The sequence below is a fragment of the Artemia sp. Qi Xiang Cuo genome, chromosome 19 (assembly GCF_049724085.1).
Source record: "Artemia sp. Qi Xiang Cuo chromosome 19, ASM4972408v1, whole genome shotgun sequence".
In the NCBI taxonomy this organism is placed as follows: Eukaryota; Metazoa; Arthropoda; class Branchiopoda; order Anostraca; family Artemiidae; genus Artemia; species Artemia sp. Qi Xiang Cuo.
In genome coordinates this window covers 52,377,308-52,449,396 of record NC_142812.1, presented here as the reverse complement: position 1 = coordinate 52,449,396, position 72,089 = coordinate 52,377,308, and the positions used below count along the sequence as shown (strand labels likewise).

Below are 72,089 nucleotides of genomic sequence, written 5' to 3'. Positions count from 1 at the left end.
GACCGTAAACTCTAGTTTTTTTTTGTAAAAAAATTATTGAAAATACAATTCGTTGGCTCATAGGTGAAAATTAAGTCCAGTTATGGATCGAAAAATAAAATATTTCTATAAAATCTGAGCTAATAAGGGTTTTTTGCAGTAAACTCTAGTTTTTTGTAAGAAAATTATGGATAGTACAATGCTCTGGTGGAAATCTGAAACTTTAGTATATTTTTGGATCGAAAAATAAACTATTTCTGTAAAATCTGAGCTAATAAGGGTTTTTGACCGTAAACTCTAGTTTTTTTTTGTAAGAAAATTATGGAAAATACAATTTGTTGGCTCATAGGTGAAAATTAAGTCCAGTTATGGATCGAAAAATAAATTATTTCTATAAAATCTGAGGTAATAAGGGTTTTTGCCCGTAAACTCTTGTTTTTTGTGAGAAAATTATGGAAAATACAATTCTATGGTTCAAATCTAAAACTCTAGTCTATTTTTGGATCGAAAAATTAACTATTTCTGTAAAATCTGAGCTAATAAGGGTTTTTGACCATAAACTCTAGTTTTTTGTAAGAAAATTATGGAAAATACAATTGTCTGGTTCAAATCTGAAACTCTAGTCTATTTTTGGATCAAAAAATAAAACTGTTTCTATAAAATCTGAGCTAATAAGGGTTTTTTGACCGTAAACTCTAGCTTTTTGTAAGAAAATTAAGGAAAATACAATTCTCTGATTCAAATGTGAAACTTAAGTCTATTTTTGGATCGAAAAATAAAACTAATTCCTTAATATCTGAGCTAATAAGGGTTTTTCACCGTAAACTCTAGTTTCTTGTAAGAAAATTATGGGAAATACAATTCTCTTGTTCAAATCTAAAACTTAAGTCTATTTTTGGATCGAAAAATAAAACTATTTCTATAAAATCTGAGTTAAAAGGGTTTCCGACCGTAAACTCTAGTTTTTTGTAAGAAAATTATGGAAAATACAATTCATTGGCTCGTAGGTGAAAATTAAGTGCAGTTATGGATCGAAAAATAAAGTATTTATGTAGAATCTGAGCTAACAAGGTTTTTTGGCCGTAAACTATATTTTTTTTTTATAATAAAATTACGGGAAATATAATTCTCTGGTTCAAATGTGAATTTTAAGTGTATTTTTGGATCGAAAAATAAAACTATTTCCTAAAATCTGAGCTAATAAGGGGTTTTTGACCGTAAACTCTAGTTTCTTGTAAGAAAATTATGGAAAATACAATTCTCTAGTCCAAATGTGAAACTTAAGTCCAGTTTTGGATACTCATAATAATGAGGACTGATGATTCTTATTCAATATTTTTTCGATAAAAACAGACAATTTTTCTTAAACTTCGAAATTATTCAACTTTATTTATTTTTTATCTTTTTTTGTACGTATCTTAAAATGACAAAATATGCCTACGGCTCTAACAATTCTACTCTATGATTGGTCAGATATATGATGTGGCTTTCCCATTTGTATTCTATGTCCGGTTATTGACACTACTTAGTCGATTGCATGTATTAAATCAGTATTTTTTACGCAGTGGAACGATAAACACATAAGTCATATCTTAAAAAAAAGTTAAGATGGAGCATTTTAATAAAGTGTGTTCACATAACAAGGTTATTGTAGCATTGATTGCCAACAAGGAGAAGTATTTAAACCATGAAACAAGTACAAGTGGTAGCACTATTGGAAATATATGCATGCATTGTCATAACAGTAAGGAATTCAATTTCTTTGGAATAGCGAAAAAATTCAACTCTTATGTTGGTGGTTATCCGAGATTGAGATCTCCAGAGATGATTGCACACAAAGAGAATGCCAACATAAAAATAATCGTTGATGATAGAGGACAACTCCTTGCTACTGTTGCAGGTAACACATTACCTACTGATACATCCAATCGTCAGCTTTCGGGTATTAGCATTCAACGGATGGTCAGTAAAAGAAAGGCCTACTCTTCTACTAATATCGTAAACTATATCTTGTCTACGCGCCGAAACTGTTACCTGTGTAAAAATAATGTGATATAGACAGTGAAATTGCCAGAAAAATAAAAAGGGCATTGTCAGAAAATATCACTATGGAATATAAAGATGAATTGATGAAAAACAAAGCACCAGCAAACGTTACTGCTATTGATCAAACAGTCAATGAACCAAATAATACCAAAGACGAAAAGCATATTGAGCCTGTTGATGAGACACCAGTAAAAATTGTGTATGACTCTAAACGGAATAGTGATTATTCTACTGATTACGAACTAAGAGAAGACAATAGCTACAATATCAAGAGGGAACATGGTGAACTATTTTATGGAGCAAATGCAAAATGTCCAAAGTTAATCATTGATATTAATAATGTATCATAATATATTTTTGTATTATTCTACATAGCATTATCTCATTAAAAATATTTTATGCATTACCTTGTTATGTGTTCATTATTTTTAGAGTAAGCTAGCATATCAAACGTGTAGAATGTCTATTAAAACATCGGAGATGTAAGAAAAGGAATTTGCATACAACTATTGTCAGACACATGGGATAACAATGACAAAATCTAGCTATCAGAATGAATAAATTCTGTATCAACATCCGTTGTTGGATATGTTATTATGTCATTATGAAAAAATTGTAAGTAAGTAGGTAAGAAAGTAATTAAGTAGTTAAATAAATAACAAAATATTCCTAGAATTTACCTCTTGGATGCAAAATACAGGAATTTAATTCAGGAAATTATGAAAAAAATTTAATAAATTCTTTATTAACATTCTTTATCGATTGAAGTCGCTTCCTAGACAGTCAATACAGCAATTTCACAAAATCTAAGTATCAAATTGATTAAATTCTATATCAACATCCATTTCTCGGATACATGCGGATGAATTTGACAAAATCTAAGTGTTAGAGTGGATAAATTTTATTTATCAACATCTTTTGTCAGATACATCGAATAAACTTGACAGAATCTAAGTGTCAGTGTGGATAATTTATTTTTTATAATCGTATTTTATCAGTTAAAACAATTATTATTAACAAATATAATGATCAGAGTGAATAAATTCTATTTGATCATTCTTCGACGATTCTGTTTAATAAAATGTTTACCGTTGGTAAAGTTTTATTTCATTTTTTAATGTTGATTTAGAAAAGGCATCGGGCATGCCCGTTGTCTCGTCCAGTTGGAGATATAAGATATTAACAAACATGTAATATTTTACAAGCTAGTTATCTAACAATTTTTATGTTTCATACATAGTTTTAAGTTCTGAAAATTAGGAGTTACGTAACAATTTCCATGTTTCTTTTGCATGCAATAGACACCAAGAGTTTTGTGACTCCTCCCCACAATGAATTTGATGGGTTTTATGACTCTTCCACACAATGAATCCAGATGGTTTTAGGACTCCTCCTCCTAGTCTTAAGTCTTTTTAACCTTGAGCAAAGATATAAAAGTTGGAAGAAGTACTTGGACTAAAAATGAAGAAATTATACACAGTTTCAACTAGCTATGGCTAAACTTGTTAAAGACGAGCTATTTTCTTGCAAAACCACACAAAATCAGAAAAAATGTCACATGTTCCTTTGTTACCTTCGCAATTGGACTAAAAATGAAGAAATTATACACAGTTTCAACTAGCTATGGCTAAGTTTGTTAAAGACGAGCCATTTTCTTGCGAAAACACACAGTTGGGGGCGGGAGCCCCTTGGAGGTTGAAGAGAAAGAACCTTTGAGGTTGAGGTCCTTGTTGGTTAGGGTCATTGGTGCTTACGATCCTTGATGGTTCATACTTATAATCGTCTAACTACTTGATTTCCAAGGATTTCTAAGGATTGTTCTGAATTTCTTTATTAAAATTCTTTTCTTGGCATCTAAATCTCTATTAGTATCAACTTTTAGTATACTATAATGTTAGATCATATTTTATATTGACAACACTGTTCAAACGGTACTTTTTTATTATAACGACCACAACCTAGAAGTTCTAACTTGTTCCTGTCCAAATAATCCCTAAAACGTCTTTAATCTGTCTCGCCCAATAATCCCCTATTATACCGCCAGAGCCTAGAAGTGAAACTATGTCAATCGACTTCTGAAACCAAAGTATTCTATTTGTGTGGAAGGATCGCCCAACTCAACCCTCGAATTCACATCCTTCTCAAGTCTACTAAAATTTACAGAATACTTTAAAATTCGCCCAAATAATCCCCTAAAATGTCTCAATCTATTTCGCTCAAATAATCCACTAAAAGTCAAAAAATTACCGAAGGTTCCTTTTGAAATTATCCTAGATGTCCTAGTTAAACTATAAAGGCTTCTAAAAATAATTCCAGAATTTGTCCCTCAACCTAAAGCAGAGAAGCCTTTCAGTTTCTTAATTCCCCTCATGATACATTAGAATTCCCCGTCAGATTTTCAACATTGTCGATTATGCAACCAATTTCCCAGAAATCTAGTCTGTTGCGTCACTTCCTATATTGATCTTGTACAGTTAGACTGGTTATAGATGGCAGCAGGGTATCCCCTGGAGCTCCTGGCCCTTCCTACTGACAGTATCCAAACACCTGTTTGTAGTGAAACTATATTCGTCTTTAACAGCTTTAAAAAGAGCTAATAAATTAAACTTAATATTTGATGTATAATGATATTAATTGCTGAAAGCACATAAGTTTAAAATGCTACTATAATTTTAATGTTTATTTTCAATATTAAGTACAAAAGAGAAAATTTGTCTTAAATTTGGTTTTCAGTAAAGTGCCAGTGTCAGTAGATTTTAGACTTTTACAGTGAGAGAAGGAGGTCATACCCAAACTCTTGTTTGTGGGGATTTTTGTTCGTTTCAAGATTGATTTGCGAATTGAATTTAAGTTTCACTCGCTTTAAGATTTATTTATTAATTTACATTAACATCTATTGTATGTTTGTTTGCATTGGTTGTTTTTTAATTTCTGTTTGTTTTGATTTTCATTTATACTTCAATAGCAAAATTTTTTTTTTCGTTTTAAGCTTGACTTTCATATTAAATCTAAGCATTACTCACTTTAAGATCTATTTATTCATTTATATTATTACTTGTTGTATGTTTTTGCAATGATTGTTTATTTAATTTCTGTTCGTTTTGGGTTTCATTTATTCTTTAATAGTAATTTCCAGTCGTTTTGTTTTTGAATTTTAAAAGGTATTTGTATCTGCTGAGCTTATGTTAAAAATGTTCTTTACTTTTCTTTGAAAAACTTATTTTTCGGAAAGTTTTTTTTAATTAATAACCTTAAAAAGGATGGCAATGTTGTGTGCATAGACGGTTTTTCACCCCTTTATTGAAAAACTGTTTTTTTTGGCGGAAAATGCTGCAATAGTACTGATATTAAACCAAAACTTATCATTTACAATTTTTTCTTCTTTAAGCTTTAGGTATTTGAAAAACAGCTGTTTAAACAGCTGTTTTCTGAACGAAGACAGCTGTTTTCTCTTTTTACGAAAAAACGGAACAGAAACAGAAACAGGTCTTCTGTTTTTTTGTTGACCTGTTCTGTTTCTGTTCTGTTTCTTTAAGCCCCGTTTATTTTTTTCCTGTTTCTTCAGAAAAACAGAACAGTGCCCATGCTTACTCCTTATAGCTCACAATGAACACCAAGGAGGGCTATTGTGTGCTACTTTTGTGACAAACTACGTTTCAACCACCATTTTCTTTCGAAACTTTTTAATTTAGAAAATCTGCCATATTATTTATATATAGCACTGTTTTGGGAAATGTTTACTAAAACAGATAAGTCAGAACTCAATATTTCTTGTTCGTTTTGCAAAATATCTCCTTTGTTTCCCCCCATGGACTTCCGACTCTTATCTTGTTCGAAAATTTAGTTTACCTTACCTTTTTAAATATGTAGAAAAGCAGGTGTCTGATAATACGCGTCTTTTAAATCTGAACCATCCATGGTCTCTGATCAGGGTTGCCCCCCCCCTAGTGATTTATCACTATTTCTAGTGATTTCTTATCTTTCATAGTGATTTTCTTCTAGCCAGTGATTTAAATTAATTTTTGTTCTAAAATTAGTGAGTTTTACCTAAATCTAGTGATTTTTCAAAATATAGCGCGTAGATTCATGATTCAATCGAATAACTCATACAAGAAGCTATTAAAAAAAAACGCAAAATAGTGATTCACTACAGTTCCTAATATATTCCAGATTAGCATTTATGCAAATATAGCGCCTTTGAAAGTTCTGATTTCCCACCATATGTCCATATGAGGTATAGACTTCAGAGCGTTATCATCATAGGCAGCGCAATAGCGCTGCCTAAGTAAAGAACGATGTTGGCACAATGTATTATTTTTATTTGTTTTCCATACCAGGGCACTTCGTAGCGAAGGAGTTGTCGTAGAAACTTCAAAAAGGGCTCATTCGATTGGAAATTGAAATGGCTAGTGCCCTTTTTAATAGTCGAAAGTGATTGGAAGGCAACTAACACCCCCTTCCACGCCCACCATTTCCCCAAAAACATCCAATCAAAATTTTGAGATGGCCATTTTGTTCAGCGTAATTGATTTTCAAATAGAAATTATGTTTTTGAAGAGGACACTTCACCACAGCCCTCGGGGCAAGGGTTTTGAGTTATGCCCTGGGGCATATAAGGTTTTTATAGAAGCCGTTGTCGTAAACACTTCAAAAAAGGCTCATTCGATTGGAAATTCAAAGGGCTCGTGCCCTTTTTAATAGTCGAAAGTGATTGGAGGGCAATTAAACCCTCTTTCACGCCCAACTTTTCCCCAAACACATCCAATCAAAATTTGAGATTGCCATTTTCTTCAACGTAGTTGAAAGTTCTGGAAATTAGGTCTTTGAGGATGACAACCCACCCCCACATTCCTCAGGGCAAGCGTTGTTGTAGAAACATCAAAAAGGGCTCATTTAATTGGAAATTGAAATGGCTAGTGCCTTTTTTTTAAAGCCGAAAGGGATTGAAGGCAACTAACACCCCTTCCATGCTCACAATTTATCCAAACACATCCAATCAAAATTTTGAGATAGCCATTTTTTCAAAGTAGTTGAAAGGTCCGGGAATTATATGTTTGAGGGTGACACTCCCACCACAGCCCTCAGGGTAAGGGTTGTAAGTTATGCCCTTGGGGCATATAAGGTTTTTATTGGAAGCTTTATTTTAGAAACTTGAAAAAGGGCTCATTCGATTGGAAATTTAAAGGGCTAGTGCCCTTTTAAATAGTCGAAAGTGAAGGCATTTAACCCCCCTCGCCCGCTAACCTTTTCCCCAAACACATGCCAGAAAAATCTTTAAAAAGCCATTTTGTTCAACGTAGTTAAAAGTTTTAGAAATTAGGTCTTTGAGGATGAAAACCCCCTCAGAGCCCTCGGGAGAAGGATTGTAAGTAATGCCCTGGGGGCATATAAGGTTTTTATAGATAGTGATGTTGTGGGAACTTCAAAAAGGGCTCATTCGATTGGAAATTAGAAGGGCTTCTGCCCTTTTAGTAGTCGAAAATGATTGGAGGATAACTAAAACGCCTCTCACACCTACTATTTCCCCAAACACATTCGATAAAAATTTTGAGATAGCCAATTTGTTTAACGTAGCTAAATAGTCTAGAAATTGTGTATTTGAGGATGATTCTCCCCCCAAAGCCCTCAGGGCAAGGGTTGTAAGTTATGCCCTGGGGGCATATAAGTCTTTTTTTTATAGAAAGCGTTGTCGTAGAAAATTCAAAAAGGAATCATTTGTTTGGAAATTGAAACAGCTAGTGCCCTTTTTAATAATCGAAAGTGATTGGAGGGCAAGTAACCCTCCTGTGACATCTGCAACTTCCCCAGAAACATCCAATCAAATTTTGAAATAACCATTATTTCACCGAAGTTGAAAACTCCGGAGATCATGCCTTTGAGAATGACAACCCCCTAACAGCCTTCAGGGGAATGGTTATAAGTTATGCGCTGGGGCATATAAAGTTTTTATAAAAAGCATTGTCGTAGAAACTTCAAAAGGGTTTATTCGAATGGAAATTGAATGGGCTAGTGCCCTTTGTAATAGTCGGAAGTGATTGGAGGGCAACTAACCCCCATCTCACGCCCACCATTTCCCCAAACACATCCAATCAAAATTTTGAGATTGCAATTTTCTTCAACGTAGTTAAAAGATCTGGAAAATATCTTTGAGGACGACAACTCCCTCCCCTCCAGCCCTGGGGGCCAGTGTTGTAATTCATTCCCTGGGGACATATAAGGTTTTTATTGAAACCGTGGTCGTAGAAACTTCAAATGGGCTAATTCGATCGGAAAATGAAAGGGCTAGGGCTTTTTTTAATTGTTGAAAGTGATTGGAGAGCAACTAACGCCCCTCTCACGTCCACCATTTTCCCAACCACATCCAACCAAAATTTTGAGATAGCAGTTCTGTTTAATGTAGTTGAAAGTTCTGGAAATTAGGTCTTTGAGGATGAGAACCCCCTAACAGCCCTCAAGGTAAGGGTTGTAATTTATGAAATGAGGGCATATAAGGTTTTTATAGAAAGCGTTGTCGTAGAAGCTCAAAAAGGGCTCATTCGATCGGAAATTGAAAGAGCTAGTGCCCTTTTTAATTGTCAAAAGTGATTGGAAGGCTTGACATTTTTATAGTAAAGATCAATGTGGGTACAATGTATTTTTTTTTTTTTTGTTTAGACCAGGGCCCTGTGTATCGAAGGAGTTGTCGTAGGAAATTCGAAAAGGGCTCATTCGATTGAAGAGAGAAAGGACTAATGCCCTTTTTAATACTTGAAAGTGGTTGGAGGTTAACTAATCCCCCGCCCACGCCCACCCTCCCAATTGCCAATTATGTTTATAAGCTAAATGTTGCTTTAAGATTAAATAAAAATGCACTGTGTTAATGCTCATTCCCAATAAGGTATCTCACCAATATCCCAAGAACGACTGAGGGTATTATGTTCAAACTTTCGGGGCTACTTCGGCTCTTAAAATTTAACAAAATCAAAATAGCGTAAGTGTATTCAAGCTATCAAAGAAAGTAAACGGATTTTTTTTTACGAATGGTATCATGTTTCTTATTTCAGGTCAGCTAGAGGAGGTATGAAACTAAATGAAACACTACTATTTGTGTCTAGACTTTTAAATGGATGTATGTTGTTAAAGATTGCTGAAAATTTTTCTCCAGCATACAATTAGCAGGCCAAACTATCAAGTCGTAAAAAAAGAAAAGATTTAAAGAATCATTTTCTTTTTCCCTGAAAAGACTATGTCAATATAAAACGAAGAGAAATTAATTCAAAAAAAATTTTTTTGAATTAATTAGGTTTTTTGATTATTTTCTTTTTCGCTGAGAAGACTATGTCAATGTAAAACGAACAGAAAAAAAATTTTTCCACAAAAAAAACTTTAAAAAAACTTAAAAAACTTAAAAAATTAAAAAACTTTTAAGAATTAAAAAAACTTTTTCCACAAAATAAGTTTTTCAAAGAAAAGTAAGGAACTCCATTGAACCAAAAATTAGTAAAAATAAAATCAAATAATCTACCAAGCGTGAAACTACCACAAATCAGCATCGATATAATGAAACCCAAAACGAACAGAAAATACAATAAATAACCGAGTCAAACTCAAAACGAGCAGAAATTAACATGAGTAGGGCACAAAACCCGTATGTCTTCCCAAGGCCAGAACATAATTTGCACTTTACTGAAAAAAAAAATGAATTTGAATTGTCAGTTTAATATACATATACTGATATTTAGTACACAAAATGTTAATATTATTTGATTTATTAAAGTTATGAAAGTAAAAACATTTATTTTTGCTAATTTTTTGTTTAATGGAGTTCTTTACTTTTCTATGAAAAACTTATTTTGTGGAAAAAGTTTTGACCACGTCCCCCCTAAGACCGCATCCAGACTGTGGGCGCCCATGGATGCAGTCATTGAAAAATAAGATGGTAAGTATTGATTAGATATAATTTTCTAAATGAAAAAAGAAGTCATTGAAAAAGAAAATAGGGCATAGTGCTTTTTGTAATAGGATTTGTGATATAACTCAATAGATTAAATTGATTTTAGTTAATGATTGAAGTTGTTTGAAATTAAGGGGGGGTATGTACTCTGGGAATTGTCTAGTGGTTTTAATCTTTACTTCTAATATCTAATCGAAGCTCCAATAATTCTCCGAATTCTCTTATTTGTAATCAAAACACCTAATAAGCACAGATAACATCCTATGTGCTTAGATAGCAAACAGTTTGTACTAACGAACTGTAAGAATGGAAGGAAAATAGTAACCAAAACTCTAGAAAAAAATTTTTGATATCAATCGATATACCATCGGTTTATTATGTTCATTCAAAATATATAAGATTCATTAAGATGTGTTTTACCCATAAAAGGCTACGAAACTGAAAAAATTTGCCTGAAAGAGGGAGGAAACACCCACTAAAAGTCAAAGAACTATTATTGAAATCAAACCACTAGACTCAGCGTATCAGAGAACTCTACTGTAGAGGTTTCAAGCCCCTATCTTCAAAAGTTTTGAATTTTGTATTGTTTGCCAGAAGAAAAATCACGGATGCATGTTAGTTTTTTTTGGCCCGGTGGCGATCGTATCAAACCAACGGTCCTAGAACATCAGGAGAGGGCTCATTTGAACGGAAATTAAAATTTTTGGTGTTCCTTTTATTTGAAGGAAAATATCTAACGGCTAATAGCCCCCCTCACACCTCCCATTTCCCTTAGAAATTGTTCGATCAAATGTTTGAGATAGCCATTTGGTTTAGCATAGTTGAAAGGTTCCTAAACTATACCTTTAGATTTGACCCGACCCATGCAGGCCCTGAGGATAGGTCTGGGGATGGAAGTATGCTAAGTATAATTTGCTAAGGATAATAAGGATAATGTACGATCTATGAAAACCAGTTTCATAGCAAAAAAGACAAATAGAGGGTGACAGATTGCATTGGACTTGTATAACTCGGGCTATATATTTGCACATTAAGGGGGGGTGGGTTTAAGGTTAGGTTTGGTTAGGTTACTTTACTCCCCCCCCCCCCAATTTGCAAATATATGGCCCAAAATATATTATTATAATATAATTATATTATTTAACATAAACTAAAGTATTATATTTTCATCATATTTTGACACATTCCATTAGGATTAACATAACGTTACTTTTGGTTGCGCTCCGTATAATTATCAAGGAACTCTTTTTTTTTTATCAAAGAAAAAAAAAGATCGATGCTTATTGAAATTTATGAAGGGTGAAATAAATGTTTTCGGTGAAAATATAAAAAGGCCATTTTCAAAATTGTCGGTGGTGTCCCAGTAATTACACTGGCTCAGCTAGAATTAAAAGAAAATAGTTTCTATATTTTTTTGGGAAAAAACTGAGGTTTTGAATCGACAAGGAAAGAAAAAATTAAAAGCAAATAATTCTATTAGATCACCGATAACCAATTTTCAGTGATCGGGGTATACCAATTCCGGAAAATACACGGAGGAAGCAAGGATTTTGTTATATTCTCTGCATAAAGATGCAAAAAGGTCCTTGGTACTTTATGTACTTTCGATGTACTTTATGTACTTCAAAATTTCAAGGATAATTTTTGCTTGATAAAAAACAAAAAGTCAACCTAAAGGTATTTTTCCACTTCTAGGTGGGTAATTTTACCCTCTTCCTGTAGTTGCACCTGTATAGAACAAGGTAAAGAAACAAAACAATTATTAATTACAATGATAAAGATTATTATAATTCTAGCGATTTCTAGTGATTTCGATTCAATAATCTAGTGATATATGTGCTAATTTAGAGATTTATTTTTCAAGAATCTAGTGATTCTTTCTCCACCGGGTGGCAACCCTGTCTCCAATGCTATCAAAGTGATTTATGAAAGTGTCTGACGTGTTCAGTATTTGTGCTTAGTTTTCTGTTTGTTTACGCTCCGTCTTCCTTTTTTTGTATGATGACTTTTAAATTAATAATAAAAATAAACCACTGTCAGTAGTGACCAAACTAGAATATGTAGCCAGGCAAGTAACCAGTATGTTAAAAGTTTTGAAACGGGTTTGAGAAGTGTTACTAAATAATATCTTTAATTTCGTAATTTTCTTTTTATATTTTTCAGTGGATTCCAGTTTAATTAGATCTGAGCCTGATTCCCCGGCCCAACTATCTGGATATACCATAGGCTGTAAAGAAAGGCTTACTGATTTTGCTGCATTTCTCCACTAGTGTAAATTCTCAGTGGTGAACAATACTCGTCCAAAAAAGCAACAATTTAAAAGATATCCATTTTATCGACCCTCAGAGGAGGGGGGGATAAAAATTTAGGCTTTTTGAACCAATATAAACCAATGCAATGCCGAAACTTATCTTTCTTGGCAACAGTGAAGTGATTCCAACACTACGTTAGATTTTGAAACTTCCTCTTTATTATATTTGATTATACTTACTTGCTTGCAATTTACTTCTATTTCAGCCCTTCGACCCTCCCCGAATGACTGAAAATAGCCCAAATAAACAGAAATTTGCTGACTGTGCTACGTGAGTGACTGTAAGTAAGGAGCGAGTCGGCCAAATAGTAACCAAAACTAAAAAAACGGACTTTCAATAACAATAGTTACATCATACGAATTCATTTTTTATGCAGATTTCAAATACATAAGTATTGTTAAGTTTAATGGTAACTTCCAAAAGCTAAAGACCTGCAAAATTTCGTCCAGATCTTCAAAAAAGGGGTAAATACCCCTAAAAAGATAAGGAATATTAATTAAAATCACACCATCAGATTCAGCGTATCAGAGAACCATATTGTAGAGGTTTCAAACTCCCATCTTCAAAAACGTGGAATTTTGTAATTTTTGGCAGAAAAAAGATCAGGTATGCTTGTTTATTTGTTTGTTGTTGTTTTTTGTGTTTTTTTTTTTGCCGGGCTGATTGTTTCAAACGAATGGTCCAAAAAAAATCCAGAAGGCTCAAACGGAAATTGAAAGTTCTAGTTCCGCTTTCAAGTGACCAAAAATATTGGAAGGCAACTACTCCCCCTATTGGAAAGTAAAGACATTTTTTTAGAGGGGAGAGGCGGAGGGTCTGCTGATTGAGGGTATTTCTAGTGAGGATAATTTTTGTTGAGGAGGGAGGCATCCAAATGAGAACTTTCCAGGGGAAATTTTGCATATAATTTCCAGGGGAAATTTCCTATATAAAATTCGTTTTACTTGGAAATTTCCAGGGGAAATTTCCTATATAAAATTCCTTTTACTCGTCTTATTTTCTCTTTGTTTACTCAATTGTAAAAGCGGAGATGTTCCGGGGGAAATTTTTCAGCGGGATTGGAATTGTTCGGGGGATTTTTCCATTCAGTTAATTTTTCGCAAGAAATTCTCCATGGGCAAATTTTCCGCGGGAGAAGTTATCCCTGGGGAAATTTTCTAGAGAAGGAAATTTCAATACTGGAGGGCTGGCTTCGGAGAAAACTGTTGCATCCAGGGAGGGATTTCCGGCAGGAAATGAAAAACAATCAGAAATTAAATCAAAAAACATTTCTGTCAAATGAAAGTATGCTAAAAAGAACTTTTCAGACGGAATCATAGACAAAAAAAATTCTAAGGAGAGATATTTTCAGAGAGGTTGAAATTGCCTGGGGGGATTTTCCGTGGAAGTGATCAATAGATTTTCCAAGGCGATAGGAGACAGAAGAATAGTAATTGGCGTTGAGTATGTTTTACTGTTTAGGTCGGGGTAAAGAAAAAAAAACATCCAAAATCAAATCACTCCTTTCAAGCCAACCCTAGGGCAAGATTTTGGCTCCTTTTTGCAAAGAGGGCAGGAGTCGTGACCTCATTGGTAAATTTTTATCATTAAGGTTCATATGGAAAAGGTACTTACTGCAACAAGTTTCTAGCCAAACAGAAAATAATTCTTGAGCTTTTTTCATATGCTCTACAAGGACAAACAAATATCTTTTGTGTGTGTGCTGGGTCCTCATGCCCAAAAACAAACTACATTAATCATTAAGTGTATTTGTGGTGATTTTCCGCAGAAAAGCCTTTTTCGATACTGTTTTGGACAAAATTCAGAGCAGGACAATAAACAAGCATTCCAGTGTTCCACGCCATCAGCACCAAATGCTGAATACATACAGAATGAAGTAACCTAGGAACAAGGGAAGTGTAAGGACCCCCTCAACTGTCCCCCGCAATTTACGGGTAACTTAATACCGGCGGGTACAATACGTCGCTTGCGGGAGGTTCCTTCCCCTCTTCTCCTAGTTCCCAGTACGCTTCTTAACGATAAGGAATCAAAAATGGCACTATAAACTGTAATTGCATATCTTTAAAACCTTACAAATTGGGATTAAGCAAAGTTGTGAAGCTGAAAACAATTTTTTTGCGCTTTATTTAAGCAGAAGATCTATTTTGCAAGGTTTCACTTTGATAACACACAGATTTTTAAAGGTCATCAAAGGTCAGGACCCCCTAGAGAGAGAAAGAGTGGAGGAAGGTACTTCCAAATCCCTTCCCAGGACAAACTTTAGCCTATAGACCCATCCCTGAAAGTGCCATTTTCCTAACCTAACCCCTTTCCAAGATAGCAAAAAGTAGCTAAAGTAGAATTTTACCTCAAATTTAAAGGAATTTTTAAGAAGAGCCTAACACCCATTGAAAATGACTTTACAGCAAAACTACAAAAAACTTATTTTCATGCTAACATTTGATAATGTTAAGAATAAGGAAACTACAAATTATGTAATGAACTACTCAAGGCTACAAATTTACCCTAAACACAAGCCTATATGTTGCTGTGGTCCTCATCAATGACTCAAAATGGAAGTAGTCCCTATATTGGAAAGGAGCATGACAAAGACATAAAGTGTGATCATTTTTCCTGGCTAAACTGTATGAAAAAGGTGGTCTATAAATTTATAAAAATACTCCCAGATGATTGCTAAAAAGCCTTTACTTCTTTCTTTAGTGTCATTCTTCTCAGCTATTTGTCAAGAATATCAAAAGCCTCTCAGGTAAAATTTACCAATAGGCTATATTCTGTATTACAGAGCATCTTCCTGGGTTATTCTTGGCACCAAGGCTATGGTGGAAAATTCCATATATACTGCCACATTAGGAGGGAGGCTGCTATACATCATTATTTGCAGTAGTAATATATTTGGAATACTGAATTTGATTGATGATGATGAGACGAATTTTGGACCCCTCTTGACTACATTGTCACTCAGGTCCTCTCTCCATATTCTTCAAATATTAACTTGTCAAGCTGGAAATCCAATGATCCCCAAAATCTTTAATTATATTCTCTTATTGCATCCAATTTTTTCCAAGAATTGCACCACTAAGTGTATGACTCTGGTATTTACATCATCACTCAAAAAACCACCCAGAAGTAGATTCACTAAAATATTTTCCTTTTGTTCCTTGAATAATGATTCTATGGGACGTCTCTGGTGCATGTAATGATCATATTCAATTAAAATATGTTCAACTGTCTCTTCACTGTCACAATAGTCACAAGTTCTTTCCTCTCCACAAAATTTTGCAAGATATGAATGAGTAACCTACCTGCATGTCTGAACCTTAGACAAAAGGCTATGGCTCCTTCTCTCCTTGTTAGCTTCTTATAAAGTTTTACTTTTGATTTTATGTGCTGTAAACCAGTTTCCAGAGAGGTTATGATTTTCCTCAAAGTAGTATTGCTGTTGCTTTTTTTATAATTTCTTCAATCATCATAATCTGAGTTGGAGTCTCACATCTTGTAAAAGGGCTACCAAGAGTGATGCTGTTTTTTGCAGCTTGGTCAGCTAGTTCATTTCCATGTACATCAACATGAGTGGAACCCGCTGTAAAACAACCTCCTGCCCTGGAGGTATTGTGGCTAATTCTCTATAACAGCTAGCTACTTCCCTTGACCATGTACCTCTTCTATTTGTGTTGCTAATGGCTTCTAGTTTATTCTTTGAATCCAAGCACATTAACACATTTGAACAATCATTCAGACTTTCTTTTACATACTTCACTGCTTCCTTTATTGCTATCACTTCAGCATGAAAAATCGATGTTTGTTTAGGTAACTTGTACTGTGCTGGGTAAATTCTTACCAAACCACATTATTGACTTACAAATAAATTAAATATACCATTTGATGCCTTTTTTATGCTGATTACAAATAAAAAAATCATTTCTATCGGAAATGAATTTTAGCCCCCCCCCCCTATATATGTCAATTCAGGATATATATTTGCAAATTTGGGGGTGGGGGTTAGGTTAGGTTAGGGGGAGGAGGGGCTGAAATTCATTTCCGATAGAAATGATTATTATATTCGTAAACAGCATAAAAAAAGGCATCGAATGGTGTATTCACTTTAGTTGTTACTCAATAATATGATTTGGTAAAAATTTACCCTGTGCTGTGACATTTTTCTTTGGTATAACAAATGCAGCTCCAACTGGGCTATAGTCATCTACTTTGGATCCGTCAGTATAAATAACCAGGAAATCCCTGAATGACTCCTCAATCAGCAGTCTGAAGCTAGTGGCTAAGTCTACTGAATTTGATTCTTACCTTGATTTAGATTTTTTGAATTTGTTGCGATACTTAACAGTGTAGACTGCTACATGCATCCTAGATTTCCGCTTTAGTTTCCCAAAAAACGCCGAATGTAGACGCAGCTTTAGGCAATTTGATTAGAAAAGCTCGCTCTGGAGCAGAAACAGTTGCCAGTCTGGGATGCCAAATGGACACTTTTAGTGGCTTTTGGACACTTTTTCTCTCTGAGGGACACCGGGACACTATTGGGTCAAAAAAGGCAGCTTTTTGAATAAAAGGACACTTTTTGGACATTTTTCCAAATCAAAACCAAATGTCTGAATTTTCTTCTTTTTTTTAACTGCTTTTAATTTGTACTTTACTTTTAAGCTTTGAAAACGGCTTGGAGATTTTCTTAGATGTTTTTCCGCCTTGCGCGAACACCATCTATCAACCGAACACGAATAAGACCTATAGTCTTAACCAATATGGTATGCTAGAACTTTTGAATCCATCTTTTTCTTTTATCTTACGGTTGACGTTTGTCATCAAGTCGGTCAAATTCAAGGACCCACCTACTGCTGGTGGCAAAGTCACCAAGGCCGCTGAAAAGGCTAGAAAGAAGAAGTGAATGGCCATTCCCTGCTGATGGCACGTTCCTCTTAAATCCCTGTCGTGTGTAGCCATGTGCATATGGCTATTACTACACTGCTGTCATAGAAAAAAAGGACTTTCGCAGAAAAGCTGTGTTGCAGCTCAGTTGTATTTATAGCCGCTAGCGAATGTTTCTGTTTTATATTCTAAACTTTCAGCTGTGATTTTTTGTCAAACGCTGGTCGCCAGTTTTTATCGAGTATAACTCAAGCGAATTTATTTCAATCAGCTTTGTCTTCTCACTTTTTTAGTTCTCGAAAACGTCTTTTTTGCTCAGGGCTACTTCTAAATTTTCAGAAAATGGCAAGATAGAGGAATTGTTAAACAATTTTAACCATTTGACCAACCAGTTGACTGAGTGGTTAAAGAGATTGACGTCTTTTGTTTAACTTTAAAACCATGCAGCTCAAAATAGACATTTCGTTACTACAGCTGTTTGGACCTTGTCGCACCTAAAGATCCTTAATAGCTACCAAAGATCAACGACTCGTATCTTTTTCGCATAACTTATGAAAATGCCAAAGTGAAAATGAATCTCTATGATTAGTTCTTTACTTTTCGACTAAGATAGGTAGCAGTATCGATAATCGATATAAAATTTCGCTCTGTTGACATTCTCATGACAATGTTTTTATGCCATCTCTTCAGATTGAACTAGCATTAAACTTAATTTATTGGTAGTGTTAATGTCAAAGCTGGAAATACCTGCAGAACTCATGCAGGTAACAGACCGCTAGGTAGCAGAACAAAGAAAGACGAATTTCGCAGATTTTTCGGCACTTTTTTCACAGGTTTAGAAAATTTACAGTGGCAACCCTGTATAATGGCTAATTTTCTAGAGGGACTCTAAAAGTGTCCATTTTTGTTTGATTTCGACACTATTGTCCCAGAAAGTTTGGCAACCATGTTGCCAGTTCCAAGAAGAAGTGAATCAAATTAGATGATACCGCATTTCCAACCGTACAACAGCAACCGTACAAGAAAATCGAAATATATTTTCTTGATTATTATCGCTTCTAATCAGTAGTTGTGCCAAACCTATCCTGCTCAAGTCATCCTCAGGGCTATACGGTGGTGTTTATCCTTCCCATAGTATAGTGCAGACGGTTTGATATCATCTATTTTCCCTTCTTATTTTAGTTTTATATTTGTGCTTAAAGCTTTTTCCAATAGGCAATGTTCAGAAGTCCTCCAAAAAAAACATCCCCCCAGATCCCAAATCAAATTCCATAGTGAAAGATACCCATCCTGGCTGGTCAAGCACATTATCTGAAAGTTCTAATGATGGCTCCGATTCGGAGAATAGGACAATGATAACTGTAGGTCCTAATGCAACCATAAATGATGATAATGGGTTTCAAGAGGTCCTATCTAGAAGCTCTAAAAAAGGAAAAAATCTCCCCAATTAAAAGCATTTCCCCTCTCCCTGCCCAATATCCTCCCTCCAAAAACTTACGAATTTACCTTAAAATTACACCCACTACCCCCTTTGAAATAAAAATGATCACTGCAATAAGAGTTGCAATTTTAAATTGCTAAAATCAATGTTCTCTCTTAACATTAACCGTGATGGATCTCTGCTTATAGCTGTAGAAGATCAGAAATCAGCAGATACAATAATTAACCTTAAATCCCTTCTGAATATCCCAATTATTGCATCTAATTGGAACCCAAAACAATCACCAACAAAAATTGTAGTTTATAATGTTCCCCCAGAGATATCTACTCAGGAGTTAAAAGAAGGCCTCTCAGATAGGGCTGGAAACACAATCCCAGTTGAGGATGTTACCCAACTTGGAAAACCTAATTCTACTGGCCTAAAAACTAGTAGATCCTTCTTATTCACACTAAAGGATAAAATTGATATCCCAGAAAAATTATTCCTATTTGGGCAAATCAAACCACACAAGGAATACAAAACTAAGCCTATTCAGTGTCAGAAGTGTTTCAAACTGGGACACACGACAAACAAATGCAATGAAATTCTCCAAGAGTGTAGTAATTGTAAATCTTTCCATCCTAAAGAGCTGACAACTTGCAAAAACACCCAGCCTACATGCATCAATTGCAAAGGTCCACATGAATCTACAAATAAATCATTATGCCTTGCATACAAGAAAAGAGCTCTAACACTCCAAATATCAACAGAGAAGGCCATCCCATACCCATTTGCAGCAATGGAAGCAAATGCTGCCCAACAATACCAAATAAAGCCTGTAATGAAACCAACCAAAACCCCCAAGTCAAATGCCCCAAATGTATCAAGCACCCCATATAAAACAACATCTTCTAAGCCCCCTAGCTCAAATCCCTATCAGAAGGAATCACCAAGCCAGCAAGCCTCGTTTTCCGGTGAGATGAGGGCAGCCTGGCCCTCCCTCCCAAGAAGAAACAAAGCAGAAACACTACCAGGAATCAATCCCTTACCAACAAACAGGATGCACTACCAAAAATACAATCCCCAAATATATGCTTATTCATTCTAAACTGTAATGCAGTTCAGGCCATGAACATACATGAACCACAGAAAATAAAAATCATTGCAGAATAGCCAAAAATCTACATCCCAGATGATATACTCATTCAAGCAAAAAAAGATCTTGCTTTACTTTTAACAAAGCTGAACATTGATACACAGTCATATGAAGAATAAATCAACAACACAACATTTATCAATACTCCAATGGAATGTATGATCACTGACAGAAAATAAGCTAAATGAACTAATATCATTTATGAATAATAATTCCATTAATATTGCTTGCCTCCAGGAAACTCATTTAACCCAAAATCAACAAATTAAGTCTCTGGGATACACTATCCTGAGAAAGGATAAATCTTCAGAGAGAAAAGGAGGTGGTGTAGCTTTATTAGTTAATAATAATATAAAATTCTATGGCATCAATTTTCCAGATTTTGAAAATGATGTTGATGTAATTGGTATAAGTTTTTGGCTGAATAATTTAAAAACCTACATAATAAGCTTCTATAACCCTAATGGCCAATCTTCAGATGCCAAGGATTTCTTTAATTATATAAATAATTCTAATATGTTAAAAAATATCATTATTTGTGGTGATTTCAATGCCCACAACCTTTTGTGGGGGAATAAACCAGCAAATAAAGCTGGTAAATTTATTGAGCATATGACTTCAAATAATAATGAATTAGCTGTTGCTACCCCTCCAAACCTAAATACATATTTTAACCCCAAAAGTGCCAAATTCTCCACAATTGACCTACAAATTGTGTCTTTAAATTTTTTGAACAAAATTTACATAAATAAAATTGATAGTCTGTGTACAGACCACTTTGCTATAGTTTGCTCCCTAAATGAACCTGCTGAAACTTCATCTCATACCTCCAAATATATCAACACTAAAGCAAATTGGTCTATGTTCCAAAATAAGCTAAATGATGAAATTACAAGTTTCACCAAAAGTTCATGCATTTCTAACACAACAGTTGACACACATGCTGAAGCCTTGACATCTTTACTAATAAATACAGCTAATCATGCTATCCCCAGGACAACACCTAATAAAACATTCCCTAAACAAATTCCTAAAGCATGGTGGACAAATGAGTGCCTAAATAAATGGAAGATAAAAAAGGCAGCTAGGACAGAATTCATAAAAAAAAAAACACCTACTACATATTCAAAAAAATTACAAGCAGAATCTAATCTAAAAAGGACTATAATAGATGCTAAATATAAATACTGGAATAATTTTGCAAATAATCTCTCCAGAAAAACGCATGAGCCAATTATACATAAAGTCATAAGCCACATATGTGGGACAAAGACTTCTCCCAACCCACTCCTGTATGAGCTTATACATAATAATACCCATTATGACAATGATATTGAAAAGGCCAACCTATTTGCAACTCTTTTTGTTAATAAGCTAACATCAAACAATCAAAGCAATCTGTCCACAATTCCTATGAACCCTAGTTACCAACCACGCCCAGGATCCGAGTGCATAACTAATCCATTTTCAATCCAGGAATTGAATAATGCAATACATCATATTAGGTCCAAAACTAGCAGCAGCTATGACAATATACACCCTACATGGATAAAGAATCTCACACCTTCATACAAACAAGAACTGCTAAATTGTTATAATCACGCTTGGGCATCCTCTAGGTTCCCCAATATATGGAAATGTTCGTCCCTCCTACCAATCCTAAAGAAAAATAAACCAAAAGATAACCCTGAGTCTTATAGGCCCATAATGATTACACCTGTGATGGGGAAAATAATGGAGAAAATGATTTATCACAGACTCCTCTGGTTTGTTGAGAAAAATAACATGATCCCACACACTCAAACTGGATTCAGGAAATACCACTCCTCAACAGATGCTTTCATTTTGCTAACAAATGCAATAAATGAATCTTTCTCAAAAAATAATATCCTAGTGGCAGCTTTCCTTGATTTTGAAGGAGCATATGACAATGTGAACCACCAAATCCTTTTAAATAAACTTGCAAACCTTGGAGTACCTCCCAAGCTAGTATCCTTTATTAAATCCTTCATAGAAGTGCAAAGTTTCATTGTTTGTGTTGGTTCAGCCTCTTCACCCCAAAAGACAATATCCAAAGGCCTACCTCAGGGAGCAGTCCTCAGTTGCCTCCTATTTGCCCTATATCTCTGGGACATGAACCTACCCCACACGAATCTAAAATATGCTGATGATCTGGTACTATGGTCATCTGGCAATACCTTTCAGATAGCACAGTCAAATCTAAAAAAGTCACTTTTCCAGTTTGAAAAATTCTCTCAACATTCAGATTTACCCATTGCACCCACCAAGTCAAAAATAATCCAATTTCACTGGAAGCGAAACCATGTTAATGCAAAACTAACTCTAAATAAAACCACTATTCCAGAAGATAATAATATTAATTACCTAGGTCTCATGCTTGACCAAAAACTTAATTTCCACCTCCACATTTCAAACACAATAAAAAAATGTTATAGAAAAGCAAATATACTAAAAAGACTTCTTTCCACACCCTGGGGTTGTAAGGAGAAAACCTTACTCCAGTTTTATAAATCACATATAAGACCCCATATTGACTATGGGCTCATTGTATATGGTGCATGTGCAAAGACGACAGATGCAAAAAATTGAAACAACACAAAATGATATAATACGTCTCATATTTGGTCTTAGGAAACCCACAAGCACCAAGTTTCTGCTTATGGAGAGTGGATTAACAACAATAAAAGATAGACGTAGCTTTCTCTTGATAAAACATCTTACAAAAATTGAATCAAATAGCTCACACACATTACATAATTGGTTAAGAAATCCAGCCATGTATAGAGGTATTGCAGATGAGTATGCCAATATTCAAAAGAAGTTCCCTGTACCAGCAAAGTCTATTGCACCTACTTTCCCCCAATCCCCTCCATGGAATTGGTCATTTCCCATAATACATACTGAATTTTCAAAATGGAATAAAGATTTAACCCCCATTGCTTTTGTTCAGAAAAAATTTGCAGAACTTAATACAATTACCTATAAAAATCACTTCCAAATATTTGTTGATGGGTCAGAAATGAATGAGAAGGTTGCAAGTGGTGTTTTCCTTCCTCACCTGAAAATTGCAATGGGCGAGAGATTATTTAATAATTTATCTATAATGTCTGCAGAGTTAAATGCCATAATCATGGCATTAGAACACCTTAAGCAAAACCAATCTTTGATTGAAAAATTGAATAATATTATCATGTATTCCGACTCTTTATCAAGCCTTAAGTTGCTGGCCTCAGCTCCTCAATATAAGTTGGACATTGACACTTAGCATTGTCTCAGTATTATTGATAATCTTGCTTCAAGTGGCATAAACACTTACTTCCAGTACATTCCTAGCCACTCTGGCATAAGTGGTAATCATCAGGTTGATGAAATAGCAAAAAATGCTATAAATATTGACCAGCCAAGTGGAAGACCAATTCCAATTAGAGATATTTACTGATGGAGTCTATCAGATATTAATTTTAATCAGATTAGTCCTATCCTTTCCCCCTTTCCCAATAAGTCTCTTTCTAAAATTTATCATAGAATTCGTTATGGAACAAATGGACTAAATTTCCTTGCATTCTCATATAAGATTTCTAATTCAAGTGGTTCAATTCACCTGTCCCCTCTTTGCAGTCATTGTAATATGAATAATGAAACAATTGACCATTGCCTATTTGAATGTAATATGCTGACGTCTTCACAACATACCTTGCTTTCTAAACTGTTAAAATACTTCAAACACCACAAAATCCCACTATCAGTCAAGAGCCTAGCCAACTATACCTGCACACAGAGCATAGAAATCGACATCTATCATCTTATATTTGAACTCCTAGAGTCGAAAGATCTGCTGAAAGATATCTGAATATATCTAATAAATATGAGGCAATCAAGCCAGTAGCTCTGTAGCCCACAGAGTGAAGCAGAAGGAAAAGGGCTAAATAGTTTTACTGAAAAGCCCGCCTGCTGTTAAATAGAAGAAGAAGAAGAAATGAAATAAAAATTAGAAATAAGAAATGAGTTAAATGCCATAATCATGGCATTAGAACACCGTAAGCAAAACCAATCTTTGATTGAAAATTCGAATAATATTATCATTTATTCCGACTCTTTATCAAGCCTTGAGTTGCTGGCCTCAGCTCCTCAATATAAGTTGGACATTGACACTTATCATTGTCTTAGTATTATTGATAATCTTGCTTCAAGTGGCATAAAAACTTACTTTCAGTACATTCCTAGCCACTCTGGCATAAGTGGTAATCATCAGGTTGATGAAATAGCAAAAAATGCTATAAATATTGACCAGCCAAGTGGGAGACCAATCCCAATTAGAGATATTTACCGATGGAGGCTATCAGATATTAATTTTAATAAGATTAATCCTATCCTTTCCCCCTTTCCCAATAAGTATCTTTCTAAAATTTATCATAGAATTCGTTCTGGAACAAATGGACTAAATTTCCTTGCATTCTCATATAAGCTTTCTAATTCAAGTGGTTCAATTCCCCTGTCCCCTCTTTGCAGGCATTGTAATATGAATAATGAAACAATTGACCATTGCCTATTTGAATGTAATATGCTGACGTCTGCACAACATACCTTGCTTTCTAAACTGTTAAAATACTTCAAACACCACAAAATCCCACTATCAGCCAAGAGCCTAGCCAACTATACCTGCACACAGAGTATAGAAATCGACATCTATCATCTTATATTTGAACTCCTAGAGTCGAAAGATCTGCTGAAAGATATCTGAATATATCTAATAAATATGAGGCAATCAAGCCAGTAGCTCTGTAGCCCACAGAGTGAAGCAAAAGGAAAAGGGCTAAATAGTGTTACTGAAAAGCCCGCCTGCTGTTAAATAGAAGAAGAAGTTATTCAGGTATCCAAGACCTCTGCGTCATTGTTTTTCGAGTGCAATATATTAAATTGAAAAATTATTTTGTTTACAACAATTTCTAGGCTAGGTCTATTGACCCAGTCACTATTTGTTACATTATAATGGGCAGAGGCTTGACTAGGCTAGGAACTCGGTTAGGCCTATATAGTTTAATCATTACTCTTTCCTCAAGGATCCTGTAGTGATTATAATCAATATTATGACATAGATTCATGTATGTTATGTATCAGTTAACTTTTGTTCTGTGCCCTAACCTGTCAAAGTTGAATAATTATGTTTTTAAGCTATTTTTTTTTTTCATTTGATTTATCTATAATGCAGCTATCAAATTTTAAAAGTGGTAAACTATTTACCCTAAAGAATAGCTATGTTTCAGTAATAAGAAGCAAATATATTCAGAAGGAATGTAATAAAAGGCATCAATTGGTAGGCTATATCCATTTTATTTTCTGATCAGTAATATAGAGTGTTGAGTAGTATGCTCATTATTTTTAAGTCAGTATTAGCCTATAGGCTAAACTATCCCAAATTTATCAAAAACTGTCAGCAAAAGAAAAAGAAAATTAGTTTTAAGGGAGAGACAAGGGCATTCTGGAAGTAGAAATTGAAGTATAATCCCAAGGGCTGTAACCAGTATTTCTGGGTAAATTTGCAGGTGGCACAATAATTTAGCTAGGATGAAAGTGAAAATGCCATTTGATGCCTTTTTTTTATGCTCTTTCATAATTCAATAATTGCTTCTGTTGCAAATTATATCTTGAGTGCTTAAAGGGGGCCCAAAGGTATTTTATATGAATTATGAAGGAGCATAAAAAAAAGCATCAAATGATATTTTCACTTTCATCCTAGCTAATTATATGGTCCACTGCAAAGTTACCATGAAATTAACCCACCCCCAACCCCCATAATGTGCAAAAATATACCCGGAATTGTTTACAGCAACGTTTTGAATTGCAAAATTAAGCACTAGTTTTGTAAATGGCATTTGAAAAACTTGATACAGTAGGAAAACAGTTTATATTTGTGTTGCCCAATAAATAAGGTTATTATTATTTTAAATAGGTATTTTTAAAATATACTACTCATGAACAACTTATTTATAAACTAGTGATGTGTTTTTAATAACTTTTCAATAACTTAACTACTGTTGATAACTTCTTTGTGTGGTTACAAAAATGAAATACCTTTGGGGCCCCTTTAAAGGCTCAAGATGCAATTTGTGACAGAAGCAATTATTGAACTATGAAAGAGCATAAAAAAGGCATCAAATGATGTTTTCACTTTCATCCTACCTAAATTATTGTGCCACCTTCAAATTTACCTATTTTTGTTTAGGGGCAGGTGTGTTTTTTTGCAGGGTGGGGAGGGAGGTACAAAAGAATTAAAAAAATGCATCAAAATATGAAATGGATATCTACTCCCTTATGATTTCTGGGAATATTTCTGGTTCACACTGGTATTATAAAAGTAAAGAGTAACATAAAAATCAAAAATCAGCAGAATTTATTCCGTATAAGAGGGGGACTGCCTCTTCCCCGTCCACATCTCCACCTCATGGTCGCAAAAACTTTGGATGGTGCTCATTAGATCCGAAAATTGAGAGTTTATAAAAATATTTTTTTATAAGTTAAAAGTGATTAGAGACCAACCAGCCTTGGTGGGGGGGTATTTTTTGTGGGGGCAAAGGATATTTTCCATGGGTGGTACTTTCTAGGTGATAGGGGTAAACACTGACCACACTTAAGGTGTGTGTTAATTAGTCTTTAAATTTCAAATTTGATTTCTGTGTTTTAGATAAATCAGTCAACAATTTATAATTGGCAAATAGAGTAAAAAAACAAGAAAACAATTCTCAGTTCATAATATGCAGAATTATTATAGTTAGCATTTCAGCTTTAATTCCACTACATTTGACCCCCTCCCCCCATGTCCCAATGTGCAAATACAGCCTTTAGCCAAATTTTATATTTCTAGTATTGTAAAATTACCATTAAATAAAATTTGTAAAAATTAGATACTCAGTTTAAAATACAGGGCGAAATTGGCATTTTAGACTTCCCCTGTAGCCCCATGACCAGTTGAGCATGTCTTTTTAAGCCTCATTTTCAGCTTTGGATGAAAGTGTTTGATGATTCTGATTTTATTGGGTTTAAAAAAAAGTAATACTCCTGTATCTAGAGATTCATTAATTTAATAAACAGTCCAGTTCATCCCTTTCGTAATTTTGAGCCTGGAATAATACCTCAGCACTTGGACAGTACTGGTACCTGATTTTAGACATCTATTCTGTAAAAAAAAAAAGAAAAAAAAAAAAGGATTAGTTGTGAGTAAAATCATATTAGTAATTTTTTGTTACTACATTTAAACCTAAGAAATGTTACCCTAATAGCCTTGCATATTTAAATAGCTATATTCAGTAAGATTTATCATATCATATTCATGCTATTTCTCATTTATTATTAAATGCACTGGATCATAATAGAAGAATATTCATTTACTTTCACAGTCACTGGGATCATCTTCAAAAGGATCTACTGGCAAATCTAGTTCCTCTTCTTCAGATTCAGTTGACTGTGCCTGTTTCAAAGCCCCCTAAACAAAACCTCTGTATACAGCCTGAGGATTATTTGTCAATTTCAACCTCCACTCTCCCTTAGAACTAAATCTTTATTTATCTGAAGATTCTTTCAAAAGAACTGCAAACACACAAGGCTCAGGAAACTAGAATAAGAATTTCTTAAAGACACTGAAGTCTGTAACAACTCATTTGGTAGCAATTGGTTGAAAACAAAGCTAAATCTTAGCAAAGAAAACTAGAACTTTTGATTTCTGATTGACTAAGCCACCTCCAATGTTTTTTCAAACTTTGAAAAGGGCACTGGAACTTTTGATTTCCAAATGACTGAACCCCCTTAAAGTTTATTTGACCACCCCTTGCGCATGAAGTGCCTCTATTAAAAAAAATTAGCAAATATTAATACACTGAACCATTATTGGTCTTTACTATGGGCAATACTTTACAATTGCCTCTGAAAGGAAAGTAGAAATTTCAATTTTCCTCTTAATGAAGATCCAGAAGTAGTCAGGGGGAAATTACCTTATTTATCTTAATTTGCACTTTGGAGCAAGATTTGTTGTAACAAGATTGTTAAGATTTGTTTACCTGTTATTTTCTCCATACTTGGTGATGTGAATGATTAAACATCAAATACCACTGATACTTCCAGGGAACACCATTCCATTTGAAATTTAATAACTTCTTGAAAACTTCATTATTGGGTGCTGAGACTGTTGTTTTGAGAAACTATTCCAGTGGTCTACAACATGGCAGGAGAAAAGCTGTTATTGGTGTTGAGTTTTTACAGAGTGCTTGAAAAGCTTCATTGAATGTCCTCTCCTTACTGTGCCAATATTTTGGGAAACTGACAAATGACTTTGGGTGGAGTGGGGGGAGGGGTTCTCGTGAAGTAAGCTTATTTGTAATAAGCATATCAGTTCTTTGTCGTTAGTAAACCAGTGTAGATAATTTCAGCTCCTTTAAATAGTCCTCATAAGGCTTGTCTATCATCTTAGATACTGCCTTTGTGGCTCTTCTAGAAGCTGTATGTCACTGCTGTGTCCTGGTGATGCTATGCACATTCCAAAATCAAGCACTGATCTGACAAGGACTTTGTACAACCTCACAAACACAAACACAGGCTGAATGGATCTGCACCATATGAGGGCCATCCAAGTGATCAAGTTTTGGCTCCAGGTAACTGTTTGATGAAAGTGGCTTACATAGAGATGTTGGGTTTTACTAGAAAAACAGCATGGCCACAACAGGTTAAAGGCCTACTGGATAATGCTGGACTTTCTAGGGCACGGAATGATGGCCAAGGTCCCAAAGGCATATCTTAAGATTTCCTTGGCAAGTTTGCTTTGTGCCTGTGGGAGCAGGTGATTCAGGTTTGGCTCTCTAGTTTAGAGAAATCTAGTAACCTTCGTTTTTATTGGCAGATTCAAGTAGTGTTTAGTGAGGTGTTTTATTTGAAACTGAACCTACCATGGAGAGCCCTTAAGTGTTGGTTGCAGGTACAAGCAAATTGTATACCACTGCATAGAAGATATTGGGAGTCATGTGATGATGATGGCTTGGGAGGCAGGTGTACTTGCCCCCTCTGTGGGGAGTTGGGTGATGGGCTGGACTGTTTTTGACCAAATGCCAAAGTTTGGGGATTTAGAGGCATCATTTTTTTTGAGGGGAGATACTGCTTCCTGGTGTTTTTAGGACTACCTCACGTGACCTTATTATTACACTAGGTTGCTTTTTAGAGAGAGGATTGGAAGTGTGGAAAGCAGCAACTTAAATTTGTTGAGGGTTATTGCGTGGTTTATTTCTGTTTTTGTTCAGTGTTTTGTGTATATGGCCACTGGCTTTTAAGTATACTTACTATTATTTTCATTGGGAGACCTACTGGATATAGGGTAGAGGCACCAATGATTTAACAGTTTTTGTAAAAAAACAGTTTTTCTACTCCTGAAGTCCTAATTTAAAGACTTTTGGTTTGAAAAGGGTTTCAGTATGTAGGAAAAACATCTAGGAATCTAATTGTTTGATGAGAAATTTGAAGTTTTATCTGAAAAGGGTACAAAACTCTGATTTTCTGAAGTTAGAGCATTTTCACCTACAAATTTGACACAACAAAAAAGTTACCTGTTTTTGACACAAGTCAGAATCCAATTCAACACATGTTGAAATACTTGGGGAATATGTGTTGGTAGAATCTGGAGTATTCAACACATGTCAAATTACTTAGGGAATACCTGTGGTTGGAACCTAGTGTATTTGATATGTATATTATTGTTTCTTTGTTTTTCTTCAACTTCATTTAATGTATAAAAGTATAAAACACTATTCAAAAAGTATAAGTAATAAAGCTAAAAAAGCTGTTTCAAGTATGTAGTATTTAATATAATGAAATTGCTTAATCACAAGAAGTGATATTCTGACCTAGATCACTTAAATCTTCTTTTTTCTAAGTTTTGAATATATGCCACAGAAATAGCATCTCCAAATGCTATCTGGAATGGCCCATTTCCTGTCAGTTTTAATGGCCTAGCAAAGATTTGTTCATTGTTGACAGTAAATGTTATCAACGTTTGGCCATTTCAAAGTGTGATCTGCAGCTACAGTGCAACTTCCAACCCCAATTTGAGCTTTTTTTTTTGTTTCATTGATAAGTGCTAAGGAAAGGGAAAAATGACTTCCATGTGAACCTCTGCAATTTTTGGCAGTATTGGGTACCCATAAATTTGACAGCCAATAATATTTTTCTCAGTGGACCCGGGAATTTTGACACCAATTATTTCTCATTTGTTTTAGGCCTACATGTTCAGTGAAGTTTTAACAGCCACCTATATTTCAACAGGGCCTGATGCTGTCTGGTGAAAATTTTGACAAGGTTACTACAAGATATTTGCAAAAGAAATAAATCAATTCATAGAAGCCATTATCTATGTTTGAATTTGATGAAAGGAACTTTTTTAGTGCAAATTTGATGAAAGGAACATTTTTAGAACATTTCCACTACTTTAAACAAGAATTTTTGACACTAGGAACCTAGTTTTGACAATATAATATTTGCTGCCGTTTTAATTTTATCAAGAAAAAGCTAATGTGACTAGAATTCAGATAAAATCAGATGTATCTTGATGCATTGGTGCTAATCCAACTCTTTTTTTGCAATAAATGACCAAGTAACAGCAGTTTGAACATTGTATACCAGAAAAATAGTCGGTAGCTCCTTTCTTGTCGAAAACAGTAGACTGAATACTAATTATTCTTTCCTTATCTGGGTTTACTAGTTATTGTTTCAACGTTTTCCATTATTTAAACACAAAAACGGTTTCAAGAGATAGCGCTCCAAGTCACGATTAAGCAGAGTTATTCTGTATTGAAGGAAAATTTTGACAGGGGTTCCAAAATTGCACTGTCAAATCATCAGTAGCTTTATCCTAGTTTTCTTTAAGAGTGCTAGGACAGAACTTGCATAAGACACTGTATTCTTGCATTATGAATGGCATTTACACTGGTTTCCAACAGCAATTCTAAGATCTATTTCTTCATCCACACTTTGCAGCTCTTGAATGTTATTTACAGCTGGATTGACCATATTATACTTGAAACCTCGGTTGGACTTGCTAAAAATTAAAAGCACTACATTTGTCAATTTTGAAGCTTATGTGCCATGTTGCTCAGTTTTTAATATGGTCAAGATCTACTTGTAGTGACTCATTATTGACTGCACCAAATAACTTTGAGTTGTCAGCGTACAGAGTTAGTCTATATCTAGTTAATTGAAAAATATCATTTATATAGATATTGAATAGGCCTAGGGTAGGTTCTAAGACACTACCATGCAGGGCACCACTGGTGACTACACCTCTCAGAGAGGATTGACTGTCCTTCATTACTAAAAAGCCTCACTCTCTTGTTTTATCTGTAAGAAAAGCTGAAATCTATCCCACAATGTCTGCATTAATTCCTCATAAGATGAGGGTTTTGTTCAAGTGTTGATGTGGGACTTTGTCAAATACTTTTGCAAGGCCAAGCAGCAAGACCTCCACAGGTAAGCCCTGATCAATCAAGTTTGTTATAAAATCATCTCATAATTTTTCTCCAGCTATTTTGTTTCTACAGACTTTCCTGGTTGAAAACCATGTTGGCTTGGCTATAGTGTCACATTAAGTTTGCAATACTTCATGAAAGAGTCATTTATCACTCTTTCCCGAATTTTAGCAACAGCAGAAGTTATGCTTATAAGATTGTATTTTTCTGCAATGGCGTAATTTTCCTTTTCAAACAAAGGGGTTACACATGCTGTTTTACAATCTGTTGGAACTTATCTTGGTACATTGGTAGATTTTGAATAATTGGGAGAGTGGCTTGGCAATGTTCTCAGCAACTTCTTTTAGAAGTTCTGGATGTAACCTATGTGGCCCAACTGATTTTTTGACACCCAGGATTTTCACCTGTTTAAGAATATTTGTACTATGAACTTAATAGGCGCAATTAAAGGGTGGATTTTTGTTGGCTAAATTCAACAATGGGTGCTTCTGTATCTTATGTATTACCAAAACAGACAAAACTGGCAGTTCCATGCACCTGCAATTTCTTTGACACTTGTTAGTTCAGCTCCTGAAATAGTTAGCTTAGATATTGATCACAAAGTTTCCTGGTTAAGTTTCTCAACTTATCTGTTGCTCTTTTGAACTTCTTCTGATTCCAAGATCTTTTTTTGTTTCTGAGCTGCTTCTTAATTTCTTTTGTCATGTATGGAAGAGTCATTGGCTTTCTCCTGTAAGATACATAATAGTTGCTGTCTTGGATTCTAAGTAAAGTAAATTAAGTAATTTTCCCATTGCTCCTCTACTGATCCCTGTAAAATTTCACTCCAGTTCAACATTTTCAGATTCCCTCCTGATCAAGCTTGTCCTGAATATTAAACAGTCACCAGTAATCAAATATTGCAATGTATTTAAGGGCAAAGAGAAACTTGAAACAGAACCTGAAATACATCTATAGGACAACACAATGCTCAGAGTACATCCAGCTAGAAAAATACCACAAGCTCTGAAACAGAAGCTCAAAGACAAGTTAGAACAGATAGGAAGTCTTGATATCATTGAAAAGGTCAGTGAGCCAACAGATTGGAATAATGCCATGGTAATGGCTGAAAAAAAGGATGGAGGCATAAGACTATGCATCAACCCTGTGGACCTGAACAAGGTGATAAAATGCACCCACTACCCAGTCCCAGCATTTGAAGATGCTGTTGCTGAGCTTGATGGTGGAGCAGTATTCAGCAAGCTAGATGCCTGCTCAGGGTACTTGATACTATCACTCTCCATGCAATCTTTCTACTACACAAGCTTCAGTGCCATCTATGGATGATGCAGAAGGAAGAAATACCCCTTTGGTGTGGTGCCTCCACATGACAAGTTCCAGAGGAAAATGGAAGAGTCATTTTAAGGATTAGAAGGTATTAGAATGCTTGTGGATAATATTATAGTGTATGGTAGAAATCACAAGGGGCATAACCAAAGGCTCAAAGCCGTTCTTAGATGAGCTGGAGAAAAAGAAGCTCATTTAATCTGCATAAAATACAAATTTGCCAAAGACAAAGTCAAATATTTTGCACACATGATATTCCGGTACCAGATGCACTCTCAACTTCAGTTGCCAGATACTGATGTCCAAATGTATAATGCAATCAAAGTCTGTTTGCATGCATTGATGAAGAGACCACCATGAGGCAGAGAAAGATGTTCAACTCAAGACACTCATGGAACTCAAACAGAAAGGATGGCCTATGACATGCCAGTCATTCCCAACACAGGCTATCCCATTTAGGAATATCAGACACCATTTAGCAATCGATGATGGGCTAGCTCTAAAAGGCCAAAGAATTCTTTAACCCCATCTTCTCAGAGCCAACATACTTCACTAGCTCCACTCAGCACACCTTTGGATTGACAAAACCAAGCAGCATGACAGAATGATTGTGTACTGGCCAAGAATAAACACAGACTTCAAAACCTTCCTCCAAAATGTGAAGCGTGTGTAAAATTTTCCTTACATTCAAAAGCAGCCATTGATTAGTAACCAGACACCCTCACTGCCATGGTAACATACTTGTATTGACCTGTTTGAGTGGAACAAAAGCTTTTTTCTCATAACTGATGATATTTGCATCAAATATTTTGAAATAGATAAACTACCAAGCAAGACATAAGCTGTAATCATTGACAAACTAAGTACTAACTTTGCACATTTTAGAATCCCTCAGCTAACGACTTTAGACAATAGCTCTCAACTTTTCTCTCTGGAGTTCAGTGACTTTGTACAAATATAGGGAATCAGTCTGAAAACCTCAGTCTCATTTATCCAAGATCAAAGAGTCTGGTGGAAAAACTGGTTCAAACTTGCAAATGGATACTAGCAAAAGCAAAGGAAGGTGGAAGGGACCCACATATTGCACTTCTAGAATATAGAAACAGCCCAGTTGTCAGTCAGGCCTCACCTGCCCAACTTTTACAGCAATAGACTCAAGTGGTAGAGCCACTTGAGTCACCAACAGCAGTCATTCCTACCATCAACATAGTGTCCGCTGAGACCCAAAACTATCCTCCTCCATATCTCTCTACAACACAGGTAAAGGGAACAGGAAAGACAGAAATCCTATCATGATAAGACTGCAGAACCACTACCTGAGCCACAACTGAATGACCAAGTTTATGTCCAAAAAAAACCAAACAGCCTCTGGCCAAAAGGAAAAATAATATCCCATCACGGAAACCCCAGATCATACATAGTCGAGACAGAAGACAGTTCCAGGCTACAGCAAAACAGAGTCCACATCTCTTGGTATCCCGTTATACCAGCTAAGTGTCCCTTTGTTGTCCCTTTTTTATCCTCATGTGCTTGTGCTCTTTGGCCTAAGTTGTTGGACATAAAAACTTTGGTGTCTGTTGAATAGTTATGCAAGAGGAAGTGTTTGATAAAAACAACGTCAGCCTTACATTGCTGATCATGGTTATGCAAAGGATTTCTGGGTACACACAAGGCTATGACATTGTTCTTCCTTCATTGACGGTGTCTGTCTTTTGTCATTGACTCATATAGTTTCTTATCAACTTGTTCAGTTGGAAACTACTGCTTCAAACATGTAGTATCGGCCCTTAACTTATCAACTTCAGTCTACATTCGCAGAACAGTGCATATTTTGCTTGAACTCTCTTCAATATAGTCTATTTATAGTACATCAACAAGGGCATCCATATCTTTCTTTAGTGCTTTCATAGAGTTATTGACAACACTACTGAAAATACTGTTATTATCTTTATTTGATATAGCCTATCAGGCATGCAGATTGCTTTCACGGAATGGACACAGCCAATGAAATTTTTTTCCATCCCTCAACCTTTAATGAGGTTGTACTTTGCTATCAGTATACCCGCAAACAATATGCAGAGCCACTTGACACTGTTCTCACAGTTCAACTCAGATGAATCTGGTAATAATTTGGTTTAACAACCGGCGCCATTGTCTTCACTTGATTTTCGTGATAATAATTGTTTCCATTTAGCAGGTCTCTCCACAGGGAAGGGGGAACTCTCAACAGGGGATATTGTCGAGGGGGGAATAAACACTGGCTCCCAGGGGAACAATTGCATGAACACAAGATTTCTCTGAGATATGAAATTTAAAATAAAAATGAGAATATTGACACTGCTCTAGCCCTCCATTTTGTTGAGAATTCAGATCATTTAGTTTTGTTTGATAAGAGAATTGAAGCAAATCTTAGGCTTCCCGCATCTATAGCAAATGGCTTCCCACATCTGTAGCAAATGGCTTCCCACATTCTTTTAGGAAGGTAGTTGAAAATAAACAATACATAAATACAGATCCTCCTTTAAATAGAGATACTGGAGATATTCCTATGTATCCAATTTACAAAATCTTAAAATTAAAATGAAACCCAAAAACAAACAGAAATTAAAATAAGTCAAACTCAAAACGAGCAGAAATTAATCTGTGTAGGGTTCTAAGCCCTATACTTTCTAAAAGACAGAATATAATTTGTACTTTACTGCAAAAAAATCAGATGAATTTGCTTTAAAAACTGTGCAATGTCAGTTTAATATAAATACTACTGATATTTATTCATTAAAATCTTAATTAATTTTTGATTTATTAAAGTTATAGAATTGAAAACATTAAAAAGAATTTTTCGGTATATTCTGGCTTTTAGAAAGCATAGGGTTTAGAACCCTACTCAGATTAACTTCTGCTCGTTTTGAGTTTGACTTATTCTGGGTCGCATTCATTTATTAATACTGATTTGTGGTAATCGTATGCGTGGTAGATTATTTGATTCTATTTTTGTTCATTTTTGGTTTAATGGAGTTCTTTCCTTTTTTTGAAAAACTTATTTTGTGCAAAAAGTTTTTTTGGCTAATTTCTGTTTGTTTATATTGACATAGTCTTTTTAGGGAGAAAGACCAAGCCTCTTCTGAAGTTAAACAACCATACCTTCCATAGAAACCTTTAATACCCCCTGGGCATAACTAACATTCCTTGCCCCTAGTCTCTGGGGTTTGCTTCACCCCAAAAGCCTTGTTATATGATATTTAGACTATTTTGAATGGAATGGCTTTGTCAAAATTTCTATTAGACGCGTTGCGAGACAACATGATGTGTGTGTAGGGGGGAGGGGGTAGCTGCCCTCTGATCACTTTGACTCGTAAAAAGGGCACTAGAGCGTCTGATTGCCAATCCAATGAGCTCCCTTTGGAGTTTATATGACCACACTTTCTATAAAAACCCTATATGTCCCCAGGGCAAAACATACGACCCTCGCCATGAGGGCTGGGGGGATTTGTTATCCTCAAAGACATAATTTCTAGACCTTTCTGATGGGTTTAACAAAATGGCCATATTGAAATTTTGATAGGAAGCGTCTAGGTAAATGCTAGGAGTGGAGGGGGACATTTGTCCTTTGATCACTTTTGACTAATAAAAGAGTTAATATTTTTCTCAATTTTCGATCAAGTCAGCCCTTTCTGAAGGTGCTGTAACAAAAATTTCTATAAAAAGTTGAATGCCCCAAAGGCATAACTTACAACCCTTTTCCTGGGGGCTATGGGGGAGGGTTGTCATCCTTTAAAGACTTAATTTCCAGACCTTTTAACTACATTGAACAAAATGGCCATAACAAAATGTTGCTCAGAAAAGTTTGGGGAAATGATGGGCGTGGGGGGGGGATTCTTCTTCTGATTACTTTCGGCTATTAAAAACGGCAATAGCCTTTTAAATTTCCAATCAAATGAGTCCTTTTTGACGTTTCTACTACAAAACTTCCATAAAAACCCTATATGCCTCCAGGGCATAACTTACACCCCTTGCCCTGAGGGTTGTGGGGGGAAGGAGGTTGTCATCCTCAAAGACCTAATTTCCAGAACTTTCAACTATGTTGAACAAAATGAATATATAAAAATTTTGATTGGATGTGTTTGGGGAAATGGTGGGTTTGGGGGGGGGGATTTTCATTCTGAGGACTAGGGACTATGAAAAAGGGCAATAGCCCTCTTAATTTCCAATCGAATGAACGCTTTTTGAAGTATGTACAACAACTGTAAAAACGTCATACGCCCCCACGGCATAGCGGGCAGCCCTGGCCCTGAGGGCTGTGGGGGGCTGCCATCCTTATAGATCTAAGTTCTAGAATTTTTAAATACGTTGAAAAAAATTGGTTATCTCAAATTATGATTGTGTGTGTTTGGGGAAATGGTGGGCATGAGAGGGGGGTTAGTTGCTCTCCAATTACTTTCGACTATTAAAAAGGGTACTATTCCTTTGAATTTATTATTTATTATTAAATTTATTTATTATTTTATTAATTTATTTATTTATTAAAAAGGGCACTAGCCATTTCAATTTCCAATCGAATAAGCTCTTTTTGAAGTTTCTAAGACAATACTTTCTATTAAAACCTTATATGCCCCCAAGGCATAACTTACAACCCTTCCTGTGAGGGCTGTGAGGGGGGGGGGGTGGTCGGTGACCCTTAAAGACCTAATTTCCAGAACTCTTAACTCTGTTGAAAGAAATGACTATCTCTAAATGATGATGGGATGTTTTGGGGAAAATGTGGGGGGTGAGTGGGGGGTTTGCTGCCTTTCAGTCACTTTGGACTATTCAAAAGTGCACTAGCCCGTTCAATTTTCGTTTGACTGAGCCCTTTTTGAAGTTTCTACGACAAAACTTTCTGTAAAAACCTTATATGCCTCCAGGGCATAACTTATAACCCTTCCCCTGAAGACTCTGGGGGGATTTTCCTACTTAAAGATATAATTTCTAAAACTTCCAACTACATTGAACAAAATGGCTATCTGAAAATTTTAGTGGATGTGTTTGGGGATATGGTGGGCGTGGAAGGGGTGTTAGTTGCCTTCCAGTCACTTTCGACTATTAAAAAGGGCACTAGCCATTTCAATTTCCGATCGAATGAACCCATTTTGAAGTTTCTATGACAGCGTTTTTTATGCAAATCTTAGATGCCCCCAGGGCATAACATATAACCCTTGCCCTGAGGGCTGTGGGGGGTTGTCATCGTCAAAGAACTAACGGCCAGAACTTTCAACTATGTTGAACAAAATGGATATATTAAAATTTTGATTGATGTATTTGGGTAAACGTTGGCCATGAGAGGGGGGTTAGTTGACCTCTAATCACGTTTGACTATCAAAAAAGGCACTAGCCCTTTGAATTTCTGATCGAATGAGCTCTTTTTTAAGTTATTCCGGCAATGCTTTCTATAAAAAATATTAATTGCCCCCAGGGCATGACTTACAACCCTTGCCGTGAGTGATGTGGGGGAGTGTCGTCCTCAAAAATATGTTTTCCATCTGGAAATCAACTATGCTGAACAAAATGGCTATCTCAAACTTTTGAATGGATGTGTTTTGGAAAATGGTGGGTGTAGATGGGGTGTTAGTTATCTTCCAATCACTTTTGGACTATTGAAAAGGGCACAAGCCATTCCAATTTCCAATCGAATGATCCTTTTTGAAGTTTCTACAACAACTGCTTCAATACGAAGTGCCCTAGCCTAAAGAAAAAAATAAAAAAAATAAATAATACATTGTCCCAACATTGTTCTTTACTTAGGCAGCGCAGCGCAATTAGTTCAATAGACAAGCTAAGTCAATCAATAAGCCGAGAATTCTTGCCCATTCTATTTGGTGAACAGTCTTTCATTTATTCTGGCTTGGTTTGTTTGTTTGAGTCTTTCTTCTTCTCTGTTAAGAGTTACTTCAAAAGGTTAGCTTTCCTTTTCTTTTTCTTGAGTACTGAAGATGGCTTGGTTGAAGTTCCTGATGAAGCATTTGCTTATGTCATTTTTGCTTCTTTTCTGTCCATTGACTGATATTACCCTCATTTTTTAATTTTATTATTTTTCTTGGTTGTCATATGTTAATCCTGCTTGTAGCCTTATCTGACTTTAACAGCTCGCAGAACTAATATAATTTTATTTCAGCGAATATTTCACCATTTTAAAATTGTAATTACCTTTATTATAATACACTTTACTGTTCTGATAACAAGAGACTGAAGTCAGACAGATGGCCTTTTAAAACCAGGTAATACAGCTATACACAAGACAAATTCATGTGCAAACCTATTTCTGCTAGCCTTTTTTTTGCTTTTGTGCTGTGAAAATATCAAGGTATCATAAAATATGTAAGATACCAGTATAATATGTAAATTATGTAAATTAGGTAAATTATATAAAATAAATAACTTACACAAAATAGCTGAAATAATAATTTTACCAAAGTCTGCATACCCAATTTTATCAGTTAAAACACTATTTTTCTTATGTATTTTTGCATTTTGTTTGCCATGGGTTGATTCAATTTCAACCACTGGCATGCATAGGAAATATAGAATTTGGGCTGTATATTGGCACACTAGCAGAATGGTTGGGGGTATAATTGAATTGCAGTCAAAATATGTTAACTACTATTATTTTGCATATTATGAAGTGATTTCTTTTTTCTTAACATGTTTCCTTCTCAAGAACCCTAAATCTAGGCCTATGCCATCATTTCAAATTATAAAATTTTGACTTAATCACCCACAAATATGAATTACAAACTAAGAAGATAAGTAGTTTAATATAGGAGCTGGGCTATACTGAATGACTAGATTGATCTAATGGTGAAATACATTTTTAGGTCTATATTGGACTATAAGGAGAGAGGCTGAATTTGTGTATAAATTAATTATTAGGCCAATATTTAGAGAAGACTAACAAAGAGGAACCAAGTTTTGATCTTGTTTTTACAAACCAGAGGTCAGGTTTTTAATTAGTGGGTTTGCAGAAAGAGGCATGGTAGAACAAAAAGAGAAATATTTTTACATTTTTAATTTAGGTTTGTTTTTCAGCAATTTGAGTCTAGGCATATCCCCTCCCCCCCTCCCCTCTATAGCTCCCACCCGTATTCCCTCTGTATAATTCCAGGTATTGATTATCAGGGAAAGTTATTTATTTTTAAGTTTTTAGCAGTTATGTGTTAACTTTAAGTAAAATTATGGACAGTATTTGATTATTTAGTAAACATTTTTTAAGAACAGTAGTTTCGTTGAATAATTTCTTTATTGTAATTTTAACAAAGAATGTAATGTGAACAGAGGTGGATCTTATTGTTCATGTGAATGGAAGTATTGTTCATGTGAATGGAAGTGATTAGTAAATGGCTGTTTTGATTCTATTCTCCAAAACAAATTAAAATTCATCTACATTTCATTAGAAACTTAAGTCTTAAACAAATGACTGACACTTCAGGTTTTTAGACATTTCTTTTTTCTAAGATAGAATAATTTTTTAAGTGTGTTAATGATAAAATTTGATATGTATATAAATAATTAATTTTCAAAATTTTTTTTTTAATTGCTTATTTTTTAAAATTTATTCTCTTTTTTTTTGTCTTATGTTTATTTTTTTTGGTAAATTAATTTTAATAACCTATAGTAGCGTTTTATTTTTTTTTTGTCTCTATATTTGCTTGGTTATATGAGTTGAAGTTGTTTAGTGAGTTGTCACTAAAATACCCATGGAAACTTCAGATTGTACTCTATCACCTGAACATCGAAATCTACCTGTGAATCCTCGAGCAAGAAACTCCCCTTTAGTGTCTGAATTGGGTCCCAAGGATGGGGATAGCAGTGGTGAAGCTATGATTCAACTTTTAATGTCGTAGAATCAGTTTTGATAAGAAATGATCATGTTGGAAGACGTTTTTCCTTTTTTTACACAACAAGAAATATTGTATGAAGCTTTCAAGCACTATTTAAAAAATTCTATATGGAGGCTAGATTTTTATTCTAAATCATTGCAAAACCCTTAAACAAATTAAAATTTAAAACTGAACAATTGCAAGATCAAAAATTTTCATGAGACTTTTTTCATTTTTGGATTTACACAAGTCTGTAAAGCAAATACTCTTTCCACTTTATTTCTAGAAAATGGTCCTGAGTGAGAATAAGTCTATTATCTCCAGGCATTTCTTTATACAAATCAATTAAAAATTATTTGGACACAAAATCTGTGAATAAAATTATGATTTTACAAGTTGGTGTTGTAATAATCAAACTATTGAGGAATTTGTTTACGCCTATTGTTTCGTTTCATTTTCCATATTTTTAACTTTTTTGCGAGTTTTATTTATTCTGGGTAAATTAAAGAGAATACTCACTTTTATTATTCTCTCTCAGTTCTTTTATATTTCTTTCTTCTAGAAGCTCGGGATACTTCTCCAAGTGATACCAAAACGCTCACAGAAAATTATAATTCTACTTTGTGATCTGAGTCTCAAAATCTATATGTCTGTATTTTACCAGGGTCTTCCACTTTGCCATTGGAGTCAGACTCCCCAGAACTGGATATTGAAGGTGTATTTGAAACTAACATTGTTGTGAAATCATTTTCAATCAGAAAATTTGTTGATAGTTTTTCACTTTCTAAAGCATTTGATTAGCATTGCCAAACGCATATATTAAGGCTAAGTTTGCGTTTTCACTCCTAGGAAAATGCATCAAAGATATTTAAATACAAAGCACTGGAAAATGGGAGACAAAATGTTTCTCGTGAGATTCATTTACGGTTCACTTGCCCTTCTTAAGCTACTAAAACGTTGCACTACCACAGCATAGGCAAAGCAATATTTTATTTTTATTTTGCTGATTTAAACGTCTTTGCCATGATAATCTAGCTCTTGTGGGTCAGTACTTTTTTTCTTTTAATGTCCGATTTTTATCTTTTTAAGTAGATGACATTTGTCAGTTTCGATTACTGGCTAGCGTATGATTTTCCATTCTAACATCTAAACTTTGCATTCTTTGCGTCTTTTAATATATTTTTGCTGTTCTCTATTTTTTTTTCCTGCAAACACGAATTATTTTCAAGATGAGGCTAAAATGTGAAACAGCTTGATAGAAAAAGTCTTAAAAACGTCTAAAAACATGAAGCTTTGGTATGAAACGAATTATAACTATTGCAAAGTGCGGAAAAATGTGAGAAAAAAACTTCTCGTGAGATTCATTTAAGGTTTAATTAACCTTCTTAAGCTACATAAACATTGCACCAGCACAGCGTAGGCAAAGCAAAGCTGTTTTTTTTTTAATTTTTCCAATTTAAAGGTCTTCTGTAATAATATAGCACTGCTGGGTCAATTTGTTCTCTCTTTTTTTTTAATGTCCGGTTTTTATGTGAGATTCTTAATGTAATTGTGTTTTTAATTAATTTTTTTCAATCAAATGAATTGCCTTATTTCACCTCGCTTTATTTATCAGTCCTGTTAAACTTCGTTGAAGTAAGGATGTGGGACTGTTTTAAAGTTTTTCATTTTAGTTTTAACGGTCATATTTTAATGTTGTTGTTGAACTTTGTTATTGTTGATGCTTAAAAGGGAGTATCAGCTGGCAAATTTGGATCGGGATGGTCAAAGCAGGCGCTGCTTTGAGATTTCTCGTTTTTCGTGTTGTAATTCAATAATGGGTGGGAGGTGTAATAATAAAATAAACTACTTTTATTCAAGGAGAAAAACAGAAAATTATGGTTTTTGGTTACAATTATGTTATAGTGAGAATAGGAAGTGTAAAACCGACATCACTGAGCCATTGTCAAAAAACTCTGAACTGGAGAATTATAATATCCCCTCATAGTTGTTGTAGTTGTAAAATAAATCAAAACCTCGTGACCCAATTTAATGGAAAATTTGAAAACGTGTTTCCAAAAGAACTGTAGTGACACAAGAAAAAAATACTTTTAGCTGTTGTGGAAAAACCCTACAGGAAAATTGTATAAAGATAGCATAGGCCTCAATTGTTGGTTTAATTTTTTTTAAGATATCTTCAGGGACAGGTTAGCGTAGCTTGGGCATCGTTTTTTTTTCAGTTGGTTAGGTTCATCACTTTAGGAATGTCCAAGTTTATTACTCAACTTAATATGTCATAAAAATTTTGTTTATTCTCAAAAAATTTATTGTCATTTTTTTGTTTCAGTTTCATTCCTGAACACTTTTCTAGCGAGAGACTGCCAGCTAACCAGACTGCCAGCAAGTCAACACTGAAAACATACTTCTCACATTTTTGCATAATATCTGTAATGGCAAAACATTTTCTTCTTGTTTTTCAATGCTTCTCTTCTCTCATTAAAAAAGTCTATTTTTTAATTCAATATGCTTAAATTTTTTGTAAATTTTCTTATTCTTCTGGTCACTTTTTAGAATGACTAGCAAGAAAATTAGAACATGAATTTAATGTAGGGTGTAATAGAAAGGGAGAAATATTGTGTTTGACAGGTTATAGTTTTTGTGATTATTACTGGAAAAATTGTTATAAATTGCAGACAGAATTTTTATTTGAATTGTTTAAATATGCAGAATCTCAGACTGTTGAGAGGGAAGCGTAATTGCTGAATGTTTGTCTCCAGAGCTGAATAACGAAAAGGAATCTGCAAATATTTTATTGCTATTTTTTATGTACTATTAAGCTGTACTTAGAACCTGCTTGTCATCAAATATGTTACTATTATGGCCGTTTCTATCACAAGAATTTTTTGCTGAAATCAGTGTTCCGAAATTTTTGTGTCTTGAAGGAGTGTCCCAAATACGCAAAAATAATTAATGTGAATAAATAGAAAAATAAAGTAATTTTCCTGCAAAGAAATGCTATTCGTAAACAAAAAGCCGAAATTTCTATTTAGCACAAATATAAGTTTGTTCAAAAATCAGAATAAAAAAGGGGACATCTGACCATTTTCCTACATATGTCCATCCTCAGAACTTCACTTTTAATTACTGCTGTTTACGATTTTATTGCTTCAATGGCCCTTAGACTTTCGGTAATTTTGCTGCGAAATTATTCTTCTAAGTAAACGTTTTGAAAGAAAATTTTGGACTTGTTAGATTCAGAAAGTTTCTATATATTCAATTTACAAGCTTTTCCAGTAAAACTTGCCAATAAAAGTATCTCAAAAAGTAAAATAAGAAAAGAATAGGTTAATTTATTTGTTAAAACTTTTCTAACCATCTAGGATAATGTTGTTTTTTTTCTTTCTTTTTTCAACAGAGGCAGCATTTATGTAATGTTTGTTTATCTTTCAATGTTGCTTTAATTTCTGTTTATTTGATCTCTTTTTGGTTTATCTAATTATATTTTTTTAATTTCAGGGTTAATCCGTTCTACCGTGGGCTGTTCTGATGGCATTACTCCACCGCAAATCTCAAGCCCAAAACCGATTGTTATGTTGACAAAACTGACAAAGAAGGCTATAGAAGAATTAACAGCAGGCATCTGGCGTTGTGATTCCTGTGGAAAAGCAGAGAAATCCTTTTTATTGCTAGATCTTCACATAGACACTGGCTGTGAAGAACTTTCACCGATAGAATGTGATTGCTGTCCAGCTGTAGTTCACGATTACAGAGGTTTTGTCGTTCACATTCTGGAGCACCAAATGGGAGAGAGAAGAAGATGTCCCATATGTTTACGAGTATTTATTGGTGATATGAGACAACATCTTTTTTTACAAGGACACTTTTCACAAAACGTCTCTGAACTAAACATGCGGGGAAATATATCGCTAGTTTCTCCACAGGATCCATCTACTAGCGTCTTCTTAAATTTATTTGAATCTAAAACTGAAGCAAAAGACTTCAATCATCAGAATACATGTTTGAATGGTCGCTTGTTTACGAAAAAGCGGAAAAAAAATAAAAGACGTAAGGTAACACATACTGGACAAAAACTTCACAAATGTGGGGTGTGTCAGAAGATTTTTTCTACATCCAGCCATTTGTATAGGCACCAAAGAGTACATACAGGTGAGAGACCATATAAATGTGACATACGTCAGAAGAGTTTTTCTCAATCAGGCTGTTTGAAAACGCACCAAAGGGTACATACAGGTGAAAGGCCATATAAATGTAATTTATGTGAAAAGAGTTTTTCTGATTCAAGTTCTTTGAATGCACACCACCGAGCGCATACAGGTGAGAGACCATATAAATGTGATGTATGTCAGAAGAGTTTTTCTGTCTCTTGTAATTTGGATAGGCACCAAAGAGTACATACAGGTGAGAGACCATATAAGTGCGATATATGTCAGAAAAGTTTTTCTCAATCAGGCTGTTTGAATAAGCACCAAAGAGTACATACAGGTGAGAGACCATATAAATGTGACATATGTCAGAAGAGTTTTTCTCAATCAGGCTCTTTGGATATGCACCAAAGAGTGCATACAGGGGAAAGACCATACAAATGTCGCATGTGTCAGAAGGGCTTTTCTGAATCAGGCTCTTTGAAAAAGCACCAACGACTGCATACAGGGGAAAGACCGTACAAGTGCCATACATGTCACAAGGGTTTTACTGAGTCAAGCAATTTGATTACTCACAAACGAGTACATACAGGTGAAAGGCCATATAAGTGTCACATATGTCTGAAAAATTTTTCCCAATCGCACACTTTGAATACGCATAAACGACTACACACAGGTGAAAGACCGTACAAATGTGATGTATGTCAGAAAAGGTTTTCTGCACCAAGCTCTTTGAAAACGCACCAACGAGTACATACAGGTGAGAGACCATATAAATGTGACATATATCAGAAGAGTTTTTCTACATCAGGCTCTTTGAAAACGCACCAAAGAGTGCATATATGCGAGAGACCATATAAATTTGATGAATTTTAGAAGTTTTATTAAACAGAGCAGTTTCATTAGACACCAAATAGTTCATACTTATGCTATTTAGCGTTACCAAAACGATTTGGAAATGAATTATTGGAGTATTCCATTTGAATGATCATCAGACAACTCATTCTAGGAAAAGAGTGAGTCTTTATCAAACAGTTCGTGGTAAAAAATGGTAAGTAAGGAGCGACTAGGCTCAATAGTACCCAAAACTCTTACAAACGGAATTTTAATATAAATAGATACATCAAAAGAATCAGCTACAGCTACAAGTTTCACTACAAACAAGTGTTGGATACTGCCTCCTTTCCTAACTGTAAATAAAAACCAAAAACTTACTGCGTCATTGGCGCTTAACTGAAAACGAATTATATTACAAATATTTTCTTTTCCAGTTCTTACAGCATTGAAAACAAAAATACAATTACAGTGAGATAAGTTCTTGAACTGATGGATCTTCAACAATTAATATCATTATGCATCAAATATTCATTTTGATGTTGTTTATACTTTCCAAGACTGTTAAAGACCCATATAGTTTTCAGTAAAGCGCCAATGACTCAGTAGGTTTTAGACTTTTGCAGTGAGAGAAGGAGGTCATACCCAAACTCTTATTTGTAGTGATTTTTGTTCGTTTCAAGCTTGATTTGCATATTCAATTAAAGTTTCACTCGTTTAAGATTCATTTATTAATTTACATTAATATCTATGGTATGTTTGTTTTCATTGCTCGTTTATTTAATTTCTGTTCGTTTCAAGTTTCATTTGTATTTCAATAGTAAAATATTTTTTTTCGTTTTAAGCTTGATTTTCATATTCAATCTTAGCATTACTCGCTTTAGGATCTATTTATTCATTTATATTATTACTTGTTGTATGTTTTTGCTATGATTATCTATTTAATTTCTGGTCGTTTTGTGTTTGAATTTTAAAAGGTATTTGTATCTGTTGAGCTTAAGTTTAAAATGGCCTTTACTTTTCTTTGAAAAACTTTTTTTTGGTAATTTTTTTTTTTAATTAATTTTTGTTCGTTTTGATTGCAAAAAATTTCAAGTTTTAAAAAATTCCTTATTTCAAAATCAAACTTAAAAAAAAAAATCAAATATTCATCAAAGTATCAACACTGGTATCAAAGTAACACTATTAAAGTGAAAAAATGGGTTTGTGTCAACCTCGGAGTTTTTATTATCTGATGCTTGAACTATTTTTAAAAAAATTGCTATCTCAAAATTTTTATCGGATGGGTTGGGACAAAGGGCGAATGGGGACTAATTAAGCTTCGGTCTCTTTTGACTCTTTAAAAGTGAACTAGAACTTTTCATTTTCAATCAAATAAATCCTCTCTGAAGTTAATACGAATATCCCTACTGTAAGAACCATATATATCCGCAAAGTATAGCTTATAACGCCTGTCCCTGGATCCTGAGGGGGTTTTTTCGACCCCGGAGTTTTAATATCTGATGGTTGGACTATTTTTAAAAAAATGGTCACCTGATATTTTTATCGGATAGGTTTATCCATCCGTCTGAATCGAAATAAGGTTTGGCGTGAATGTTTTTCATCGACTACTTTTTAAATATTTTCTGAACAAGTTGTCATAGGTCAATGCTCTACATTTGTATTGATTCATTGATTTTAAATAACTTATTTTTTTCAAATGATTAGTTATGAAACGAATTATATTATGCATATTATGTTTGTACAACATGTGTCGACCCCGGAGTTTTTGTTATCTGACCCTTGATTTTTTTTTTTTTTTTAACAAAATGGCTACCTCAAAATTTTTATCTGATGTATTTGGGGGAAAAGGGCATGAGGGAGGGGCTAGTTGCCCTTCGATCACTTTTGACTCTTAAAAACAGAACTAGAACTTCCAATTTCCAATCAAATGAGCCCTCTCTGAAGTTTATACGAGAATTCCTTCCAAAACAGCTATATATGCCCCGCGGATATAACTCATGATTAATTAGTATATAATTATTATAACTAATGGTTAATTAGTTATAAAACGAATTATATTACAAATATTATGTTTGTACAATATGTGTCGACCCCGGAGTTTTCGTTATCTGACCTTTGAACTTTTTTTTTTTACAAAATGGCTACCTCAAAATTTTTATCTGATGTATTTTGTGTAAAAAGGGTGCGGGGGGGGGGGTAATGGCCCTTTGGTCACTTTTGACTCTTAAAAGCTGGAATCGAACTTCCAATGTCCAAACAAATGAGCCCTCTGAAGTTTATACGAGAATCTCTTCCTGTCCCCGGGTCCTGGGATGTTTTGTCGACACCAGAGTTTTGTTATTTGACCTTTCAACTATTTTTAACTAGATAGTATTTTTAACCCTTGCATATAAAGCACCTCTGGTGGGAAAATAATAAAAAAAATATTGAACGTATATAAGATTTGTTCATTCATTTATGTTTGCACCTGTCATCTTTATGTTTGTAAGATAGTTATTTTTAATTTCTGTTCGTTTCGTTTATTCTTTAACAGTAATTTCTGGTCTTTTTGAGTTTTAACTATAATAGGAATTAATTTCTGTTGGACCTGAGTTCAATATGGCTCTTCACTTTTCTTAGAAAACTTATTTTTATGCAAGGTTTTTTTTTAAGAAAACCAGCCATGCATCGGCAACCTAATTGACTAGTATGAGTAGTTATAGGAAAAATAGTACGAGTCCAGGGGTATCAGGAAGAGGCACGGCCAACCTACCCCCCCCCCCCCCTCGCCATGAATAAGTTTCTGATTATATGCTCTTTATTTTTTTCTTCCCAAACTGTATCCACTTTGTTTTTATTTTAAGAAAATCGAACGTAGAGGTGGATACCTACAAGCAAAAAAGAGTTTTCTCCCCCAAATTAGCCCAAAGAACATCTTCCAGTAAAAATTTTGGCCTAAAAATTTGAAGTTTGTTATTTCTCTTCCCCGTCCCCACTCCATAAAAAAATCCATTGAAACCGACCTAAAGTTCAGACCTGTATGCGTCCACGTACGTGGAAGTGCAACTAAATCCTAAACTTGATCCTAGATAGGAGTTCCCGCAACAAAGAATCTCTCAGTGAGAGTCAGGCAAAATGACGGGATGATCCGGTATCCGTTAACTTTTAGTCCCGAACAGTATATCAGTATAGCGAGAAATGCAAGCAAATAGGTCTGTATTTGTTTAAAACTGTAATCTATTTTTGCTACCATATAGGGCAAAGAGGGAGTGTTCAGCAGACAAAAGCAGCTAGTGAAACATTTGATAACATATTTGACTATATCTGTTACGTATCTTAAAAACCAACAAAGAGAAAAATCTCAATGAAAAAAAAAAAAAACCGAGACTGTGCCCAGTGGAAACAAAAGAAAAGACACCTTATTCTAAGAGACTGACTTATTTATCCTACATCGAAATCGACTCTGAATTGGATTTAAAAGATACCCTTTCAAAGACAAACTACATGTCCAAAAGACTAACTGAAAGTATAAATACTCCTGTACTGGTTGAGAGAAGACAAAAAGGGCAAAGAAAGGACATCCGAAAAATTTAAGTTACCTCACTGCCACTAATTGGTTGACACTAATTGGTATAATTTTAAAAGACCCAATTGATTTTGAAATAAATTTTGCCGCCAAGCTATGTCTGAAAAATAATCTTGGGAGCCCAACCACACTTTTTTACATTCAAAGGTGCATTAGCATCGCATTTTTTAATAAAAAGAAATGCGGTGTGTATCATGTAACATAAAATGCATTCTGTGTGCCTGTTAAACAGTGAAAGTAATCACATTTAGAATAAAGAACCAAGCATGCGTGAAGCTGTCCTGAAAATCCTTTGATGTGGCCTCTTCATGTGAAAAGATACGTAACAAATGAAAGATCTTAAGCCGAACTGGCCAACCATGACAAAAACCAACAAAGACAAAAATCTCAATGAAAAAAAAACAAAAAAAAAAACGATACTGTGGCCAGTGGAGAGAAAAGAAAAGACAAATGCAAAACAACGCGGATATTTCGCCTGTATCCGAACAAGGCGTCTTCAGCACGAAAGAAACGCAAGAAGAACAGGATAAAAAAAAAAACGAGATAAAACTAAAAACCAATAAAACCACCACAAAAAAAAAACTGTACAATTGGCGCAAACTGATCCAAGTAGGGAAAAGATGCTATTATAGAGTTACTTCAGTGAGGACACCAGAGTAACTGAGGAAAAACAAAAAAACTGTAAATTACTTTAATTATTATGTTGCTAAATAATCCTTTTGTTAGCTATTACTGAAGCCAAATCGTTTTGGTCTAGTAGGTAAAACAGTCCCCTGGTGATTATTTAAAATCTTAACTCCCTTATTGACTGTTGATTCACTCTTTAGAAGGTTATCATAAATTGGGTCAATATTTAAATTACCTGTGTCCCTATTTATCGAAAGGTTAGCAAACATAGGTTTTTTAATTTCTATGGCTTCCCTCGCCCATTGAGTGTACCCCTTATCATTTGAAATAGCTAAGGCCTCTTCAAATTTTACAAAGTGATCTGTTTGAAACCAAATATGTTCTGCTAAAGCTGAAACAAAAGTTTCCGGAGGCTTTCTTAATTGTAGGGTTTTTTTCTATTGAATTTCGGTGTTCAATAAACCTTTCAACAAATTGTTGGTGAGTCCTACCAATACAGAACTTCCCACAAGAACACGAAATTTTATACAACCCACTTACTAAACTTCTCCGGGTTAAATCCTTACCAGAACTAAAGAAACAACCCATTGGCCTCAACGATTGGAAACATGTATCAATACCAAATTTACGTAAAACCCGTGAAAGTTTCTCACCTAAACCAGGTACATATGGTAATGAAATGAAACTTTTTGATACATCTAAATCTAGAGACTGAGAAACCTAACCTAACCCGTCTATTTTCAATTTTTTGTCAATGAACTTGATAGGGTAATTATTACAAAATAAAATATCCCTCAAGTATAACAATTCTGAATTCAGAAATTCCTGGGAACAAATTTTAAAGGCTCTATCCACTAGTTAAATTACAACACCCCGTTTCACCGACGTAGGGTGGCAAGAATGAAAATTTAAATACCTATCATTGTGCGTTGGTTTTCTGTAAATCGAGATCCCTTTTAATTAATAAAATATCCAGAAAAGGTAATTTATTATTATCCTCAACTGTAAATTTAATATTATTATCAAAACTATTTAAATGCTTACAAAATAGGTCTAAGGAGTCCAATCCATGTTTCCAAACGCACACCACATCATCCATGAACCTACCCCAGAAACAAGGGGAGATTGAAACAAAATCTGCATCCTTCGTAATCATGATTTATACAAGCTACCATTTAGGTGTATTTTAAAAGATTACAGCGTCGTCTGTAACACTCTTCATTCCAATTCGTTTTGGAACTTGATAACCTGGAAAAGTATGGCCAACAAATCATTGCTTTTCTGTATCGAATATGTTTTGATGTTTCAAGTATAATATACCTTCTATTTTAGATGTCCCAGTTCTCCTGCCGTTTTGTGACAGTGCGTCACCGGAAGTGCGGTCGTCTGAAATAATTGAAGAATTGGATACTGGATCGTTTTACCCACACTTAGTGGAAAGTTTAAGTGGTTTAAGTAATCACTGTAACCATAAATGCGATGCTTATTCCGAAAAGAAAGATTACACTTTAGTACATTATTCAGATGCTGTAAAGCAGCTTGAACTTGAAAAAGGATTTCCTGTTGTCCTGTTAAAGAAATTGAGCGAAAAACCGTTCAAGTGCGTTATGTGTAATAAAAGGTTTTCCTGTGCTGCAACTCTAAATGTGCATCAAAGAATACACAATGGGGATAAGCCTTTCAAGTGTCTTATTTGCAGTAAAAGATTTTCTCAGGCTACAAATTTAAAGAGCCATCAAAGAATCCACACTGGGGATAAGCCTTTCAAGTGTCTTATTTGCGGTAAAAGATTTTCCCAGGCTGCAACTTTAAAGAGCCATCAAAGAATCCACACTGGGGATAAGCCTTTCAAGTGTCTTATTTGCAGTAAAAGATTTTCCCTGGCTGCAACTATAAAGAACCATCAAAGCATACACAATGGGGATAAGCCTTTCAAGTGTCTTATTTGCAGTAAAAGATTTTCTCATGCTGCACATTTAAAGATCCATCAAAGAATACACAATGGGGATAAGCCTTTCAAGTGTCTTATTTGCATTAAAAGATTTTCCCAGGCTGCACATTTAAAGAACCATCAAAGAGTCCACACTGGGGATAAGCCTTTCAAGTGTCTTATTTGCAGTAAAAGATTTTCCCAGGCTGCACATTTAAAGAGCCATCAAAGAATACACACTGGGGATAAGCCTTTCAAGTGTCTTATTTGCAGTAAAAGATTTTCCCATGCTGCAAATTTAAAGAACCGTCAAAGAATACACAATGGGGTTAATCCTTTCAAGAGTCTTATTTGCAGTAAAAGATTTTCACATGCTGCAAATTTAAAGAGCCATCAAAGAGTACACACTGGTGATAAGACTTTCAAGTGTCTTATTTGCGATAAATGATTTTCCCAGGCTTCAAATTTAAAGAGACATCAAAGCATCCACAATGGGGATAAGCCTTTCAAGTGTCTTATATGCAGTAAAAGATTTTCACATGCTGCAAATTTAAAGATCCATCAAAGAATACACACTGGGGATAAGCCTTTCAAGTGTCTTATTTGCAGTAAAAGATTTTCCCAGGCTGCATATTTAAAGAACCATCAAAGAATACGCACTGGGGATAAGCCTTTCAAGTGTCTTATTTGCAGTAAAGGATTTTCCCGGGCTGCAAATTTAAAGATACATCAAAGCATACACAATGGGGATAAGCCTTTCAAGTGTCTTATTTGCAGTAAAAGATTTTCTCAGGCTGCAAATTTAAAGATCCATCAAAGAATACACACTGGGGATAAGCCTTTCAAGTGTCTTATTTGCAGTAAAAGATTTTCCCAGGCTGCACATTTAAAGAACCATCAAAGAATACGCACTGGGGATAAGCCTTTCATGTGTCTTATTTGCTGTAAAAGATTTTCCCAGGCTGCAAATTTAAAGAGCCATCAAAGAATCCACACTGTGGATAAGCCTTTCAAGTGTCTTATTTGCTATACATGATTTTCCCGGGCTTCACATTTAAAGAGACATCAAAGAATACACACTGGGGATAAGCCTTTCAAGTGTCTTATATGCAGTAAAAGATTTTCGCAGGCTGCACATTTAAAGAGCCATCAAAGAATACACACTGGGGATAAGCCTTTCAAGTGTCTTATTTGCAGTAAAAGATTTTCCCAGGCTGCAAATTTAAAGAGCCATCAAAGAATCCACAATGGGGATAAGCCTTTCAAGTGTCTTATTTGCGATAAAGGATTTTCCCGGGCTGCAAATTTAAAGATCCATCAAAGAATCCACAATGGGGATAAGCCTTTCAAGTGTCTTATTTGCGATAAAGGATTTTCCCGGGCTGCAAATTTAAAGAGACATCAAAGCATACACAATGGGGATAATCCTTTCAAGTGTCTTATTTGCGATAAAAAATTTTCTCAGGCTGCAACTTTAAAGAGCCATCAAAGAATGCACACTAGGAATAAACCCTTCAAATACAATATTTGAAATAAACCTTTTCTCATCCTGCAACATTAAATATGCATCAAAAAATTCAAAAATCCCTTAAGTGTGTTATTTGCATTAAAATCTTTTCCCAGAAAACATTTTTGAATGTGCATCAAAGAATACTCCCATTTGGTTGGACATCAAAGAACACATACTGGAGAAAAGCCTTAACAAGCGTGTTATATGAAAAAATAACGTTGTTACTTCTTTAGATTTATGCTGGGATGGAATCATCCATGCAGGAAACAGCCATACGAGTCTCTTATATGTGAAAAAAATTCTCAGATTGAATTTGAGCTTCAGCCCAAAAAAATTCCACTGTGACTAAATGCTTGTTACCTTAGTTATGTTCCAGTTACTGTTCACCAGATATTAGAAAAATATTACTTATAGATCCGTACAGTGACGCACAGGAAAAAAGAAAGAAAGTGTGAACATTTTTCTACAGTTTTTGTTGGCCTTGTTTCTGCAATTGCTTACATAAACCCTACGAGAAGATGAATATTCAGTAGGGATCTTAGGTAATATTTGCCTAACGCTCGATATCTATTTACTGTATGTAAAGTGTGTGCATGAGACTGAAGGAGTTTTGGCTTGGGTGTGCCTGAAGTTTGAATGTCAAAGAAACTTTAGAGTTTAAGAGTTTGACCTACGGAGTGCTGCAAGATAGAACCCAAGTTATTTGTCCTATTTAATAATTGTATTTCACTTTAAAAAATATAATGGGTCTCAAATATCCAATCTCAAGCCAGCTCAAATATCCAAAGGAAAGTAAAATTACTAATCTTCTTATTTTTATAGTTTTAAAGAAGAATAATTTAAGTATAATAATGACATAACAAATACTTTTATGTCTCCAACTTTCTGGTCCAATTTTCCACTACGGATAATCGCTCCCCCTTGCGGACAATTTTCCTTGGGAATTTTCTTCCCATGTATAAAATTGAAGAATCTTTTTGAAAATGTTTTTATTTTAAGTATCACTTACTTTGTTGAAATAATTTCTGTTCATGTTAAATTTGCTTGGCAGTCATACGGAGTTTATTCCATGTTATTTAAATTAAATTTAAAAAAAGAACTGTTAAAGGTGCTTCAGACGGGAAAAACTTTTAGCGATTTTTTTTGGACGTGTTCTTGATTTCAAGGGGTGAATTAGTATAATATACTAAAAATGTCAATACCGACTCAGCTCTTTTCCTCCCTGTATTTCTGTGAATTTTCATCAAAGGACAACCGTTTTAAAGTTGCCATTAATTAAAAAATACAGAAGGTTTACAAAAATTCCCAATTCCCTAAATGGATTTAAAGGATAAATCCTAAAAGTGCAACCATTGTCAGGCACCAATATAAAGTAGGCGTACTTTTTTTTTCAAATAGGCTGGATATTCTTTTGACAAATATAACAAAGCATGGTGAAATCAAAAATGCCAAGAGCTTCAAACTGCACCTGTACATAGAGACAGCCTTTTTTGGCCCTCTTCCCCTTCTCACCATGGAATCTTGCAATTTTCTCATTATTATGTCATTTTCCGACTGTTTTGTCCATTTTTGTTTCCTTTGTTGAAATACTTGTAATAGAATACTTGAAATAACATATGCATTTCTTGAATTTAGCTTCTTAAGACGGATATGCTAGTTAACATTTGATTTATTAATCTAATTGCATAACAGTTTTATCCATTTCTTCTGAAACGAAAATAAAAAATTATTTTCAATGTGCTTAGCCCACAAGATAAATTGAAAAGAAAGTGAAAGTGAAACTGGCGTCTGTGTATATAAAAATGCCAATGCCATCTAACCATTGGTATTGTTCTCAAGTTTCTTAGTTACTTTTTTTTTCAGAGGCTGAGATCAAGCCCCTATTACTACTCTAATGCTACTTTATTGTTAACCTGGAAAAAGATTTAAGAATCGACAAATACTATATGGCTCTTGTGTGTTTTTTTGTTGTTTTTTTTTTCTTCTTTTTTTGTCGGCACTAGTGTCCGTTTTTACTTTTGTATGTCACGTGTCACCTATACTTTTTGGTCCCACGTATAAAAATTAATTTATTATTTTTCGGGTTACTTATACGAAGCTAATACGGACATGAAGTCAAACATTTCGTAATGAAGTGTAGGTAAGTATCTTTAAAGGCTGGCTAGTAAATGATTGTAATAGGGCAGGTAACCCAGCAACAGAATTTGCCGGTTATTGTTTTGTTTTTTATTTATGTAAGGGTCTTTACAAAAAAGAAACAGTTGAGGCCCTCTATTGTGCAAGTTTTTTTTTTAATAGAAGTTCAGTGTGTTCTTTATCCCATGATTTGTCACTGAAAAACAAGATGCGTCACTGAAAAATAGTTAACCAAATCCTTCTGAATCCTCGTGAAAGCCAATAGGTCATGGAATTGCTGAGGTAATTTTCAATACAATTGCGAGAGATATTAGTAAAGCTCAATACAGTTACGAGAGATCTTAGCAAAGTCCGTGTGCTTTGTGGAAAACACTATAGCCTTCAAAGAGAAGCACTATTGACACGATTAGTGGGATTACGTAATGAAGTTACAGTTTAAGTGGAAAGAAAAACTGAATATATTAAACATCTATTAGACGACCTGTCAAAAAAAAATCATGTGAAGAACTCATTGATTTATCAGAAGATGTGTCACTGAAAATAGTTTTGATCGTAAACAGTTACGGAGATTCTGGCTCTCAGTTGCTGACAACTATCCTTGCCTGTCTGATGAAGCTATGAAAATCCTCTGTACTAGCTCATATAACTTTGTAAAAAAAACTTGCAGGTTTAGTTATGAAAGTAATAAAAAACAATTATTTTTCTGATTTTAACAAGTCATGTTTCTGATGTTTCTGATGGTTTTTTTTTAGTCAGAACAAATAAGTTCCACTACTCGCCATTACCAAATTGAGTATTATCAATATTAATGTCATCTTTTCTCTAAAGCAGCAAAAGCGTGGACCTAAGATTGGGAATTTTTGTTAGATGGTTCGGAGCAAAGCCAACTTTAAGAACCAATGGCTTAGAGCATTATGTTGAAACTTTCAGGGCATGTTGAGGAGGATGTTGAACTAACCAGCAGTCACTATGTACTTAATATAAATACTGTTACTGATGCGGATACTACTACGGCCAAGGATACAAGGTTGAAACTTCCGAGAAAGTTTAACTAAATGAAAACAAACTATCGGAACGCTTCATTTTTGACACGTTTTGATGCTCGCTTTCTCGCTTGCAATTCTTGTTACCGCTTGTCTTCTAACCGCATATTGCTTTGTTATAGCTGTGACTTATCTTATAGCCACATATTTCTTTATTCTTCATTTTTAATTCGTTCTACTTCGTTGAATTTTTTGTAACCGCATATTTCTTAGTTCTTTACTTTTATTTTTGACTTGTCGTAATTCTTGTTGCCCCTTATCTTCGAACTAGATGTTTCGCTTTCTTTTGCTTTGGTATCCGAGTCGTTTTAATTTTCCTTGACACAAGCATTCTGATTGTATATTTCTGTTTTCTTTATTTTCGTTTATCATTACTTTAAACATTTTTCAATGCCCTTTACTTTAGCTGCTCTGATAGGTCTTGTCACTTTTAATGGTTTAGGTTGTTTATTTGTCCTCTGGGCATTATGAAACTGCTTAAAACGCCTTTTGTAAATAGACTAATTACGCTTAGTATTTAATTCTTAAAGATGCTCCTTTTTTAATGTTGCATACATTATAGATATAAAAACGATACGTTCATTCCTGGGAAGGGAGGGGATGGGGTGGAAATGATGTAATTTGTTCTCTTGAAATATGCTCATAAATATGACATTAATCATATGTTTTTTTTTCTAAAACTGAAGCTCCAAACAAATTTTCTCATACTCGTGATCTGTGTAGATCCTTTTTGCAGGCGAGAAAATCCCAGGAAGCCAGTTTTCCAAAATATTTTTGACAAATACTGATTCTTGCTATCGGTTGTAATTCTCGCTACCGCTGATCTTCTAACTACATATTTCTTCCAACCGGATGTTTCTTTTTTCTTCATCTTCAATTTTGACTCGTTGTAATTGTCGTTATCGCAAGTAATCTTTACCTACATATATATATATGTATATATATATATATATATATATATATATATATATATATATATATATATATATATATATATATATATATATATATATGTATATATCATATACATAATAAATAAGCAGATACAAATAAATAAAAGGAGACTCCTATTCTCGACCTTTTAAACCCTGTAACATAAAACTGCTTATTGCTATTGTATAGCTAGAAGACGAATAGCAGCTGTAACCCTTTTTGAAATTTATACTCAACGGAATATGCATATAGGCAAGATAAACAAAAATTCATCTGCAGAAAAACCCAGAAACTGAAGAAAAAACAGAAAAAAATAATTTATTATATCTTCAGGACTAGTTTACTTTCTTTCGAACATTTTAAAACTAAAGTTTGTTGCTCTAATTTTGTTATTATGGGTGACCGACAAGTTTTCGAGTGGCAGGGGGGAAACCAGAAAAAAAAACTTTACCAGGGAACAAAATTATGTTATAAAAATGTCATATTTTATAAATTCTACCAATAATTTTCGATTCAAATACATTCTAAAAATTAATTAGAAAAATTACCTTTGGGACTAAAGCAGGCGACGTTAGTTCACTTCAACATTCAAGTAATCTTAGTCGCCTACTTTATTCAGTTGAAGAAGTATTGCTTAAAAGAGTAATCCTATTTACAGTGAGCTACCCACTATAGTGGTTAGCACGCTTGATTTGAAATCTTTTGTCTGCGAGAACAGGGGTTCGAGTCCTGGTGTCACTATTTATTTGGTTTGGAACAAGGGTCAATGGCGTGACTGTAAGCTCAGCCAGAGTTAACCCAGATTTAAACGGGTGCCAGAGAAATCTATGGAAGGTAAACAGGTAGAGTATGCGAAAGCATAGGATGCCTTCCCCCTGCCCATCGCACTTCCTGGTTGAAGGGCCACGAAACAGACATCAGCACCGCCGGGACGAACTGAAAAGTTAAATAGTGTATCTTTACCTTTTTTTATCCATTCGTGGATAAAAGAAATTATCCCCTTCCCCCTCTTCATTCGGAAAAAAAAGTCAAATCTCAAAGAGTATACTTGTAACATATTTTGTTATTCATGTAATTTTGCCAACTCTTTGAAATCCTCACCTTACCAAAGAAAGTCAGACCCTCCATTCATGTACAACCTGTTTACAGTTGTCCTGCTTACGGGATAGCCTAAATTCCAAAAATAAAAATTTCATAAAAAGCTCTATTTTAATTATTAAAATAATTAACATAAAATTGTGGAATGATGAGGAAGGACGAGGAATGATGATTATATTTAAAAACAGGCCTTAAGTTTATTTGAATAACAATCAAGTCATTTTATAATTTTCTATAGCCCAATTTTCTAACACAACTCTCTCTGGACAAATTCAGGGTTGCCAAAACTCTTAGGGACAAAAGTGTCCAAATCAGCCAAAAAAGGACACTTTTACTGTCTCTAGAAAATTAGCCGATATACAGGGTTGCCACTATGAATTTTCAAAACCTGTGAAAAAAGTGCCAAAAAACCTGTGAAATTCGTCCTTCTTTGTTCTGCTACCTAGCGGTCTGTTACCTGCATGACTTTTGCAGGCATTTCCAGCTTGGACATTAACGTCACCGATAGATTAAGTTTAGTGCTAGTTCAATTTGAAGAGATGGCATAAAAAATCGTCATGAGAATATCAACAGAGCGAAATTTTATTTCGATTATCGATACCGCTACCTATCTTAGTCGAAAAGTAAAAAACCAATCATAGAGATTCATTTTCACTTCGGCATTTTCATAAGTTATGGGGAAAAGATCCGAGTTGTTGATCTTTGGTAGCTATTAAGAATCTTTGGGTGTGACAAGGTCCGAACGGCTGTAGCAACGAAATGTCTATTTTGACCTATATGGTTTTAAAATTAAACAAAAGACGTTGATCTCCTTAACCACTCAGTCAACTGGCTGGTCAAGTGGTTAAAATCATTTAAGAACTCCTTCGTGCCGTTTTCTGAACATTTAGAAGTAGCCCTGAGCAAAAATGACGTTTTCGAGAACTAAAAAGCGAGAAGACAAGGACAATTGAAATAAATTCACTTGGGTTATACTCGATAGAAATGGCGACCAGCGTTTAACAAAAAATCACAGCTGAAAGTATAGAATATAAACAGAAACATTCGCTAGCGGCTATAAATTCAGATTAAACCGTACAAAGGTACAAAACTGTAATATTAAAAAAAAGAGGAATACATGCGCTTGCTGGTCATTTTCTCTGCTGTTTCTTTTTGTAGCCCAGCTTTTTCATATCCCCTTCCACAGTTTTTCCACATTGGATGCAGAACCATTTTCAAGGGTGGTTTCCAATTCTTTGAGACGATTTGTTTTACTGAGAAGCCCGTTCAAGGTGATGAAACCGAGACGATTTCTAATGCTGGTTTTGTTCAAATTGACAGCTGAGAAAGTTGGCTCAGCAGCAGCAGTACCGTGTGGGAGAACAAGTAGGCTTAAAGTGAAACGCCCGAGCAGAAGAAAACGTTTTGACCCATTGACATCTTTTTGCCTGTAAACCCGAGTCCAAAACACGACTGAATCTGAGTCAATCGAAGTACCAAGCTCAGATCAAAAGGATAATCTCTTCCTCTTTTCGACGATATCTTCCAGGTCATTGTTACTCAGTAAATTCAGAAGTTTCTTACCGATGAACACCTGGAGTTGAAAAAATGCTTTCTCATCTCATCACAGAGCACAATCAAATATTTCCTACACTCTTTTTAAACTCAACTGCAGCAAATAGATATACCTTTTCTTTGGCAAAAATCACTTCCACTCAGCCCCCACATTCCACGTCCTTGACATAGACGGAGTAGTAGGTGTCATGTGGGTTTATGAGGTGGGAATCACTTTCTTTGGTATAGCTAGGCAAAAAAAGTTGGATGCTATTGTCTTGTATACTTCAGAAAAACGATTATAGACAAAATGAATCTGGGTGTCTTCTGCATGAAATTGCTTGTTTAGGTCTTCGATATACTTCAAAATATACACCCGGAAGGCAAAGTAAGCCTTGAAAACCGCTGACAGCAGATTTTTTAGTATGGCAGTGGCCTTCCCCGGCTTGTTGGCCTCTTTAAGACTTTCCGCACGGAAGAATAAGGTAAAACATTCCCACTGCTCCAAATATCGAGCTACAACGGCTTGTCTAGACAACCATCGAGTCGTTTTTTCTCAAAAATCGATTTTCTTTCAATTCCAATTACAATTGCAATTCTAAAATATCACTGGCCCGTTTTTGGCTGTGACAAATATAGCCTTATACATCCTGACAAAAATCTTCAATTTCTTTTGGCAATTGTTTGCGGGCAGCACTAGGATATATGTGAATGAAATGGCATGAACAACCAAGTACAAAAAAACTTAAGAAGTCTTCTAACAGCTTGGTCTAATCACCACGTTGCTCCCCCATCATAACCGATGCACTGTCTGCGGCAAATCCTATTAGGTTTACCTTTGGAGCTACAATTTCTTGAAAAAGTAGTTTTGTTATGTCCCGGTAAATATCTTTGGCTGTATATTGCTGAACTTCTATAGGTCACAAGAATGAGTCTCTTACAGGAAAACTGTCTTCTCGATCAACCCTATTCAGATCAAGATGGCGAACAATTATAACCAGGCTCTTTTTGTTACACAAGTCTGTGCTTTCATCAACTATTATCGAGAATTTCCGCTTCTTGATGATTTCGCACAGATCTTCGAAACCAACTTCGCCAATAACGTCGTTCACGAGATGTGAATAACGTTAAAATTACTATTGAAAAAAATTTTTTCAAATGTACCGCATTGAACCAGACCTCTAAATTGTAGCAAAAACGGTACAATCGTATCGCATTGGCAACGCTGCTGAGACGCGATAATTTAACAAGGATTGTCCAAGAGTTTATTAGAATACGAGTAACAAATTTTGTCGCAAATTTAATTTCGGTTGCAATGCTCAAATAACATTGAATAAACTTATCAATTTGTCTTTAGATTTTTCAAAACAGCAAAAAACATTTCCAATCATATCAAAGTTTATTTCAAAATTTTAATGGTAAACGGAAAATTTTCCAATTAAGACTTGGACAAAATTATCCAAAAATTTCCCAAGAAAACTCGCTTATTTACAATGAAAATTGTCACTCCGCAAGTTGATACCACTGGTATTGATCAAGAGCGTCAATTTATGGAAATTAGGGGGGCAAAGCCGGATACAGGGCCCCCCCAACGATATTTTTGTCTGACTCGTTAAAACATAACGCAATGAATTTAAGAATATTTCCTATTTTTTCTTTAAACTTTTTTTTGTGACCCTGCCACAAAAACAATATTATGGACACGGCCCTGGGGGGGGGGCAACAGAATATTTTTCAGAGTGCAGGGAGAGGAATTTCGTTGTCTATTCAATATCTTTAACAAATATATGTAAAAAAACAAGCCCCTTTTCAATGATAATACCACGAAAAGATTTTTTTTAATCTAAGAGGGGGACTACAGGAAAAACATTGAGAGGCAAGCCCTTGATATTCATACATGCTACTTGGTAACAATGCAAGTTGTATTTTGTTCCTATGGCCATGTCGTTTTCGTCGAAAATTTCATTTTATTGAATATTTTAGTTACTATGGGCAGGAGTTTATTCTTTGCAACAATTTTTATTATTACTAAGGGCTGTGGTTCGTCATTTACTAGGTTGCAGCTACCCCTGCAACCATGGTGGTTGTAACCTGTGATTGTGCCGTCACCCATCATTTTGTTTGTGAAATCATGATGTGTGATAATATCTTGTTTAGTAACAGTTGCCGTAGCCCAACCGTGACGAGAAAATCCCTAAGACATAAAGGATTGGATTTCAAGCCTGTCTACGGTTACGGTTCTAATACAAAAAAAGTACACCTGACTACCTAGCCAAGGAAACGGAGTACCCACTGAGGCAGTGGTGTACAAGTTTTGAAACGAATAAATAAAAAGCATTGTTCACAATCCAGGGAGGTTAAATTTGTTGTCTTTTCAATTTTACTATTCATGCAAACTATTCAATTCTTAAAACTGCCACGAATAGATTTTTTTTTTTTTTTTAATATAGGGCTTGCAAGACAAACAAATCTTGCAGAGAAAATGGACACTCCGCCAGTTGACACAACTATTATTGATCAATAGCATCAGTTCATGGAAATTGAAGGGGCTATGACATATCCTTTGCTCCCGCCCCTCGATATTTTTTCTGATACGTTAAAACGTAACGCAATGCATTTAAACAAATTTTGATGCCTTTTACTAATTTTTTTGTCCCCCTCCACCAAAACAAAATTCTGGAAACGGTCCTGGTGAGGATGGGAGACAAAACAGTAGTCTTCATAATCCAATGAGGTAAAAATCTTTTTTTTTTAAATTTATTTAACAAAAATACGAAAAAAAACAAGCCTTTTTTCAAATGATAATAATAATACCACGAAGAGATTTTCTTGAATATGAGAGGGGGAGCGCAGAAAAAATCTTGTAGTAAAATACCCCCCCCCCCCCTGCCCCAATTGAAGCTACTGGTATTCATACATGGTACTTTTTAATAATACAATTTTTACTGTGACATTATTAAATTTGCTCCAAATATGGACAAACACTGTATTTTTAAAAGCTGTATTTTTAATTACCCAATCAAAATAAACAGCAACGAAACAGTGAGTATTTATTCTTTTCATTCTCCAGTTGATTCATTAATTCTATAAATCTATCTAGTTGCTAACAATATAGCCAGAAGACTGTATTTAAGAATAGATGGCCTTCAAGTATAATTCTAGTTTTATAGTAGAATTTGAGTGTAAACTTATTAAAGCACCCTAAGCTTTGAACTCTGGAAAAGCAATAGAAAATGAAAAAAAAAGTCCTAAAAGATGGACTGGAGCTAGAAAAACTTAGTATAAACAAGATAGTACGAGGGACGTTGCATTCCAAGATGGTATTATCTTTTGATTTTTCAAATGCAGATGAGAAATGCCTCATGGACTACCATTCTGTAAGGATTTCTACTAGTTTTGTTCATATTTCTTGGGCAATGCTTTGCCCTTCACTTTTTAGACTAAATAAATTACGTGGCTATGCTGTAAGGATAACAATTCCAGCAATAGTTACTTTCTAAAACGAAACAAAAGAGGACTGAATGTAGCTTGGACTTGGCTCGTTTTTACACCATCTAAGAACTTAGCAAATAAATACAAGAATCGCTTCCTTCCAATGTCGTAGAGGCCCATGGGCCCTCATAAAGTCTCCTCCTTCAGGAAAAAATACATTTTTGTATAATTTAGGACGGCTCTGCAGCAAGAACTGCTATAGAAACAAGGGCCAGCCTTGACCACACCAATCGCTTGTACAGAATTATCTTAAAGAATACACTTTAATCATCAACTTAATGGATTCGTTGTCTTTTCAATATTTTTAACAAACATTCGTCAAAAAAACAAGCCCCTTTTCAATGATAATACCACGAAAAGATTTTTTTTAATTCAAGAGGGGGACTGAAGGAAAAACATTGAGAGACAAGCTCCTGATATTCATATATGCTACTTGGAAACAATGCAAGTTGTATTGTGAAATCATTAGATTTGCTTCAAATTTGGACACAAAAGCTGAATTGTTTTTTACATAAAAAAAAATACACAAACACGAGGCAGTGTTTGTTTATCACATAAATGATTATTTGCTTCAATTTTGTTAGTATGTATCCTTTTCATGAATCCATTTATTTGATTAATTCTATATTTCTATCTTGTTATTGACAACGTAGCCAGTAGACTGTATTGAAGAATAGATCGCCTTCAAGCAAAGATGGCGGAATTTGAGCATAAACTTATTAAAGCACCCAAAGCTTTGAACCCTGGAAAAGCAATAGAAAATGAAAAAAAAGTCCTTAAAGATGGACTTTTTGTTACTATTATGGCCGTGTCGTTTTCGTCGAAAATTCCATTTTATTGAATATTTTAGTTACTCTGGGCAGGAGTTTATTCTTTGCAAAAATTTTTATTATTACTAAGGGCTGTGGTTCATCAGTTACTAAATTGCAGCTAACCCTGCAACCATGATGGTTGTAACCTATGATTGTGACGTCACCCATCATTTTGTTTGTGAAATCATGATGTGTTTGATAATATCTTGCTCAGTAACAGTTGCTGTAGCACAATGGTAACGAGACAATCCGTAAGACATAAAGGATTTGATTTCAAGCCTGTCTAATATCCTGTGCCCCTCCCCCCAGATTTTTTTGTCTGATACGCTAAAATGTAACGCAATGCATTTAAACAAAACCAAATCAATTTTCTTTCAGAGGAAAAAAATATGATGTTCAATATATTGAAGGACTAGGAAATTACAAGAGTGGTTTCCGTTAAGTTGGAAAACGTATTATTCCTATGATTGATTTCCCCTCGAAAGGGGTACACCGATCCCGGCGGTACTACAATTCCGAGCCATCGTGTGGAGGGAGTTGGGCGACCCCGACATCCCTCTGATTTCCAAAAATCAGTTTAATGTTCTTGACCCCATGAAGGGAGCTTATCAGATATTAAGCTGATATAAACAGATACTACACTTAGACCTCAGCCAATAGGCTGAGAAGAAATAATTTAACAAGGATTATCAAAGAGTTTATTAAAGTACGAGTAACAAAGTTTGTCGCAAATTTAATTTCGGTTGCAATTCTCAAATAAAATTCAATAAACTTATCACTTTGTCTTTAGTTTTTTCAAAACAACAAAAAATATTTCCTATAGTATCAAAGTTTATTTCAAAATTTGAATTGTAAAGGAAAATTTTTCCAATTAAGACCTGGACAAAATTGTCTCAAATTTACCCAAGAAAACATGCTGAATTGCAATGAAAACTGTCACCCTGCCAGGTGATACTTGTGGCATTGATCAAGAGTGTCAATTCTTGGAAATTAGGGGGGCAAAGCCGAATCCAGTGCCCCCCCTCCGATGTTTTTGTCTGACTCGTTAAAACATAACGCAATGCATTTAAACAAATTTCTGATAGGTTTTTCTTTTAACTTGTTTTTTGTGCCCCTGCCTCAAAAACAATATTATGGACACGGCCGAGAGGGGGGGGGAGAGTATTTTTCGGATTCCAGGGCGTGTAATTTCTTTGTATTATTAATATCTTTAACAGAAATGCGTAAAAAAACAAGCCCCTTCTAAACGATAATAACACTGACAGTTTTTGTTTTACTCCATGAGGGGGGCTACAGGAAAAACATAATCCAATGGTATTCATATATGCTACTTGGTAACAATGCAAGTTGTATTGTGAAATCATTAAATTTGCTTCAAATTTGGACTCAAAAGCTGAATTTTTAATCACATAAGAAAAATACACAAACACGAAGCAGTGAGACTTTATTAGAGGGAACGCTATAGCGTTGCCTATAGTAAAAGCCATACGGCTCCAATGTTTTATTATTATTATTATAATATTGTTTTTTTCCCAGAGGCACTTCATATGGAAGAGGTCGTCGTAGAAACTTCAAAGGGGGCTCATTCGTTTGGAAATCGAGAGTTCTAGGGCTCTTTTTAATATTCGAAAGTGATTGGAGGGCAACTAGTGCCCCCTAGCCCATCATTCCCCCAAACACATCCAATCAAAATTTTGTGATAGCCATTTTGTTCAGCGTAGTCGATTTCCAAATAGAAAATATGTTTTTCAGGAGGGTACTCCCCCACAACCCTCAGGGCAAGGGTTTTAAGTTATGCCCTTGGGGCATATAAGGTTTTTTAAAAAAGGCGTTGTCGTAGAAACTTCAAAACAGGCTCTTTCGATTGTAAATTCAAAGGGATAGTGTCCTTTTTAATAATCGAAAGTGATTGGAGGGCAACTAGCCCCCCCATCCACGCCCACCATTCCCCCAAAGACATCCACTCAAAATTTTTAGATAGCCATTTTGTTCACCGTAGTTGATTTCCAGATAGCAAATATGTTTTTGAGGAGGACACTCCCCCACAAACCTCAGGGCAAGGGTTTTAAGTTATGCCCGGGGGGCATATAAGGTTTTTATAGAAGTGTTGTCATAGAAACTTTAAAAAGGGCTCATTCAATTGGAAATACACAGGGCTATTGCCCTTTTTAATAGTCAAAAGTGATTGGAGGGCAACTAGCCCCCCCATCCATAATTTCCCCAAACACATCCAATCAAAATTTTGAGATAGCCATTTTGTTCAGCGTAGTTGATTTCCAGATAGAAAATTTGTTTTTGAGGAGGACACTCCTCCCCAACCCTCAAGGCAAGGGTTTTAAGTTATACCCTGGGGGCATATAAGGTTTTTATAGAAGGCGTTGTAGTAGAAACTTCAAAAAAGACCCATTTGATTGGAAATTCATAGGGTTAGTGCCCTTTTTCATAGTCAAAAGTGATTTGAGGGCAACTAACCCCCTCTCACGCCCACTTTTTCCCGAAACACATCCAAAAAAAAATTTGAGACAGCCATTTTATTAAACGTAGTTTTAAGTTCTGGAAATTAGGTCTTGGAGGATGACAACTCCCAAAAGGCCCTCAGGGCAAGGGTTGTAAGTTATGCCATGGGGGCATATAATGTTTTGTATAGACAACATTGTCATAGAAACTTCAGAAAGGGCTCATTCGATTGGAAATTTAAATGGCTAGTTCCCTTTTTATAGGCGAAAATGATTCTAATGCAACTGACACCCCTTCCACGCCCACCATTTCCCCAAATACATCCAATCAAAATTTTGATATAGTCATTTTGATCAACGCAGTTGAAAGTTCTGAATATCATTTGTCTGAGCAGGATACTCCCCCCACGGTTCAGGGCTAGGGTTTTAAGTTATGCTCAGGAGGTATATATGGTTCATACGAACAGAATGCTCTTATAAACTACAGAGGGGTCTAATTTGATTAGAACTTAAAATGTCTCGTTCACTTTTTAAGCGTCAAAATATATTAGAGGGTAACCAGCTTCCCCCCCGCAACCCCCTCCCCACAAATGCATCCAATAAAAATTTTAAGATAGCTATTTTGTTAAAAATAGTTTAAAGATCATATAACAAAAATTCCGGTGTCAACGCAACCCACCAGGGCCCGGGGTCAGGTGTTGTAAGTTATGCCCTGGGGGCATATATGGGTCTCATGGAAGGGATGCTCGTATTAACTTCAAAGAGGGATCATTTGATTGGAAACTGAAAGTTCTAGTTCACTTTTTAAGAGTCAAAAGAGATTGTAGGGCACATAGCCCTCCACGCCCCCTCCACGCCTTTTTTTCTAAAACCCATCCGATAATGACTTTGAGGTAGCTTTTTTTTAAAATAGTTCAATGACCATATAACGAAAACTCAGGGGTCAAAACAGCCCCCCTGGGCCCGAGGGCAGGTGTTGTAAGTTATGCCCTGTGGGAATATATGGTTCTTATTGAAGGAATCCTCGTAAAAAAATCAGAGATGGCTCATTTGATTGGAAATTGAAGGTTTTAGTTATGTTTTTTAGAGTCAAAAGAGATTTGAGGGCAACTAGCCCCTCCCCACGCCCTTTTTTCCCCAAATGCATCCAATAAAAATTTTGAGACAGCCTTAAGGTTAAAAATTTCAGATAATGTCAGATAAAATTTTGAGATAGCCATTAAGTTAAAAATTTCAGATAACGTCAGCAAAAGTCAGATAACAAAAACTCAGGTGTCATCATAACCCCCAGGGCCCTGGGGGCAAGTGTTGTAAGTTATGTCCTGGGGCCTACATTGTTTGTATGAGAGGGATACTTGTATAAACTTCCGAGAGGGCTCTTTTGATTGTTAAGCAAAAGTCCGATCTCAATTTTTATCAGTCAAAACAGACTTGAGGAACACTAGCCCCCCTCCCCACGCCGTCTTTTTCCAAACCCATCTGATGAGAATTTTTAGATAGATATTTTGTTAAAAAAAAATAGTTCAAAGGTCAGATAAGAAAAACTCCGGTGTCAATACAAACCCCCAGGGTACAGGGGAAGGCGTTCTAAGTTAAGCCCTAAGGGCATATATGGTTCTTATGAAAGGGATGCTTGTATAAACTTCATAGAAGGCTCATTTGATTGGAAATTGAACGTTCTAGTTCACTTTTTAAGAGTCAAGAGAGTTAAACTACCCCCCCCCCCCACGCTCTTTTCCCCCCAAACCCGCCTTCTACAAATTTTGAGATAGCCAGTGTTTTGGAAATTGTTCAAAAATTAGATAACAAAAACGCCCCCCAGAGCCCGGGGGATCGCCGTTTTAAGTGTTGTCAGTAGAATGCGCCTTCTGGATTCTACGGGACGTATAGCAAATACTTCTACGGGACGTATACACCTTTTCAAAGAGATTCAGAACTCCCTCACATGTCCTAATACTTCTGTACCCTGTATAGCAATTTCTACGTTATTCTATCGCGCCTCTACACCTTTTCAAAGAGATTCAGAGCTCCCTCACATGGCCTAATACTTCTACGAGACATATAGCAATTTCTATGTTATTCTATCGCGCCTCTACACCTTTTCAAAGAGATTCAGAGCTCCCTCACATGGCTTAATACTTCTACGAGACATATAGCAATTTCTACGTTATTCTATCGCGCCTCTACACCTTTTCAAAGAGAGTGAGTATCCTCTCAAATAGCATTATACTTCTGGTCACGGCAACCTAAATGGAATTTGAGGATCGATAAAGTGAAATTATGTCACTATTCTAGTTTTTCTAAACCAGTATTGCCTATAACTTAATATATTCAAATATGTTTTGATAACTTGATAGGTGATTGGATTTGAATAAAAGGAATTCAAATATTTTGCCTATGAAATAGACTGTCGTGTTGTAGCATTTCACAGTTTGAATAACTCTTTCAAAGAATAAAATAGATAAGGAATTCGCAAATTGGACACTATGAACGATATTAATTAATGTTTTGAATAATAGGAGTGTGAATGATTCTAATTAGTGACTGGATTGTAGGAAGGTGGAGAAAAAAAAGGATTAAACAGATTAGCAGTTAAGGTAACCCCGAAGGAGTTGTTAACTCAGTTAATTTGTTATAAATTTGAAACAACATCAGTCTATGAAAATGGCTAACGACGATAGAATGACATTGTGACTTGACCTAGATTTACCTCTCTGATGTGGTCTGTATAATACACAAGGGATGTTTTAAAAGTATTGTCAATTTAAAATAGGATCTAACGTTCCCTTCGTTCCCCCATTTCTGAGGGCAGGGGAGGGGGGAGTCAATTTTGGAAGGAAAACCAGAAATACTCAGAATCGAAAATAAATGGGATCTGCCTCAAGGGCACGGCTCAGAGGCCCTTCGTTCCCCCATTTCTGAGGGCAGGGGAGGGGGGGGAGTCAATTTTGGAGGGAAAAACAAAAATACTCATAATCGAAAATAAATGGGATCTGCCTCAAGGGCAAGGCTCAGAGGTCCTTCGTTCCTCCATTTCTGAGGGCAGGGGAGGGGGGGAGGTCAATTTTGGACGGAAAACCAAAAATACTCAGAATCGAAAATAAATGAGATCAGCCTCAAGGGGAAGGCTCAGAGGCCCTTCGTCCCCCCATTTCGGCGGGCCGGGGTGGGGGGGGTCAATTTTGGAAGGAAAACCAAAAATACTCAGAATAGAAAATAAACGGGATCTGCCTCAAGAGCAAGGCTCAGAGGCCCTTCGTTCCCCCATTTCTGAGGGCAGGGGAGGGGGGGGGTCAATTTTGGAGGGAAAACCAAAAATACTCAGAATCGAAAATAAATGGTATATGCCTCAATGGGAAGGCACAGAGGCCCTTAGTTACTCCATTGCTGAGGGCAGGGGAGGAGGGGGGTCAATTTTGGAGGGAAAACCAAAAAATACTCAGAATCGAAAATAAATGGGATCTGCCTCAAGGGCAAGGCTCAGAGGCCCCTCCTTCCTCATTTTCTGAGGGTTCGTTCCCCCATTTCTGAGGGCAGGGGAGGGGGGGTCAATTTTGGAGGGAAAATCAAAAATACTCAGAATCGAAAATAAATGGGATCTGCATCAAGGGGAAGGCTCAGAGGCCCTTCGTTCCCCCATTTGTGAGGGCAGGGGAGGGGGGGGGGTCAATTTTGGAGGGAAAACCAAAAAATACTCAGAATCGAAAATAAATGGTATCTGCCTCAAGGGAAAGGCTCTGAGGCCCTTCGTTCCCCCATTTCTGAGGGCAGGGGAGGGGGGGGGATAATTTTGGATGGAAAATAAAAAATACTCCGAATCGAAAATAAATGTGATCTGCCTCCAGGGGCAGGCTCAGAGGCCCCTCCTCCCCCCTCAGAAAAAGTTTTAACAAGAAATGTCTGAAAAGTATTTTTTGGGGGGGATGGAGCGATGACAGATTGGATGTCTCAAACTATTGATAGTGCTGTACTGTGGTACGAATTGCTTGTGAAAAACCCAAATGAATTAGTTGAAAATAAAGTTTTAACAAGAAATGTCTGAAAAGTATTTTTTTGGGGGAGTGAGGGCGATGACAGGATGTCTTAGACTAGTTATAGTGCTGTACTCTGGCATGAATTGCTTTCGAAAACCCGGATGAATTAGTTGAAAATAAAATTTTAACAAGAAATGTCTGAAAAGTATTTTTTCGGGGGGGGGGGTGAGGGCGATGACAGAGTGGATGTCTTAGACTAGTTATAGTGCTGTACTGGGGTACGAATTGCTTGTGAAAAACCCGGATGAATTAGTTGAAAATAAAGTTTTAACAAGAAATGTCTGAAAAGTTTTTTTCTGGGGGGATGGGGCGATGACAGAGTGGATGTCTTAGACTAGTGATAGTGCTGTACTATGGTACGAATTGCTTGTGAAAAACCCAAATGAATTAGTTGAAAATAAAGTTTTAACAAGAAATGTCTGAAATGTTTTTTTGTTGGGGGTGGGAGGCGATGACAGGGTGGATGTCTTAGACTAGTTATAGTGCTGTACTCTGGCATGAATTGCTTTCGAAAACCCGGATGAATTAGTTCAAATAAAGTTTTAACAAGAAATGTCTAAAAAGTATTTTTTTTTGGGGGGTGGGGGCGATGACAGAGTGGATGTCTTAGACTAGTTATAGTGCTGTTCTCTGGCATGAATTGCTTTCGAAAACCCGGTTGAATCTGTTCAAATAAATTTTTAAAAAGAAATGTATGAAAAGTATATTCTTTTGGGGGGTGGGGGCGATGATAGAGTGGATGTCTTAGACTAGTTATATTGCTGTACTCTGGCATGAATTGCTTTCGAAAACCCGGATGAATTAGTTGAAAATAAAGTTTTAACAAGAAATGTCTGAAATTTTTTTTGGGGGGGATGGGGTGATAACAGAGTGGATGTCATAGACTAGTGATAGTGCTGTACTGTGGTGCGAATCGCTTGTGAAAAACCCAAATGAATTAGTTGAAAATAAAGTTTTAACAATTAATTTCTGAAAAGTATTTTTTTTGGGGGGTGGGAGGCGATGACTGAGTGGATGTCTTAGACTAGTTATAGTGCTGTACTCTGGCATGAATTGCTTTCGAAAACCTGTATTAATAAGTTCAAATAAATTTTTAACAAGAAATGTCTGAAAAGTTTCTTGTTTTGGGGGGGCCGGGTGATGACAGATGGGATGTCTTAGACTAGTTATATCGCTGTAGTCTGGCATGAATTGCTTTCGAAAACCCGTATGAATAATTTGAAATAAAGTTTTAACAAGAAATGTCTGAAAAGTATTTTTTTTTGGGGTGGGGGCGATGATAGAGGGGATGTCTTAGACTAGTTATAGTGCAGTACTGTGGCATGAAATTCTTTCGAAAACCCGGATGAATTAGTTGAAAATAAATTTTTAACAAGAAATGTCTGAAAAGTATTGATGACAGAGTGGATGTATTAGACTAGTTATAGTGCTGTACTCTGGCATGAATTGCTTTCGAAAACCCGGATGAATCAGTTGAAAATAAAGTTTTAACAAGAAATGTCTGAAAAGTATTTTTTTTTGG

At 35.3% G+C, this 72,089-nt stretch overlaps 2 protein-coding genes and 1 non-coding gene across 3 annotated transcripts; 2 read left to right on the top strand and 1 right to left on the bottom strand.

Annotated features, from left to right (window-relative positions):
* The first annotated feature begins 40,265 nt into the window (after nucleotides 1-40,265).
* LOC148940983 (uncharacterized) lies at nucleotides 40,266-45,901 on the top strand. The gene is made up of 3 exons (XM_089104733.1): nucleotides 40,266-40,415; nucleotides 43,913-44,453; nucleotides 44,538-45,901. The coding sequence occupies exons 1-3, from the start codon at nucleotides 40,297-40,299 to the stop codon at nucleotides 45,435-45,437; spliced, it is 1,560 nt and encodes a 519-aa protein (XP_088960859.1). The 5' UTR covers nucleotides 40,266-40,296; the 3' UTR covers nucleotides 45,438-45,901.
* Nucleotides 45,902-48,417: 2,516 nt separating this feature from the next.
* Nucleotides 48,418-55,789, top strand: LOC148940982 (uncharacterized). The gene is given in 3 exon segments (XM_089105125.1): nucleotides 48,418-48,427; nucleotides 50,923-51,848; nucleotides 51,978-55,789. Coding segments are annotated over 3 exon segments (2,010 nt in total). The 3' UTR covers nucleotides 53,052-55,789.
* Nucleotides 55,790-64,559: 8,770 nt separating this feature from the next.
* LOC148940981 (U2 spliceosomal RNA) lies at nucleotides 64,560-64,750 on the bottom strand. Its single transcript, XR_016143424.1, has one exon. It is a non-coding gene; the product is annotated as a U2 spliceosomal RNA (small nuclear RNA).
* Between the last annotated feature and the right edge of the window lie 7,339 nt (nucleotides 64,751-72,089).

What these genes read in the sequence shown, in the direction of transcription:
- LOC148940983 (XM_089104733.1), top strand. Translation starts at nt 40,297, where the DNA reads ATGGAAACTTCAGATTGTACTCTATCACCTGAACATCGAAATCTACCT. An exon ending in GATGGGGATAGCAGTGGTGA is followed by an intron (nt 40,416 to 43,912) that starts AGCTATGATTCA and finishes TTTTTTAATTTC; the next exon opens with AGGGTTAATCCGTTCTACCG. An exon ending in TTACGAAAAAGCGGAAAAAA is followed by an intron (nt 44,454 to 44,537) that starts AATAAAAGACGT and finishes ACATCCAGCCAT; the next exon opens with TTGTATAGGCACCAAAGAGT.